This window comes from Phalacrocorax carbo, chromosome 3, assembly GCF_963921805.1.
Source record: "Phalacrocorax carbo chromosome 3, bPhaCar2.1, whole genome shotgun sequence".
NCBI lineage: Eukaryota > Metazoa > Chordata > Aves > Suliformes > Phalacrocoracidae > Phalacrocorax > Phalacrocorax carbo.
Genome location: NC_087515.1, coordinates 90,542,254 through 90,610,202, shown reverse-complemented (window position 1 = coordinate 90,610,202; position 67,949 = coordinate 90,542,254). Strand labels below are relative to the sequence as shown.

Here is a 67,949-nt window from a genome sequence, read left to right as displayed (position 1 = left end):
CAGGGCAGGCCTTAAACCTGCCTTTCCTTTTGAGGCCACTGAATCCCTTATAGATTGCCGGCTTGATGCCAGTCAACACAAGGGGTTTTTTTCTGATAAAAGCAGAAAATGCACCAGGAAATGAAGCCTCGACCTATTCTGTAGTTTCTACATAGCCCTGGTTTTCATCTGTTACTAATATAGGTCCAAATTAAAAGAAAAAGGCTTTGTTTCAACAACATGCTTAAGGACATATATGTATAAAAGTTGCTTTAACAGATCATTCACTTAATATTTGTACAAATTACCCCTAGGACTCCCTCTTCATGTCCTCTGAATTCTAAGTAAATCAGTACATAAATAAAACTGCCATCAGATATACATGTTTATATGTATTTAAATTATTTATTTCAGACAAAAAACTACTTGGTGCACGTGTTAAACAATATTGTATTTTGGAGTATTTCTGAATGCTAATGTCACAGACAATAAGAGTGATCTCTTGCAGTGCTGAGATAATGAATACCCAACGTGATCATTTCCATGATGAGCTCTGCATTTCAGCTGGAAAACACTCTGATCATTCTTTGACTTTTTAATTACTTCTTCTTAATAGCAACACCATTTTTGAAAATATATATTTGTCCAAACTTATGTGCTTAGGAAGAGATATCTAATAAGGTTTAGATTTGTTGTGTGTCAGTTTCCAACTAGATCGTATATATTCAGGTAAAAGTGAATTTAATATCTATTTCATATATATATAAACATACCATGTATATATTCATGGCATCTATATAGATATAATATATATATATTCTGGGATGGTAAGAATATATATATTCCTCTATATAATGTATATTTTATATATAATATATTTTCACAGCATAAGTAAATATAAATATAAATATAAATATAAATATAAATATAAATATAAATATAAATATAAATATAAATATAAATATAAATATAAATATAAATATAAATATAAATATAAATATAAATTATGTGAATGTGGGAAAAAACAAATGGCAAAAATTTACAATGTCTAGTATAGCCATAAAATATTTCAATAACAAAAAAAATTATATCACACAAATTGTTATTTTGGAGAAAGAACTAGTTTAAGAAGACAGGAGGTAAATGTAATGGAAAAAATTCATACTTTTTTTTTTTATAACTATGCCACAGTAATGCCTGGAGGCCGGAGAGATACTTGGCTGACTAACAAAATGCTAATTATTCAGAGTCTTCTGTTCCACAGAGGAAAGCCACATTGGTAACTTGGAAAGTGGGATCTGTGGAATTCTTAAATTGTACTAATGAAAAAAACTGTCAGGAGAAAATTTAAAAGGTGAGAGAAGAAAATTTACAATAACGTGATGATATCACACTGGTTTGCTATTCTGTATTTCATATTGTGAATGCTAGCACGTACAAGAATGCAATGTGTGATAACGAGACTGTAGTTGCAGGTCAAAGAGAAAAGAAATCAATAAAAGGTTGAGCAGAGGAAGATGATAGAAATATTGAGGATGCAGCTTTAAAAACATTGTGATAGTGATCTTCAAGTTCTTTAAAAATGATTATTTATTCCTATCAGATAAAATTTGCTATCATCTACTTCGCAATTTTTCCCTATAGTAGCCTGAGTATATATATTCATATCGAACCTAAACATTATGCCTCATAGTTTATCACCCAATAATTCTTAGACTTAATTCTAGACATCTTAGACTCAGATGACTGAAAGTCAATCAAAATATATTGACTCTTTTGATATATTTTGTAGTGAAATCTCTAATATCTTGAATACTAAGTTGGGGCATATAAAGACATGCACAGAACCTTTTGAGGAAAATTAAAAAACGGAGGATCTAAGGCAAAATCTCCAGAGAGAATAAACCCGAGACACCTCTGTCTCACACTCCTAGACAACTGTGCATCGAAACAACATTATTAGGACCGTGATAGCGAGCACCAGAAAGTTAGAAAAATGCCAGAATCATGGTGGTCTACACAACTTAAATTCAGTTTGTGTGTGTACACGCATTATGGCAGCCAACGGCTTCACCATCTCCTGTTTTTCACAAGTCCCTTCCCTCCCATGGTGCCCAGAACAGGTGATGACAATGAATTGCTATTCAATATATCTATCATTCGTTCTCTGTATGGCCTGCACACTCTGATGGCTTTCTTGCACAGCAAAAAGTTGCAGACAGGATTTCAAAATGCTGCTCTGATAAGTTTTCTGTAGTCCAGTAACAGCCGTGGCTGCAGGAAGTAATGAACAGACTTCACAGAGCCTTTAGGGATTGTGGGTGCCTTACTACTGCTGCCCTTTTATACATAGGTAACTAAGGACACACGCTAATGTTAAAAAGGCTCTTTAAAACTGGCTGGCCAGTTTGACACAATGATGACCTCCTTTTTCCAAAGCCTTGAATTATATAGTACTGCATTCTCATTAATTTCAGCTGCAGTCATGAGCCTCAGATCCGTAGTGTCCGAGCTATTTAGGACACACAAATGCAAGAGGGAATTTGCACTTACAAACCCTGAGAGGGCTGGACTTAAACATTTCTATGAATCATACCGCAGACTCTCCTATCAGACACACAAACACAGAAACATGTTACTGGGATTCACATTACCTAGCTTGAGACATCTAAAAGCTATTTTCAAGCTAAACTAGATGTTTCTAAGCTAAACTAGTGATCTTTTAGAGTCAGTAGAAAGACATAGGCTGTGCCAGAGGGCTTGTCATCTCGCCTGCCCTGTACATTTTGGACATCCTAGACATCTCATCTTAGGATGAAATAAGTTATCCTTTGAAGGTTCCTATCTAACAGCAGCCTGAATTCACCATCTTAGACTTAGATGACTAACCATGAAACATTTAATGAGATATAATTCATATGCGAACCTCACAGAATGTTGGAATATTTTTTTTCAGAATTTTCAGGATTTTTCAGTGATTGACTTTGCAGTATTAAAAGTGTTCCCCATCACAGTCTAGAGGTGAATTGCTATGTACAAATGCAAATAGAACAACCTGGGGAAGGGGGGCAGAAACAGACAATGCAGTAGTAGCACCTGCATAGGTCCATCCCAGGCTTTGGAAAGGTGTACAATGGGCTCACAACTCCTATACCTATATTTTTCCAACTTGATTCCTCTCTCCCTTCCCCTCAAAGGTAGTAATATTTTAGTCACGTGTCTTGCCAATTTTGGCTCTTCATCTCACTTATTAACCAGTCCCATATTCTGCCCTCCAAATGTCTCTCCAGACCACCTCTGGGAGCAAGACCTCCAGGCCCAATGTTCTTCACTAGGAAGAACCTGTCTCGTACCTTTTCACTGTTTTCCCGGTCTTTTCCTCATTTGTAGGCGCTTGGAGCTCTCCCTGTCCTCAGTCCTTCATCTCAGACTTCTTATTCCATTAGTGCTATTTCTCTCTCCCAGTTTCTCCTCCCATCCATCACCCTTCACACAGAACCTATTCCTGTCTGACATCACCACATTACTCTTTCCCAGTCCAAATCACCCTTCCTGTGCTCAATGCTCTCTTTTGCCAGCTCCTGTTCCAGCCATTCTTGCTTTGCTTTTGCATCCTCACTCCCCTTCTGACCTGTCCTGCCCCTTCCCTCTTCCTGTCCTCCAATGACCATTTGGGCTTGGACACAGTGTCTTTGCTCAAACACAGCCTGTTCTTCCCACATCCTCAAGCTATCCTTCCCCACATATACCAGAGCTGATTCCTCCAGCATGCCTCCACAGGACTTAAGCTCTTTGATCAGCCAGCTGCAATGCCCCTCATAAGCTGAAGCCCTAGTCCCAGTTGTCCCCTGGACTCAGCTCATACGGATCTCCTGCTCTCCTCACCTCTCTCCACACCCAGCCTGGTTCCAGTGTCAGGGCTCTGGGCGCACCACAGGTTCTGCCGTGCACAAATGTGAGCATTATCTTTGTGGGCAGTCTCTGCCAGAGGCAGAAGGGTGACCCACTTGCCATGGAGTAAGTTGCTGTGACTCTGATGGTTTTGCTCCAGGATTTGATTGTCTCTGTCTGTCTGTCTGTCTGTGGGATGGGGGGTGTCATGGCAGGGAGAGGTGAGTTGGCCTTAAAGGAGACCCAGGAGCTCCTTCCAAGATCTGTGAATGGGCTCCTCTGTTTGGGAATGATAGAATGTGAGCAGCCATGGCATGGAAAAACATGGTGGGAAGAGTCAGGCAGTCAGCAGGGCCACAAGCAACTCCCTGAAGGTGAAAAAGTGAGCTGTCTTGGTGAACAGGTCCACCATTACCAGAATGCTGCATTTCCTTGTGAGGGGGCAGGTCTACTGTGAAACCCACGGGCACGAGATGCCACAGCTGGGCAGGAGTAGAGAGGGTCTCTGAGAGCCCTGGGGCCTTTGCAGAGGCCATTGGTGTGGGCCCGGGTCTCGCAGGCCAGGATGTAACCAACTACATCGTCCTATACTCTGGGCCACCCGTCTGCCCAAGCGATCAGGCGGTGTGTACCCAGCAGCCCCCGTGCCTGGCTCCAGGTGCATTGGTTGGGGACTGGTGTCTGCCATGGTCCCCAAGCAGTGTACGGCTGCTTGATCCAAGTATGAAAAGATGTCTTTTTCTTGTAAGCAGAAGAATGGAGAAAAGAGAGGCTGTAGACCCTGTTACTACAGTCGGGGTCCTGTCACCCAGTCCCAATTCCCCTTTATCTTTTCCAGGCTTAGTCTTCCACTGAGCTAATTAACCTCCCCACTACCTCCACTGAACATACTTTCTAGCCCTGGTTCTCGATATCCCACAAGCCTTAACCCCACTTACCAGTGTGCATCTGCCACCAAAGCACTTGTCCACTTCTTCCCTTTGCTCCTCGTCCTCTTCCTGCCACCCTCCTCTTGCAGCAGCCCAGGTGGCTGCCTATGCAAAGGGAGTGGAGGAGAGCAGAAGAAAAGCAAGTGCCTCCCAGTTTGGATAACTCACTTCATGACATACCCCAGCCTCCAGCAACACAAAGCTTAGGTTGCAAAGAGAGCCCTGGTCAGTTCTGGATGAAACGAGCTCCATGCAGATTTAATTCTTCAAGGAATTTAGTTAGTAAAGTCTTTGAAGTCTTTTTCGTGAGCAACTCAAACTACGATTTTTATAGACCTGGAGACTGGCTGAATTTGAGTGGATTTTCAGAGGAAAACCAAAACACCTGATGCGATGACACACTTCACAGCCCAAAACCATGCAGTGCTCCTATACTTGCTAAACTCCTCCCCAGGAAAGGCACCAGAACTTTTTTATGTTGTAAGATGATGTTCCTACCATTTCTCCCTCATTCTTAGAAATGGCTCAGTGTTTTGAGCTGTCTTATTTTTCTCACGGTTTTCCACCAAACTAAGCCTGAATAAACCTACCGTGGAAAAATTTAGTCCAAATAAAATCTGGGAATTTATAAACCATGGAAAATGTGGTATTTATGGGAACTGACAGGCAGCCTTAAAAATAAGTGATACCAATATTTACTTTTGATAACTCTGCCATTTATCTGTCTCTTCATTAACACAGGCAGATTACTACCAGCCCGTAAAATGACTTCGCTATTCCCTGTGTTCCATGCTACCATTAAGGATCACTGGGATGTGAGCATGCAGTGAAGAAGTATTGAAATCCTGCCACACTGGAATTTGCAGCCTTATAACATCAGTCACCAGAACCCAGGGAGGAACCACAGGGCTAGGGGGGGTCTCTGTCAGCGCTGATCTCCGGGTGCCTGTGTAAGAGCTGACATCCCCGCAGCGCAGTACAAGATACTGTGTGTGCTCCTCAGGGCTGGCACTGCTATCTTTAGGATTCACATTGCTTTTCCCAGGTGCTTGTTTGTCAGATGCACGGTTCACACATCACTGTTTCTTGCAATTCGTTCCCTCCTGCCAGAGGTCAAATGCTGCATTATATACATCACCAGCTTAGCAGCATGCATCCTTTTCGAAAGTTGATGCCGTGCTCATGCCTTAGAGATACAGGGGAAATTGAAAACCAAGCGCTCTGCTTCCATGACTATCTTTGTAGGTAGGAAAGCAATAAATCTGAAGAAACAGTTAATGGAATGGAACATTGTGAGAGGAGAGATGACACTTCTAGAGACTGTATTACCAGTCAGAGGAGTCAGATCAGGACGTTCCGATGATTATCTAACTTCTTCATCTCTTCTGTCAATAGCTGTTGGGCTAAAGCGACTTCATTTCATTTGGCTGCCTCTCACTTCTTTTCAGAGGCGAGAGGGCAAATCCTGCCAGTGCCACACTGCAGCACCGCACGCTCCAACTGCAGCACACACTGTGACATTATGCTGCATTATGCTGAGCAAGCCAGGCACTTCTGCTGAGCCCCGGCATTAATGATGTATCAGAGTTTCACTGACTCCCATTCTATTAAAAGAAGTTACAAGATTGGTGTTCAGCGCTGATGTCTCTCTTATCTGCATGGAATTTTAAGTGCACATAACTGAACAGTAAATGATATTCCTACTTTTTAAAAGATCCCTGTAACTGGTGGCTGATCCCATTACACATTCTCAGTCCCTTAATGTGTCGCTTTCCCATGTGGATACATTATCCTTTACCATTTGCCAGCCTAGGCATGGGAGCGGAGTGCAATGGGGGAGGGAAATGAGGAAGCCCAACCTGCTGTGTGGAGTCACACCTTGCCACATGGACACGCCGGGGCCTCAAGTAGGTGTGCGTGTGCCGCTCACACACAAACACAAATGTATTGCTTATCCTACAGCAGATCCCAATGATTGCCCAAACGTGCTCATGCGACCACAAAGTTTATAATGGCATCAGGGCTGGGATAAATCTGGGAAAGCTGGAGGTTTTCAGTCTCATTGACAGAGAGGGCTGCAGAGCGGTACCCCTTTGAGTGAGGCCATTCACAGAATCACAGAATGGCAGGGGTTGGAAGGGACCTCTGGAGATCATCTTGTCCAACACCCCTGCTTGAGCAGGCACACCTAGAGCAGGGGGCACAGGAACGCATCCAGGTGGGTTTTGAATGTCTCCAGGGAAGGAGACTCCACAACCTCTCTGGGCAGCCTGTTCCACTGCTCTGTCAGTTCGCTGCTGAATCCGCTCACCCTATGTGATGGTGCTCCCCAGGTCACCAGGAACTAGGTTCTCAGTAGCACAAAGAGAGTGAAGAGACATGTGATTTCCTGGAAATGCATCCCTCTTTTTCAAAAAGTTTTCCTTCCAGCCTTCCTGCAATCCTTCATGTCCAGGTAAATAGAGGAAGGGGAAGAATAATTTTCCCTATAAAATGAAAGAATGACATTTAATACTATTACAGCCTAGTCAAAATCCAGAGAGATGGGAGAAGTGGGATGGATGTCTCCACGAAAGAGCATTCCACCTTTAGGCCTCCAAACATACCTCTCTGTAGGAAACACCAGGCACTTGGGTTTAACTGGAATTACACTGTCTGAATATGTGCTGCACTTTTGTATATAAATAGGATAGAAAAAATACACAGCAGCAATAGGACAAGCACGGTCTTTACTAGCCGAGCAATAGTTTTACATCTCTTGGTAATGTGAATAGACCGATCTGCTGATTAAGTTCTGTTCCTTTTTTTCTTTTAATAAGAAAACTTAACTTGTATTTATTTTATTTCTTAGGGCCTAGTTTGGATCTCATATTATTTATTGACAAAAAATCTCATTTTGTGGAAATGTTGAACGAAGCCCACTTTCAGGTACATTAGTGATATCGGAAATACTGTATCAAAACCAAATAATGGTGAGGATAGAGATTGGTAAAACCATCTCTGCTGCTTTCTTTTCTTTACAAACTGATGTTTTACTTTCAAATTATAGCAGGAAAAAATGTCCTACATATCATATAATAACTAAAAAATGCTTTATGCCTCATAAGACACTACTGCAAAGTTTCCAGTAATTATAATTGCACACAGATGAACATCTACCAAAGTTGTGCACATAAATTTCATATGTAAATTTTGCATTTAATGGCAAAATAATGACCCATTTATGAGCTAATAGACCAAACATGTAAATAAATGACATATGCATGTACGGTCAATATCTGCATGCAAATACCAAGCATACAGATAATTTACAAAACCCGGTCCTAAAGCATTGCCAAAATTGGAAGCATCAAGATGAAGCCAGGCTATAAAATACTCAAGATCAAATTCTGCCTGTTAATCAGTTTCCTCAGTCCAATCTCAGTAAGCAGAGGAGGCAGAGGAGCAGTTCCCCGTGTTTGACCTTGCCTTTCTCACTAAAACAAAGTCCTAACAAGATCAAGCCAATTCTCTCCCTATATCAGCTCATGCAATAATTTTCATACAATGTCCCTGTTTTAGCAATAAGTGAGAGCTATCACTGCCTTCGGAGAGGCTAATACGAAGCCAGCTGAGTGTCCTCTGTCCAGATATTCCCATGTCCAAGTGTGATTAGCACTGTCTTGTCAAATTTAGCTCTAAGCCATTTGTGAACACCTTTTTTGTTTATAGTAACACACTCAAATCTGCACAGATCTCTGTGTTTGCTCTTCTGTGTATCCTATTAACAGTGCATTACATTTCAAGATGTCGTACTGCAAAAGCCACAAAGGCACTTTCAATCAGTTTAAACCAAACCAAGTGAATTACTTTTATTCTGGATAAATATTGCTTGGTATACGTTCTAAGAAAACAAAATTGGGTTTTAGTTCTACTACTGTAAATCCACAGTGGTTGTACAGAATTGTTTGTACTGCATTTGAAATTTTTCAATTGCAATTATACCCTATAAAATGGCAATAATTGCAATAATACCCCTATAAAAATCAAGCTGTGGCTGAACAGAATTGAATGTTGTAAACTGCCAGCTATGACCTGGCTGGAAAGTGGTGCAAGGAAATAAAAAAAAAATATATAATCTTGAGAGAAATTTTCAAGAAGCTGAGAACTGATGGAACACCTGGATATTTTTATTACTGCATAAGGGAGTAAATAAAACCATATAACATCATATTTCAGTTTTTGTTCCACTATAATATTTAAAGCACAGGGTATTAGATCCTGATTCCCAGCCTTGCTTTACTAAAGGCAGTCTAGTTATATACATGCAACGAAGAACAACCTTCAGCTCAGGAGTTATACTTTTTTAAAAGTTGAAATTAAAAAAAAAAAAGCAGGAACTAAGCACAAAAAGGATAATATTGTTGTAATTAGATGGGTCAAGAATGCGTGAGGGGACTGCCTCTATCAGACATCATGCTGAATTCAGAACTATGCTTTCCACTACTATATGCAAAACCCCATTTTTTAAGCATGTTCCATCACTCCCATTTGGCCAAGTATTTGCTCAGCAGCTGTACGTAGCTCCTGCCCACGGAGGTTTTAGCACGATAAAACCTTGGCTCAGATGCTAACTTACCAATGCACTGTTGCTCTTGTTCTGTGCACATAGTGAAGAAGAAGAGACAGCCATGGCAAAGGATCTTCTAGCCTTGATTTAACAATTTCTAGCCTATATTTCAAGGTCAGTGGGAAGATGGCAAAATGTTACAGTTTTTTTTTTTTTAAATGGTGTCAATGATAACAAGTTATTATTGCAAAGACAGACGTTTGTATTTCTCTCAATAAACAGGACTGCATTACTAAACTATAAAGCCAAGAGGAGTCATACAGTGTGAAAATATGCAGGGGAACAACAGCTGTTAGTCATTATTTTCTCCTTATCCTTTCAACACCTCTGTTTCAGTTTGCTCTCTAATGGGTAAATCACATTTTCTCCCTAGGACATTTTCTCATTTCGGGCAGGTACTAAAAAGAATCCCGAGGCAACTAAGTGTCATTGGCCAGAGGCACCCCTTCTTTTTTTTGCTTTGACTGTAGATTCATTTTTATGCTTTATCAAGCAGATACAGCTGATGTTGTGGTCTCTTAGCCCTACGTTGTCACTACTAATGCGATAGAGGATGTTTCTGCTTTTCTTCTTTAGACAATGAACCTAGCCTCTATTCTTTTTTTTTTTTCCTTACACAACCTGTGTTATAGCTGTCAAAAGAGAAATACCAACTACAAAAGTTATTGCTCTCACTTCATTTAGGCAAAAGAAGAATCTACCATCAGACAGCTTTTAAACATCTGTTTTATGCTTTACCTCATCTGACAAGGTTTCACAGTAGCCATTTAGAAACAGAGGAAAAAATAGATACAATTGTGCTTATGATCAAACTCAATTTATTGCATAAGCTGCTTTGCTCTAGTCTCCATTTCTTAGCTGCAAGATGAATATTTACCAGGAGTTTGAGCCTTTTGTTCACTCTGATTTTAATTAATCTGACTCTAGGCCACAGTGAAAATGAGGCGGGAAAAAATGCAAAGCGCTACAAACATCAGAGTGCAGCAAAATTACTCTGGAAATCTTATTCTTTTAAACATTTGGCTTAAGCCTAATGGCCTACTAAGTTGGGCTTTTCACTGTGAGATACGTTTTCCTTTAATAACTCCTAAAGTCATAATAATTATAATTTTTTCCAAGCGGTCAAATGAAAGAAACCTCCAAGATGACAGAATACATCCACTGATGAATTTGGAATGTATCACATGCTCAAGATTAAATGCGAGCACTCTTCCATCCATTTATCCTTCAAAGTAAGAGGTTGCTTTTCCTCAGAAAGGCAAGTCAGTCTACATCTGGTTTGGACTTAAAGATCTGACAAAAATGCTATTAATCTAATGCTATTAATTGGATTACAGTTCCCACACACTTTAATGTGTAACATTTTTTATAACTGGCACTGCTGACGCCATTTAGTGAAACGGATTGTGCTGAAGATACTCTGGGGAAGGCACAAGTAACCTCCTATCTGCAGCTATTCTTGGGCCGTGCTAAGGTAGGCACACTCCTTACGGCTCCGCTCAAAAAGGCAAGATATTATTCCAAAGAGTACAGTGCCTCAGTCTTTGTGGTGCCTCAGTAATGTGTGTCTTTAATGGGCCAATAAATTACCTGGGTTTGAAGCCCTCCTTTAGAATCTAGGGCAGCTCCATCCCACCAACCCTCCTAGCATCCCCAGGGCTGGTATTATTACTGTTTACTAGCTCTTACGTAGGACCCCTCTGTTGTTTCTGCCCGCCTCACGTGCATCAGTGATTGCAATCTCAGAAAGAAAAGGACAGGAAAAGAAAAAAAAGGAAATGGAAATAAAAATAAGTTCCTCCAGTACCAGGGAACATGCAAATGGTACGAGTTTGGTGTAAAACCTTCCCCATGTAGCAACAGCACCTGACGCCGGCAGGGGAATGAAGTGTTGCGGCCACATGAAAAAGAATAAAAGAAGGCAAAAAGGTAAGAAGGTAAAAAAGAATGTAAAAATGCCAGGTTTTTTTTGTTGGTTTTTTTTTTTTTTTTTAAAAAAGCCACTATGCCAACTAGGAAAGCAACGTTATGTTAGGGCGAACATGTCACAGAGCGTTATGAAGTAAGGACCCCCTCCAAGGAGCGTCATTTCCTCCACCACCCCGGGGTGAAATTCCTTTGTCCGTGCCCGCACACCCTGCGTGGGCGCTTCGGGGGGCGCTCCCCTCCCCCGCCGCTCCACCGGGCTGCCGGCACGGGGGGGGCTGCCGGCACGGGGGGGGGGGGGGCTGCCGGCACGGGGGGGGGGGCTGCCGGCACGGGGGGGGGGGGGTCGCAGCGGCCAGCGGAGCTGGGGGGCGCGGGCCCGCCCTTCCCGGACGCCTCCCCTTGCCCCCGGGCGGGGGGTGTGTGTGTGTATAAACAAACACGTTTTCTAACAACAAAAAGCCGGTTTGACCCCTGCCACCGGGGCAGGAGAGCGGCCCGGGGACGTCCCCCGTGCTGCCTCGCCCCCGACCTGTTCCCACAGGGGCTCCCCCCGCCCCCCCCCCCGGCAGCAGCCATGTGTCTGCTCAAGTGCGATTAACACCCACTTGCCAAATCCACCCCCCTCCCGCCCCAGGCCATTTGGGGCACGCACGCGTCCGCGCCCCGTGTTTACACAGCGGCGCCTTCGCCCGGAGCTTTTTTGTTGATGGCGCTGGCAAATGAGCCGGGGGAGGTGGGCTCCGCGGCGCCCAGCGCCCGCCGACGGCTATAAAAGCCTCCGGGGCCGGGGCCGTGACCGGCGGGGTGAGGCGAGCGGCCCGGAGGAGGATGGAGGGCGGCGGGATGGGGCGCGGCTGCCCCTGCCCGCCCTCGGCGGCGCTGCCCCCGCAGGGATACTCGCCCCTCTCTTCATCCTCCCCCTCCTCGCCCCGGCGCGGGGCGCGGCCCAGCCCGGCCCTTGCAGTCCTGCCCTCGCCCCCCGGCTCCGCGCCCTTCTGGAGGCCCTGGGTGCCCGCTGCGGGCGAGACGGGATGGCGGAGCGGCCCCGGCCCCGGCGCGGTGAGTGGAGCGCGGCGTGGAGTGGCATCGGCGTGGTAACGCGTGGGGGGCCCCGTCGGGGCGGGGGGGGGGGCTGCCTGGGGTGGGGCCCCTCGAGGGCGGGTACGGCGGCAGCGGGCTTATCTCTGCTCTCTCCTCCCCTCAGCCTCACGACCCCCGCGGGCTGGCGGGAGCCCCCCGAAAGCTGGCGCAGTACACCCACCCCGTCAGGTAAGCGGCTGTCCCGCCGCCCGTTCCCTGTTCTCTCGCCAGAGACAGGCTCCCCCGCCCCTTCTGATCCCACCTGTGTATTTATGTAGATATTGAAGTGCCTGCGGAGCGATTTAGCCACCTAAGTGCTTTCGAACTAACAGGTCCTTGGGCAAATGATTGCCAGCACTTGTGGATTTACCACGTCTTTGAGATGTTGACATGCTTCTGTGGTGTGGGACTTAGCCATGCTACACGGTTACTTGGGTTTTTCCTTTTCTTTGGGTGGCAAAGTTGGCTGAAGCACCTTGCTACTCATTCCTGTGCCCAGGATTAAAAAAACAAAAACGAAGGGAAGGGGGTTAGTTCTAGGCTGTCCTGCTGCGCAAACCTCTGGTGTCCTCCTGGTGCAAGGAAGCAGGTGCAGGCATGGGAAAGTGTGGCAGGAGGAGAGGGTATGGACTAAGCCAGCTTTCTCAGCTTTCCTGAGAAAAATACTCATGTAACTGCTGCTTTAATGAAGGTAATGATAGTAGCGGCACTGTCAGCTCTGAAAAGGAAATATGAAAATAACTACAGTTGAATCTATAGGAGAGTCTGTATTCAGAAGTACCAATAGGCATTGCAAGGTCCTTAAAGTAATTGCACAGGTAGCTCTTCCAGACAAGATGCAGCTTTCTTCCAAATCTAGCCTCTGATCCTTCAAATACTGATGCACAGACCCGGACTTCACTGTGGCTGTGCTACGAGCGAGTGCTGCAGGGAACATTGGGAATGGAGAGATGCTACAAAGCAAGTGTCAGTTACTTTGCGCTGCAAAGGAAGCAGCCTTCTGTTAAACAGTAGCCTAGAAAGCACTTCTGGTAATTGCTAGAAAACCATCTAGTTCTGTTTCTTAATGTATTTCTACTACAGTCGATCTGTAGTCAGCACTTAATTATGCTGTAATGAGCTCATATCTGAGCTCCGGGGACTTCTGTTGTTTCTTTCAGCTACTTCCAAACTGCAAGCAAAAGAGGATGCTAGCTGAAAAGGAACAGGAACTGTGGAGTATATTAATTGCAATGTATTGCCTCACTAGCTGATAGCGCATGCTAACCACGATATTATCAGCAATATTTGTTAGTTTCTGGATAGAACACAACTACTTTACAATGTAGACCTATGGGGCATCTTCTGTAAGGAGCCTGTTAGATGATTCTTCTTGGAAAGACAGGTGAAATATCAAGGTCTGATCCCCCTAGACCTTTGTCATTCCTTTCCCCGTGAGACTTGTCTCACGCCAATGTAAACAACTACCTAGGTTGGGGGGACCTTCAGTAACAGAACTACTAATTTAATCCAAACATATTGGGGATCCTGTTTGACACCCATTGTATTCCCTAGGAATAGTTCCAGTGAGGGCAGTATTATTTGGATCAGATCTCCAGGTAATCCTGTTAATGAGGTACTGGAGTGGTAAGTTTCAGATGCAGTAGATCTTGGGCTTTAGAGGAGTTTTGCTGCAAAACTACCACTTGAAGTGCATCTTTATCTCTTCAGATGAAAATACAGAATCCAGATAATATTTTTTTATTTAAATGTAGAAAGCAGTTCAGCAATTGAGCATGCAAGGAAAAACTCTGTAGGATGCTTGTCTTAACAGAATTTCACAGCTGTTTCTTGTCTGTCAGCTGCCAAGTAGAATATGTAATAACAATAAGCAAACCTATTGTATACTTGTTTCAGACTATTTTGGCCCAAATCAAGGTGTTATGATTACTTATATCAGGAAGCTGAAGCACTTCTGAAAAACTTTCCAGTTCAAGCCACAATCTCCTTTTATGAAGACTCAGACAGTGAAGATGATGAAGGTGAACTGGAACAAGATTCAAGAATGGAATCGGATTGTTGATTGCAGGAAAGACCAACGCAACTTAAGACTTAATTTAAACTTAATATAAAAATGTATTATAGTATTTTTAAAGATAATTTATTTGTATGTAAGTTATTCTTAATAAAACTGAAATGTTTTGTAATTTTATCTAAGCCTTTTTCCTTTTTTCTATTCCTGTCCTCTTTTAGGCAGGGAAGGCATTGATTAGTTTTTTTTTAATCTAAGGTTGTATATTTTGTAGACCATAACTTGGGCGTCAGTTTTAGGAGCAGAAGATGGGTGCCCTGCTTTAAAGGGCGCTGTGGTTATGTGACTTCCTCAGAGTTTGTGGACACAACGAAGGCTTTTTCACTGTGGCTTAGTAGGCTCCCTGGGAAAGCATATCAAGGAAATACTGGGATTAAGTATTCTGATGCTGTGCCTTCTGTTACAGGGGAGTTTCAAACATGGAAGAGAAACAGTATAGCTCTTCTCCAGAAGAAAAGGGTCCCAATTCTACTCTAGTTTTTGTTTTCAAATAAGGGGTTTGCTTTACACCACTCATGCACATGACCTGTATTGTTATACATATGAAACTTGCATTTTTTTGTAAAGTGGACGTGAAGAAATGAGGAAAAGGCCCATATGAGGTGTTTAGAGTGTGAGTTTGTTTCTGATAAGCAAAGCCAAGCTCAGTACCAATCATCACGCAGGCCAAAGCCCCTCAAGGGACAAGAAGATTCAAAATTTTAATTCCAGTGCCTCTGACAGGCACAGCTCGTGCACGCGCCGGACCCTCTCCTCGCCCGAGCGCTCGTGTGTGTGGCTGCGGGCTGGCCTGGCTCGGCGTCCCACCGGCTCCCCTGGGGCCCTCGCCCCGTCACGCCTTCTCCAGGTGGGCCTGACACGGCCCGGCGGGAAGGAGCCGGTCTCCGCACACAGCCGCACCGCTTCTTCAAACCCTGGGCAGCGGCAGCGGCAACACCGCCCCTTACAATAACCTTCCGGGCCGAGCACCGTACCTGCTGCTGCGGGACCGGGACGTAAAAACAACTTTGGGCTGAGACGCAACGGGGCGCTCCCTCCTCAACACCCACCGGCGCCGCCCCGCAGCGGGACGCCGCGGTCCCCAGAGGGGTGTCTAGTTCTGGGCGGTTTCCACCGAGACGCCCCCGAAGAGCGGCGGCCGGGCCGCTGCAGCCATGGCCCCTCAACCCCGCCCGGTCCCGGTCCCGGTCCCCGCCCGCCGCCGCGCCTGCGCCCTGTGCCGGAGCGCTCCGCCCGCCCGCCCGGCGGGGCGCAGGCCGCGGCCCGCGCCGGCAGGATGCTGAACGTCCCGCCGCAGGCCTTCCCCGCGCCCGCCTCACAGCAGCGAGTGGCCGCGGACAGCCGCGCCAAGGTAGGGACAGCTCGGTTGCCGCCGCCGCGGGGGTGGGCGGTCGATCGCGGCCGGCGCTGGGGCCTTCCCCGGCACCGCGGCCTGGGCGCCCTGTGGGCCGCTTGTGCTCCGGCCGCGGGGCCGCCGCTTAGGGTGGGGGTGCGGGTGCGAGTCGGGGCTCCGGTCCGGGGGGAGGTCAGCGGCTCTCCCGCTTCGTTTCGGCCGGCTGCGCGGCCTGGCCCCGCTCGGCGGAGCTGCTGTGGTTCGCCGGGCGCCCCCGGTTGGGGCCGGGGCAGGGTGGCCTCTGGCCCGGTCCCTCCGGAGGTCTCGTACTCCAGCAGCCGCCGAGGGGAGGCGGCGGCTGTGACAGGGCCCCCGGGCGAGGGCCTGGCCCGGCTGCCTCGCTGAAAACTCGTACTTCTGCTTTTAGAAGGCAGTGGTGGTAAGGGCTGCTTGCTCTGCCTTCCCAGGCTCGCGGGGTTCCTCCTGCGCAGAGGGGGTGTAGGCTTTCAGCCTGAAATTACCGCGCATAGCTTACCCTTCATGGGTCTCCATCTTTAGAGTGGCTTTGGGGCACTTGGTGACTGCAGACCTCCCTTGGAAAGCAAACTCGTACTTAGACTAAAGTAGCATCGAGTGGTGTGGGCCTATGTGCCCTTTTGTCTTCTCACTTCTGGCTTTGCTGTGGTTTTGTAAGACCCGTGATTCTTTAACCCTGCTCCCTACTGTTAGTTTGATCAAAGGGGTTCCTAGTCTGTGGTGCTGTTGAAAAGATGCTAGAAACCCTGAAGATTTTGCCCTGCTTTTCAGGCAGGCCATGGTAGGCTAGAAGACTTTGGCCCCAGTTTTTTCTGGGTGAGATTTCCAGTTGCTGTAGAGTAACAGAAAGTCTTTATGAATGCTGCTAAGGTGAAATTTCCTATTTTGTCCTACCTGGCCATGATTTTAAAATCTCTCTTTGTTGCTCATAGGTTTGCAGGCCATAACTCAAATGATGCTGACAGAAACTTTCTACCATCATGGGAGGACTTGGTATCTGCATTTTGCTTTGGGAAGAGTCATCTAAATTTTTGTTGATATTCAGTAATTCCCTTGCATGGGTTACTACATAGGGAGCATCCTTAAGCAGCCTTACTGCTGAGCAGGGGTCCCAAATATCAATGAAGAAAACAGGTTGCGTTATTTCTTGTTTTGTCCAAGTCCTCCTTAGGAGCTTAAAAAATCATATTGAATGGCTCTTTCTTCCTCTAGAGTTAATAATGTTTGTGCACTTGTTATTTTTCAGGTACCTTTAAAACCAGGAAGGAGTCTTATGGATTGGATTCGACTAACTAAAAGTGGGAAGGACTTGACTGGTTTAAAAGGGAGGCTAATTGAAGTAACCGAAGATGAACTTGCTAAGCACAACAAAAAGGAGGACTGCTGGATATGCATAAGAGGTTGGTTGCTGTGTTGTTGCTTCTGCTTTTTTTTTTTTTCGTCTAGCCCCTCTCTTTGTACTTAAAGAAGCAAATACAACAAAAGCCCCACCCCAAAACAAACTATGTGCTGTCTGTGATTATGCCAGGCGTAATCGTGACGCAATAGGACACAACTTTGTTTAAGTTAGAGGTTTTATGTAACAAAGCTTTTCTTTGCTTTCAAGCCTTTCTTAAGAAGTCTTCCAGGTGGGCATATTTTATGCCTACTTTATGTTTGCATATGAAAATAACAAAAACGTTGTAAATGGTGCCTCAAACAACAAGGGCTTAGCAAAAATAAGGTGTTGAAAATGCTGATGTGTACTTACAGAATCACAGAGTGGTAGGGATTGGAAGGGACCTCTGGAGATCATCTTGTCCAACCTCCCTGCTTGAGCAGGCACACCTAGAGCAGGGGGCACAGGACTGTGTCCAGGCAGGTTTTGAATGTCTCCAGGGAAGGAGACTCCACAGCCTCTCTGGGCAGCCTGTGCCACTGCTCTGGCACCCTCACAGTAAAGAATTTTTATCTCATGTTTAGGTGGAACTTCCTGTGTTCCAACTTGTGCCCATTGCCCCTTGTCCTGTCGCTGGGCACCACTGAAATGAGTCCAGTCTTGGAGACTTGGACTTTCCAAGTCCTCAGTCTTGGAGAGTTTATTATCCTTAGCAGCTGGGTATTTTTAGGGGTTGCTTTAAAGCATCTAGAGACATAAATATTAAAAATGTTACTCAAATCTGTAGAATGGTCTTTCAGAAGTGTGTAAGCCCACATATTACTTCATAAAATTTAGTGATGCAAATGGTAGTTGCCACACAGAGCAGTTGTAATCTGTATCTAGTAAAGAAAGATCTGTGGTAACTGAGCCATTCTATTTATGTTGTTATTTTTATGAAATTTTAACTCAAAATTTGAAAGTATTATAAGTTAACAATGTGTGAAAGGTGGGTTGGAGCAATAGCCTTGGCTAGAAGGGTATTTTCTGTGCTGAAGATGAAGTTCCTAGTTGCTTTACAGAAAGGAGTAAAATGTTTACTTCTAGTTTAATTATTTAGAGGCTAAAATACATGAATATTGCGTTAAATTTGTTACGAGGTAACAGCACTTACTACTAAGATAGATTAAGAAGATCAGAGTCGCTATTGTGACCTTTCTGTAGGAAGAGTGCTTCATGTTAGTGGTAAAAGTTAATTCCTTTATGAGGGTGACTGTTTTCGTTGGGCATTAAAGGGGATGACAGTGAAAGTAAGGGTAAAGTGTCATTCAGTACTAGCTTTTGAACAAAATAATAGGATTGTTAATGTTCTGTGTGCTGCTCTTGCACATACTAGCAAAACTATAGTGGGAAGGGAGCAGAAGGAGCCTTATTTATTGTGGAGGTCTGTTCTTTTTTTCCCTCTCACAAAAAGGGGTACCTACTACTGCAGACAGAATCGCTGCTTAAAAACATTTCTGTTTTGTTTATAATCTCTCTTTCCCTCCCTTGATTGTGTCTCTGAGGTTGGTTTTTACAAGAACTTCACCGTGCTGCTTCTGTATATGTGTTCAAATTTTCCCATCTTATACTCTTCTCTGTTCTAGAACTACTGATGAAAAAATGAGCATAACTGAGAGTCCTGGTAGATTATCTGTAGTCCTGATATGTGGACAGGTAGTAAAATAACACCATTGTGGAAAGGCTAAATTAAATCTTTGTGTTGATAGTTTGACTAGCTCTATTTGAAAGAGCAGAAATTGATGAGAGAAATGTGAAGTAGAAGATTAGGAGCTAACTTTGTTCAGAGACCAGTATGGCGATCGTCAAAGAAAGCTGCCATATAGGCCATAAATATGTAAAGTGGAATGTGAGAGGGGTTAAAAAAAGGTGTGGGGGATATATATATGTGTGAGACTTCTTTTGCTCCTGCAAATTTGATGGTAAGTTGAACGTTTGGCTAATATTCAGGAGGTCCGAACTATGTAGGTATTTACTTATATTTTCTTGTGTGCAGTAATCAGTGCTGCACGCAAGATGGCATAGTGGGTACATCCATCAGAAGATCAGGTCGGTAAAATACGCAAAGGTTCTTCCTTTGTTGTCTGGGATGGTTGTTCTTACTAACTAGGATTGTCCCAAGTGTGTCTCCCCCTGGCCCAGTGCTGAATGCTTACATCTCCTTCTGAAGTAATTAATGTACACTTGTTAATGTGTTAAGAGTCTTACGAAAGCACTGGCACAGTTCCGCTTCTGGTAGCCTCCTGTTTTGATAGCGATACATATCTTTCAATGTTCTGCTAAGTGGGCCTGCAGTAGTTCTCTAAGCAGCAATGTGTTGGTAGTTAAATGTGTTTATAGCTGCATTCTCCAGGCTCTAATTACTCTGGTTGCGTAGCAACAATAATTAGACTTAATCATTTCAGACCTACGAAGAAGCATTGTTTTATCTCCCTGGAAATGCTAAGAATAGTACTCATGTAGAAAGTATGCTGAGCCCTTTTGCTGGGACAAATTTGGTACCAGGGTTGTACGCCTTTAACAAACATAGGCTATGTTTAGTTTTTTTATATTGCTGAATTTGAAGAATGGAAATTTGGTTGCTGACGCTAGCACTTTTTCCTTATGGGACACAGTTCGTTTCTGTAGGCATTTTATTCTGTAGATGATGGGTGGTAGGGAAACAACTATGACAACACGTAGGAGTAACTTAATTGAAAGGGAGACTGAAAACAATCTGTGTGCTAGCTGGCTTAATTTTATATTTCTGTTTAAGCCAGCCTCTGGTTCTTTTACATTGTGTTCAACTTCAGGAGTTTATTTTGTTAAAGTCTTAACCCTGCAGGTTTCTCCAGATGTTCACTGGGACAAGTGGTATGGCTTTCTAGGATTGGCCTCTCTATGTAATATGTCTTGTGCTCTATTGTGTAACTTAGGTTCGGTTTTTGGAAAGTTATACTGTTTGTTCTGATCATGTCTCTTCTTTGATGTTATGCTGTTTAATATGCACTAACCTTTCAGCTCATTTTGGAGACAGGAGTGGCTGTAGTGGTTGTAGAAATGCTGCTCAAGTTTCTTTATTCCATTTTCTGCAGGATTTGTATATAATGTCACACCATACATGGAATATCATCCCGGTGGTGAGGATGAGCTAATGAAAGCAGCAGGAAGTGATGGTACAGATCTCTTTGATCAGGTGAGAACAACTGGCAGTGAATTACGCTTGCTCAACAAAATGTATTTTGAAAAATGTGTGTGGTCTGATTATTTTTAGGACATTCCAGTGGGAATGGTGATTTGACCTTTTTCAGGCCTAAGGAAAGGCAATAGGTTGCTGCTCAGAATGGGACTTATGTGCTGAAAGAGACATGTAGTTTAAACTTTGCACCAAAAACAATAATGAAAATGTGACTTTATGTTGTCAGAATGATGCTTCAATTTGACCATTTTATTAATTCAGTTTTTTAGCAGAAATAGCAATGAAGCTAGCAACAACTTGGGATACCACGTTCTAATAAATTAACTACAATGACTACCTGCTTTTGTTTGAGAGGCATTTTCTTCTCAGAACTTTCACTTTTTGAAAAATGCTTGTAGTATTCTTTTGTCTATTAATTTGGCCGATTCAAAATCCTTCGTTTCTTTCCTTTATCTATATAAGAGGAAACTACAACTTGTGGATGGGATTCTTTATCTCGCCTCCTTACTTGTCCAGTTTAAAGTTTTTATTTTTAAATCTCTACATACCATTGAAATTTGTCATGTAGCACTTTGTTTTCTGTTATCTTGTGATATTATCCTCGATGCCCTATCAGAATTAGCTTTTCTGCCATCCGTTTTCCTCTGCAAGTTCTCCAGTTCTGGTGTGTAATGCAACTGCTTTTTCTTTACTTCATCTGACTTTCTAAAATAGGTAATTTCCAAATAATTCAGTGATAGTAAGACAAAATCAACAGAAATACACCAATTGGTAGAAGTTTGTGTCTAAACTACTATTATTTAGCTTTGTTTCCCTCATCTGTTCTCCCTTCACTTGTATCTAGACAAGACCATTTACCCTTGTGGTAAAGACAAGGTCTTTATTCTGTTAATTACATAGCATACGTCATAAAAATGCTCTTCTGAAATATTTTCTCTAGCTCAAGGTTATGATGTTCAGGTACTGCAAAACATAAAATGAATAAATTAAAATATTGTCACTTTTTAATGGGCCTATTTTTTCATTCAATTACATGCTGTCTGTAATAGAAGTAAAAATAAGTAGTGAAAAATGCAATAGAGTTCTGTGTTTAAAAAAAAATCTAAATGAATTACATTAGCCACTGTACAAAAATGAGCTTGTCTATTTCAGTGCATAGAATATTGTAGTAAGAATTACAAATTTTATGAAAACCAATTTTGTTAATATAGGTTCATCGTTGGGTCAATTATGAATCGATGTTGAAAGAATGTCTTGTTGGGAGAATGGCTGTCAAGCCTATCGCTGCTCCAAAAGGTGAGGGTTTTAAGAATGAAATTTTTGTTATGCTTCATTCCAAAGTTGTCTGGAAATTATGAGGAATCATCATATTTACAAGGAGAGTCTATATTCTTTCTTAGAGGTGAAGGCTGTTGCAGATATTCAGCCTTTTTACAGTAGATACCTGAAGATGAAACTATTTTATGCATGAAGACTTTTATAAGTAATGTACCGCTACATTTCTTTTTTTTTAATCATCAGAAAACAGATGTGTGTGTGTTATGTGTGTATGTATAAAGAAATAAATATTCCCCTCCTGCCCTGAGATCCCTCTTTCTTTTTCTGATCCCAGGGGACAAACTGTCATAGGCAGCCCTCTCAGTATAATAAAATAAAAGTCAGTAAGAAGTAAAAGTATTTGCAGTCTGATGATTTCAGCACCAGACCTAGGTCTGGCAAGCTGCATATATATTGAGACATTTGAATACGCTTTATGGCCAGAACACTTTATTGGGTCCTTTAGTTTGAATTTACTTGGAGAAAATTTTGCTGATACAACAGATTCCCCTAAGCCAGGGCACAAGAAATGTAGTATCTTGTCTTAAAATGCTGGTGATGGTTTTCAGTGACTTTAATCTTTGATATTTGTTTTGGTTTGTAGACCAGAGCACAAATTTCCCATACCTAGGAAGCAACCACTATTACTGAATATTGACCCCTAGCAAAACTGCAGAGAAAATAGGAAAGAATTAATGTTTGCACCTGTTTTTCTCAAATTCTGTGGCATCCTTTAGTTCACAAATCCAGTCATACCTTGTAGCTCTTCAACTTCTGACGAGGTGCACTGCATACCTGCTTAGCGCTTAGATCACATCGCTTAACAGTTAGGTTGAGTTTGTTCTGTAAGTGAAGGGGAATGGTACTTTACACCTCCGTGTTGCTAGGTCAGCTAATTGCAGTGTGGAGCTTTTAGGGTAAATGCTGCAAAGTGTGAAGAAACCCTGACAGTGTAACTGCTTCATGGAGTTAAGGTGTTACAGATAAGTTACTGCCAGCTGAGTTAGAAATGTAAAAGTAAACCTGACTTTTGCTGATTTCGTTAATCCAACTTTCCTGCAACTGGAAGGAATTCTTGTCGCAGCCAGTCAGTAAAAAACAAACCTGTCTTTTACCCTGCCAGCTATGACAGTTCATTTCTGCTGTTTGCTTTTTCTTCTGCTTTCCCCTGTAATAGGACTGCTCTATCCATTTTGCTATAGTAAAATTTGCAGGATAAATGTTGCCAGCTGTGTGAAAAAATGGTTCTGTTGCATGAGTCTCTTTTGGCTGTTTCAGGCTTGAAAAAAATGTAACTTTGTTAATTAAGAATAAAACAGATTAGACTGGATTGCTGAAATTATTAATTGTAAAATTCTGCAAGTTTACTTTGATTCCTGACTTCACTGTCAGCCAGTAATTCTTGTCTTGTGTCCTTCCAGAAGACTGTATTCAGCAAAGTTTGCATTTGAAAACTGAAGAATGAAGTACAGAGCTAAGATGCATGTTTTTGAATATAGGATTAAATAGGCCCATAAGTACAGAGGAAACAGTCCTTCAAATGATTGTATAAATTGCTTTCTTTTTGTGGCAGAGGGTTAGTGTTTGGCACTAGGGCATGCATCAGTACTTGCTGTTTGGTACAGTCTCAATACAGTGCAAGTAAGGCAGGTGTAGGTTTGTTGGGGCACTGCTGGAATATTTCTGGTTGTTTAGCTTAGTTTTGTTTCCTGTACTCTGGTGTGGGTTTTGTGGTTTGTTTTTTGGGTGTTGTTTTGGTTTGGTGTTTTGGTTTGGATTTTTTTTTTTGAAGGTTGTACAATTATTTGCTCACTGTACTGTTTAAGGAAGCTGAAGCTTGTCCAAGCTCCAGGGTTTTTCCTTTTTTTAAGTAAGTAGAGTCTTTTTGCAGATGCCGATGATAATGTTTTAATAACTTGTCTTTTGGAAATGTTGCTTGATGGTATGGTAGTGACTAATAAGAATTCCTGATGTGTCCCTTCTGTGATGTAACAGAGCAGTGGAGCTGTGCACTGACATGTGTAGTGTTTGTACTTGCTGAGAAGGCTAGTGCAGCAACTACAGCAGTACCCAGACATGTAGGAGATTATTTCAGTATCTCCCTCAGCAAACCTGTACAGCATTAAACTGCTTGCCTCCCTTTCAAGGTACTCAGCTGTAAACTTTAGCATGGACATTAGTTTGCTGTCTGGTATCTTTTAATACAGCTAATGTTTGTGATAGACACATTTTAGTATATGTCCCTATGTTACTTCAGTAGTAACATAACTTGGGAGTCAAAATGCATATTGTGTTATTGTTAATTCAGTGAGATCAGGCTGAGCGCTGTGGTGTCATCCAAGGAAAAGAGGTAGGGCTTTGTCTTGGAAATGTCTCAAACTGTCCTAAAAATTGCAATGCCAGTTTTGGTACAGTGTGTTAAAATGCAGTGAAATGAGAGTAGACTTTTGTACGCAAAAAATTACCTTTAATCAGAAACGAATTTTTGTGAATGACTTGCCTATCCTGGCAGAAGGCTTGCAGTGGAGTATAGCAGAATACACAGGCAAATACAGTCTCAATTAAAATTTTGGGTAAACTGTCCCATTCATCTTGTGAAGTGTTATGTTCTTACCTTATAGTGGCACATTGCGAAAGCCTCTGATAAAGGCAATTCTTGGTCAGCTCTGAAGTAATTTTGCAGTACTGTATGCTTGGTGCTTTGTTCCAGGAGCCCTTCCTTCACTTCTCTCACAGTGGCATTCTTCTTCTAACGCTGGCTGCTGTGGTGCAGAGCACTGGGAGGGATTCAGAAGAAAAAGGGAGAAATGTTCATGTTTTGGCTTTCATAAAGGGGAGCAGGAAGAACACATTGTTTCCTCCCACATCCCCAAACCTGGCTCCCATAAAAGAGAATATAAAATGGGCCTTCATATTGGGACATTCTGAGACATGCAATGTAGAGAAGGCAGATTGGGGCTTGTGTACGTCCAGAGGACTAGCTTCCTCACAGATTTGCTATGAGCAGAAGGTTACGTAGCTGAGAGGTGCAGTGCCTTTCCCCTTGAGTTGAGTCTCCTTCCCTGGAGACATTCAAAACCCACCTGGTCGCGCGAGTTCCTGTGCCCCCTGCTCTAGGTGCGCCTGCTCAAGCAGGGGTGTTGGACAAGATGATCTCCAGAGGTCCCTTCCAACCCCTACCATTCTGCGATCCTGTGACATATGCATTAACATTGTGTAATTCAACTGCTTGGTCTTTATCTTTTTTTTTTTTCTGCTGGTATTTTTTTGTTTGTTTGGAGTAGTTGTAGCATACTGTAGATTTAATGAAAAACTCAGAAAATAACTTGTCAAAAAAACCCATTTGGCAGAAGGAGCTTATAGGAGGATTTTCCTGGGGTTCTGCCAAGGATTTGGTTTAGATTACCAAGGGTTGGGTTGGTCAGATTCAGTGTCTGCTCTGTGTTGTCATGAGACAAGTGTCATCAAAAGTCTGACAGATTTAGTGAGCTTCTTAGCTACAAAGCTTATCATTGCACAAGATAAATCTGTGATGTTTGTTTTGAAGTGCTAGTTCTTGCATTTCCTACCCTTTAGTGCTGTGCAACTTCGGTATTCTTAAGAGTGTTTTTTTAATTATACATAATCTTTTGGAATGGCAATCAGCGCTGTATTTATTTGTGACTTCGTGATATCTGAAGTGTCCTGGTCAATCTGTTAATGTTTTGGAAGGTTTATTTGGAGATCCTTACTTTGGCTTAATTCTTTAGCATGGTGTGTGCAAGTACTGTGCCGTAACTTCTTACTGTCCTGCTCGTTGTTTTTTCTTAATACTTGTAGAGATTTCTTCTACTCTATCTGAGGAGAAGAAACAGCTAAATGGTAAGTATTCTTTTGGAGCGAGGTTGGGGAGTAAGTCTTAAACTTATTTGAATATTACTGAATGAGCAGTGTTTATTCATACTTCTGTCTCTCTTTATATTTTAATCTGATGCTGAGGCTCTAGTGATCTGTGGAAATTACAGAAGGCAAAATCCTAATCTTAGGTATGGTGAATTAAAATTCAGTGTTTGAAAGTATTCCAGGACTGCAGTAGAGTACTATAGATTAGAGAGGTATAAGATGGACAAGCTTTCAGCTCAAGTCAGACAATATAGGTCACAAACTATGGTGTGCTATGAAATCTGTGGCTACAAAATTGCCAGGCTTTTTGATTCTTCTCTGTATCAGAAAAGCTAGGTGGCCATGGGCCTGGAGTAGCAGAGGAAAAACACAATCTTGGGGAACACTTAAAATTAAGAGGTCTCTACTAAAACCTGGAAGGTCATCACTGGGAAACGAGTTGAAATGGAGGGGATTGAGCTGATCACAGCATGACAGAACTACTTGAGATATAACTGTGAGAATGACTGTAGCTCTAAGAGAAGCAAGTACAGTCTTATGAATGTACCAGGAGGTTGACAGTAGAGATTGTAGAGACAGAGGTTATCCTTGTAGAAATGAGAAAGCATTCAAGCCTCCACTGAGCCCTTCCTTGAGTGTAGCTTTGGTTGCTAGTGATCAAGAACTAGGCATTTGATTTTGATGCTTTTAGGTAAACATTACAGACTGATTAGTATAAGAGGCTTCCTAAAAGAACATGGCTTACGAAGTCCCATCAAATGAGGTGTGAATTGGGTGTGTTGGTGAAGCAAATAAGATGAACATTTGTGAAGGGAAGTAATACAATTTGAACTCAAGGCTGACCTGTTGGCATGAAAGGGGATGGGTGCAAATCGGTCATGGAAAAAGTCTAGGCTGAAACTTTGGAAAAGAAGTCTAGAGTGTACAAATTTTGGAGTGGCAGAAACTTCGGGGTGTCTTAAGATGAAGTCGGAGAAGTGATCAGGGTGGTGTCCTAGCAAGTCCAGGCACAGTGAGGAGAAGATAACTTGTCCATACTTTCTGTGGTGAATTTGAGTTCCCATTTGTTTCCTTCTTTCTCAGGCTGTCCTCCTTGCCCTCCCTTAATGTTATGTAAATGTAGTGTTTGACTTCTAAAGGGCAGTTTACCTTTTAGTATGCACAAACATTGAACTACACAAAAAGTTATACATCCTATAAAAGCAAGCAAGACTGATTTTATTTGTTCCTGTTTTGCTCTATAGCCTTATGTTATGCTAAACTTTGACAGGATCTGCTGCCTGACTTGTTCTTTTTTTTATTTTTCTTCAGCTGGAACCTGTTAATCTTACTTGGAAGGACAGGGAGAATTAGAAAACAAACTCTGCTTTACTCTGTCAGAATGATATTGCTAGCAGCTAGTAACCATTAAATACATCATAAATATCTTTTATTCAAGTAGAGGACTATTTTTAGCCATCTATTTCAACGTTCTTTTCCTCTTGGTTATTTTGGTTCATTAATCCCTTACTTTTTGTGCTTGTCTAGTTGTCCAGAGCTTTCCTGTGCATCTTTCATGTTCACAGTGGATCGGGTAAGGAGGAATAGGTGATACTACCTTTCTCTTCCTTCTTGCTTCCCCTCCTGCTCCTAGCAGTAACTTTTCTTGTCCAGATTATGTGACTTGTCAGGAGATATTGGAAATTATTCTGATGGTAGTTTCCAATGAAATTGCCAAAATACTGATGCTTGCTTGTTGTATTCAGTTTACCTGTTCGGCAAGACTTTTTCCAAAATAGGAGAGGTCAGTTCCTGAGGCTACCTCGCATGAGGCTTTTCATATTCAGTTGTTGCATCCTGGTGCTTAGCTCTTGTAAATTTAAGTCAAAATGAGTCTACAAATAGGCATTGCTGTCTGAAAGCAGGCAAGATAAGCCTATGGCATGGGCTCTGATTTGTTGGAAGTTGTTGGCACTATCAATCTAAAATGTTTAAATAATGGTTGTATTCGGAGTGTGCTCAGATCAATCAACTTAAACGTATCCTTGATTTTTGTGAACATCAATTGTGGGTAATGTTAGGAGCAATTAAAGTTGACGATTTCAGAACATATTGCTAATGATAACAATCAGCGGGAGTGTAGCCTAATGTGCTCTTCAACATCTGTTCATACTTGAGTTTCAAACAAAAGACATCAAAATTTCAAAATGCTGCCATTACCAAAGCATGCCCGAAAGCATCATATCTGTTCGAGAACAAATAAGACATATTTTAAAAATTATCTTTTCAGCCTTGTGTTTTTGAGCTAACCTGTTTTTCTCTTTCACCCAAACTATTATGATGATGATTTTTGTAATATTAATAGACAAACAAATGACTTGGGCAGTTCCACCATCTGAAAACAAGGTGGTGTTTGAGTATATGCACATGAGACCTTGAAGAGACTTATGGTGTGGAAAACGGTGATGGGAGGAGAGTTTGAGCTAGAATTTCAAGTACAGAAAACTAAATCTTGAGTTTCAACCAGCTGGAATTCTTCAGTGTAAGTAATGTAAGTGTTCCTATTTTTCTTAGTAGTGTTTGGAGTTTACAAATACATGTCAAGCTTATTCTAGGCCTTCTAAGAACAAAGAAAACATAGGTAAAGAAAGCTTTCAGAGCATCCTAAAATAGTTTAGGTTGGAAGGAACATCTGGAGCTTGTTTGGTCCAGTCTCCTGCTCAAAGCAGGGTGAACTTTGATACTAAATCAGGTAGCTCTTGAGCAGCCCCACCCTCATGGGAAGGGAAGAGGTGCGGTATTTTGGTTTTTCTTTTGTTGTTCTGTGGTTGGTTTTTTTTCCCTCTCCCCCATATACATAACCAGAATTTTCAGTGCTGCTTCTCTACTGCCTCTTGTCCTTCTGCCATGCCCCTCTGAGAAGAGTCTATCTTCCCTATACTTCCTTCTCTTCCACCCCCTTCTCTTTAGGTGGTTGCAAGACTTCAGTTGGATTTCCCCCTTAGCCTTTTCTTCTGCAGGCTGAACAAACAGTTCCCTCAGCCTCCTTTTCCTATATCCTGTGCTCCAGCTGTTGACCGTCTTGGTGGCCTGTCCCTGGACTTGATCTGATATATCAATGCCTGTCCTGCATTGGGGAGCCAAAACTGGACACTACTCCGGATTGGTCTCACAAATGGTGAACAGAGAGGAAGAATCACTTCCCTTGAACTGATTGCTATGCTCTTGCCTGGGATAAAGTTGGCCTTCATCACCACAAGGATGCAGTATCTGCCCAAGTTAGGCTTCTCTCCGAACTCCCTGGAAGGTTTTCTGCAAAGCTCCTTTCTACCTAGCCAGGCCCAAACTTGTTTTGTTGCGTCAGATTTCCCGTCCGTCCCTCCGTCATCCCCCACCTAGAGTGCAAAATTTTGTATTTACTTCTAGGTGTCATGGAGCTTTTGTCAGCCCATTTCTTCAGTCCATCTGGGACCCTTTGAATGGTAGCCATAACCTTTTGTGTTTCAGCTGCTTCCTATGATTTGTTATTGCTCACATACTTCCTGGCAGTGGGACAGTGTGTGCCCTTCAGGTTGCTAACAATGGTAATGAACAGTATCGATATTCCCTGTTCCCTAGGGAACACCAGCTGTAACTAGCCACCAGTTGTACTTTGTACTGTTGATCACACCTTTTGTGACTAATTTTCTATCCAGATTGTAATTCACCCATTAAACTCAGCTCTCTCCAATGTGGCTGTGAGGATAATGCGAGAAACTCTTTATCACTAACCTTGCCACCCCATGGGATTCTGCAGAGCAGTTCCTGGAACAAGCTGAAGTTTGTTTTCATGAGACAGAGCTGTAATTCTGCTGTTCATTCTGGTCACCTTAAACTCCTTCATTTCATGCTTGCCATCAGCTTTTGGCTTCACTGCCAGCTTTTCTTTATTTATGACCACCATGACCAATAGAGCACTTTCCTTAATTGGTTCACTGATCACCTGAATCATTGTCTTTTGACTGCAGTGTGACTTCTAGTTTTCACATAGCATCTTACAGTATCCCAGAATAATTAATAAGTAACTTGGTTTGCCAGAATGTTCTGTTTTATTGTGGCTGTTCATATGTTTTTTTTTGTATGGCTATGAATTCCTCTTATCCATGGAGGCCAACCTAATATGATACATGCCCCCAAGAAAGGCTTAGCCTTTGAGAAGGCTTTTATCATGAGGTGATTGGTTTTCTTTTGCAGTGTTCTGCCTGCTCTGCCATTTAGCTTCCTTGGCAGCTGCAGATGGTGTGTACTTAGGGGTAGTTAAGGATCAAAGAATAAATAATTCCATCGAGCTTTAATTGCTTTGGGTTAATTCCCCCATCTGGATGATCAAATAGTTTTGACAGATCGGATTAGACCAGAGTGGCCCTTTTTGTTTTTATCTACTTCCCACATGGTGGAGCCACTCAATTACTGTGTTTGAGCTTGTAGTCAAACTAGAAAATTTACTGGCATTTAGATGATAACCATATAGGTAACTGAGAATTCATACATTATTTTACACATAACCATTTCAGGTTTGCTTTTGAATAAGCTTGAAACCAACACTTACCAACTGTTATCTTAGACCTCTGCCTAACCGTTGTCCAGGAAAATTCCTGCTGTTCATGTGGTGTTACAAATCATACTATATTTTTGTCTGTGCAGCTGTTTCCATCATGATTCTATATACCTTCTTTGTGTTAAAACTAATGAAGGATTGTAGTTGCTTTTATCTGTGATCTCTACTCAAGTTTTTGCCAAATATGCTCAGTTTCTATTAGTCAATAGATTAGTACAGTTAATGTTTTCAAAGACTGACCGAGTGTTGCCTCCCAGCAAAGGCTTTTTCAGACTGTTTCATGTTGTTTAATAATGAAAATGAGTAGCTGAATTCTGTGAAAATTCCTAGCAAATTGCAAAGTAGAGAGATTAAGGCTGATATCTTGCTTAACTGACTGATGTGAAATTTTACTTGTGAATTAGGTTAAACTAGACGTCCCAAATTGAATTTGTTCATCTGATTTGTATAAACAAATAGTTCTGTTAAAGGAAATTCATTCAGATAACCTTTTTTCCATGCTTCACTATCACAAAATATGAAAGCACAAGCTAATAACTGATGAAACTGAGACCAAGCTACATGTACCAGAAGGGCTGCACGCACAGGTTCTGTGCTATATGGAACTCAAAATTTCTGAAGTAGAACTTCATGTTCTAGGAGCCTGCTGTCCAAAACGAAGTGCTGAATAAAAACAAAATTTAGAAAGTACGCAGATACTTCTGGCTGCCTGTGGAAATAAAGCCACTAAATATTGTGGAGGGGCATTTAGAACATTCAATTTAAAAAACGCAAACCATCTCTGCTTATGATTTCTATTAAGCGAGCATCACAGCAGATATTTTAATGACTCTCTGCTCTTTGTTTTGTAGGTATGCTTCCTGAGAAGAAAGTACTGGGTGCTTCTGCTAAAGGTTTAACTCCAAGGTAAACCTGTGTCTTTTATTGTCTGTTGAACATTGTTTAATAGTTTTGTGTAGTTCCTCATAATGCAGGCACCTTCTTCTGTGGTTAGTTCTTGATGTTTCAGCTAAACAAGTATATATGTCATTACCATCCTCTTATATGTAGAAAAGTTGAGGTTCAGGTTTAAACAACTTGCCAAAGGTCATATAGACCGTATAGGCAGATGATGATGCAAGTTTCTTTGCTTACTCTGTTGGTTTCTAACACTTGCACTGCCTTGCAGCCACACAAATGTATGGCTTACATTTACAGGCTCCTCAGCCTTGCTTCTTGAGAAAACTGCTGGAAAGTGATTCCAACTGGGCTGATTAATTTTGACTTTAGTTAATTTGTCTATGAATGTATGAGTTGTCATGCCTTAAAAAAGCACTTAATTTCAAGCTGGAATATATTAAGATTTGATAGCAGTATTCAAGTTTCTACAATATGCAAAGCAGGCTCTAAAACCCCACTGTGACATGCCTGCTGTTGTCACTGAGGTATCATTTTACTCTCTGAAACTTAGAGTCACCAAGGTTCAGTTTCTCACTTTGCATGAAAATCTCCTGTGTATGTGTAATTGCTGGATTAGTTACGTGCAGTCATATAAAATACTGTGGCTTGTGAATGACTGGAACATGGCTTATCTTCTGGAGTGCTCCCCAAACCTTGCTGCCTTTCTTCCTCTGTGTGTGTGGCATGTTCTGCTGTGTGACTGGAAGGTGTGCAGCCTAGAACATGTTGGCTGTCAGGAGTGTCTGCTGGAGAGGGCATCCTCCCTCTCTGCCTTCTTTTCTGGTCCAGGAGTCCAAACAGTAGATGGAAGTGGTTAGGACACTGCAGAAGGCAGAAGACCATAGTACTGTAGATGCAAGGGGTTGACGTTGTGGGGACAGAGTTGACTTTAATTGGGCAGGATTGCAACCCAGCTGGAAGTCAAGGGAGGACTATAGATATCTGTGGTGGAGAGCCAGGCGTGAGATTGTCAGATGTACGGTCCCCATAAAAACAGGTAGAGAAAGAAATAGCTTTTCTGGGGTTGGTGGGTAAGTTCCTTCTTGGCAAGTGTGAGGCCATACAAACAGCACTTGAAGGGTTTCTGTTTCTTACCTTACTCTGGAATTATTACAAGGTTTGCACAGCTCAGGAACACAGGGATGTAAGATCTTGATTTGGGGAGACCAAGGGAACTGTCAAGGATTTTAATCATCTTGTTAGGAAGGTTCATATGCTGCAAAGAGGATGCATGCACTTTTGAAGTAAAACATATGCCATATAATTTTAGCTACAGCGTGCTGACTATCATGATGCATAATTAGACTGGTCTTATTTTAATAGTCTTTTCAAAATTATTGGCTCTGGACTTATCTCTTCAAAAAATAGTAAATAATGTATTTGGCATGTAAATTAATGAAAGAAGCTCTGCTTGAACACTGCTAATTAAATACATTTTGGTATGCCCAAAGAAAGTGTATATATTTTTTTTCCACTGTGTTTTTTGTTTTACAGTTATGACTGGTTCCAAACAGATAGTTTGATCACCGTTGTCATATATACTAAGCAGAAGGTAACTACATTTTATGAAAGGGAGAATTACAAGATCCAGTTGTGATCCGGCTTAAATTCTGGGAGAACTTTATTAAAATGTGTTGGTTTTTTTTTCCTTGCCTATGAAAGGATGTGAATGCGGAGCTGGTGATAGTTGACTGTCAAGACAAACAATTAAGGGGGGAGATCATCATGGATGACCACTCGTATCTTGTAGAAGTTGGTAGGTGCTGTAATTTTGTAGTTGAAAATACTGAATTTTCAGTCTACTTCATTAAAACCCTCTTATCATATGCATCAAATGCATCTCATATGCATTTATCTCATATACCAATTAATGTTTTATTCCTGCTGCATTAGAGATGAGTACTTTAAAGTACCTTGATGTAAAAGTATTACATTATCAACTTATATCTTCATTTGTTTAGTATGTACTTAATCTTTTACACATGCAGTAAAGTGTAGTAAGAAATCAATGTAAAAGTCACGTAAAGTTTTTCTTTGAGTATGTTTTTGGTGATTATTAAAATGCCCTTACTCAAAAAGGGCAAGTGGAATGATTTAGCTAAATGCAGATTGGTAGCTTTACGTAAGTCATTGTTAAAAGCAATGGGGAAAATTATGCCTTTCTTAAGGTTACGTATTAAGCTACAGAAGTCACTGGGACGGATATGCTGCATGAGTGAAATTTCAGGGGCAGATAAAGATGCATTGGGTTCTAGGCTTATTAGTTCACTCAGTATTTCTAGCCCTAAACTGTACATATATATGACAACTACAATGTAGTTTTGTTTTTGCTTAAAATAGAGTTTGTTTCTCTTTATTTCAGACTTGGATCATGCAGTTCAAGAAGACTTGGCTGGTAAGTTCCTTCTCTTGCAGAACTTCTGTATCTCTTCTAATATCAGAACGTGGAACTTCCAATTTATTTTTCTGACTCATCAGATACTTTTAATTTTGCTTACCACAAGGTTGTGATACAATCAATCAAATCATTACACTGACAATTGTTTTTTTTTTAAATTGTGGCATTTGGGCCTGTGAAAGTGACACGTTGATGGTGCTCTGATCCTTTTGAGTATGACTGAATGTTAAAAGAATTAGAATTTAGCTCTGTTGTGTGTTTGTAAACTGTTCGTTGCTTAGACTGGGATTTCCCTGGATTTAATTATTCATTCAAATGCTCCGGAAACAAAAGGAAGAAGTAAATAGCGGTAGTTACCAACTTCCAGTAAATGAGGACTCTGAGTTCATGAGGATTCTTTTTGACCAGATGGGCTGTGAAGCTTTTCACAATGTATTTAGTAAATAAGATACATTAATTATGCACATTAAGTTACTGCTTGTTGTTTTAAATGCATTGTAAAACATTATAAAGAGATAGCTGGAAGTACATTTACTTTGATATTGTAATTTAACAGATTAATTCTGTGTGTCTTGAGAAATGACTAATCCTTCTAAAATTTCATTATAATGGAAGAGTAAAATTATTATATTTTTTTTTTTACAAAATGTAACTGACCATAACAGCATGAAACCTTTTCTCTTCCAGTGAATATTGCTGAAAAAGTTGGGAAAGTAGAGATTATCTTAAAGAAAAAGGATAACATTCATTGGAAAATGCTGGGAAGGCCCTTGGAGAGTCATAATACATTAATCAAGCGCACGGGCAGAGGTAAATGGTTTCATGACCATATTACTGGTTGTTCTAAGACTTTTTGTAACATGTTAGATATATTTGGTTTCTCCCAGGATTTTCTTTTCCTGTGGTCACACTTAATTTCTTTCGAAATGTTCTCTGGTCTTGTTGAAAGCTGTTCAAGAATTCTACTTGAAAGGGTTCAGCTTAGAAGTGCTTTTTTGCTTTGCTTTGTTCATTTGTTTTGACCTGCAGTAGAATTGGAGGCCTTCCAGTAGTAGGGGAAGGTGAAGACTGCTTGAGTGTTGTTGCGTCTCATGGCTACCTGTGTGCTTCATATCCCTTGTGTCCATATGAAAACCTCAGTAGACCCCAAAGAGTGCATGGCCTTGTGTCAGTCATTATAGGGGTAACTGTAGTGAAGGAACAAAACTCTCCACTTCCAACTGTTACTATACTGTAGTAACATCTTTCCATGCTGTAATGTTGTTCCAGCACACTGTATCTTTGTGACTTGAGGCATGATTCAATAAGGCACTTAAAGCTATGTGTAGGTATCAAAGCCAGCTCCCAATAAACTGATTTGTCTGCAAGAAGCAGTAGATGTTTATATATATAATTCATTCTGTGGTAACAGAATAGTATGAGCTTGATGCAGCACTGAAGTGTATTAACCTGATCAGTGTGCTGCTTTTTTTTTTCCAGCTATATTAAAAATTTCTGCACAATTACATGACATAATTTAAGCATACGCCTAATGGTATTGCAGCCGTCCAGTTTCTCAAGAGCCCTCTTGGCCTACTGTCTAATAATGGTCAAAAGTTGACTGTTTGATGTTATTCTGCCTTATTATGTGTGAAAGCAAAGCTGTACATTTTTAAGAGCTAATTAAATGTTGATCACCATGTTGTACACCTCTTACTGGCTCTCAGTTATCCTACTTAAGCCTTTAAATTGGAGAGATTACTGTGGTACAAAAAGGAAGACCGACTGCATAAAAGCACATCTCTTTAGCTACCTTTAGCATTATGTAGAATGTAATTTTCCTTATGAGAGTTTCAGAAACTGTTGAGTCATCCACCTTAATATTAGATTTTTCAATATAATCCTCTATTTAAGGGGTTACAGCCTGGACTAATATGTTGTCCACTGTCCATTGCTCATTTTCTCCTCTTATTTATAACTTTTCATGATTATGGAAACCAAAAAGAGAAAATATTCTGAAAGAACAAGAGGTGTAGAATATAGTGGCTTTGCAAATGAGGAAACTGAGGATGATCGGATGCTCAGTTTGAATTTTTGACAGTTGTATTAGTAACCAGTGCTTACTAGGTGATTATTCTGCAGTTTTTTCTAAGAAGTCAGTCTCCAACAGAGCATTTGTTATACATGTTGTCAGAGAAGTGTTATAGGTATTGGATAACTTTATTATGTATCATTGACCGATTGAGTTTAGATCAGTTTAAATTCAGTCTCCAGAAAACTTAAGAGGCTTGCTGAGCCTGAGTTTATTCAGTTCCCTGATTACAAAAGTGACAAATCTAGCAAATATGCTGATTTCTATGGCTTTTTTAATCCCTATTCCAGAAACTTTTATTCTGCAGTTTTTTAACTTTAAAACCCCCAAATTTAAAATTGAACATGCCAGAAGGTTTATAGAGGAAGAATGTTCAGGCCTAGATGTCTTTCCTTTATTCAACCCTGTACTTTCAGCTCAGCCATAAAGTCTATGTGTTGGAGGCTTCTGTTCAGTCAGTTTAGTCTTAAGTAGCCACTTTCCATTTCTGCTTAGAATTGTGCTTTGTTACTCTAAATTGCAGAGTTTTCAATTTTGTTCCCACAGAAGTGGGAGCAAAATAATGTTATGGGTGAAGAAACTCATACCTTGTGCAGGCTGAGCACAGAAATAGTAATTAACAACTCTAGATAATTTCCGTGTGGTTTGGGTGTGCAGCTGATTTTGTATGCAAAACTACTTTTTCTGAAGCAAAATAACTATTCTAGAAATAAAATAATCAAGACTTCCAGCTTGATAAGTAATTCTGACCTTATAAATGAATCAGTGCATCTTATAGATGAAGTTAAATAAATCTTTGAAGGGAAGATTAGATTGTTCTCTCAAACTGAAGAAATGCCTAGTATGAAGTATGTTGCATATAGAGAGGATCTCCTTAATACTACTTACTCTTTAGTTCATTTTGTGTGCTGGGATAGTAGTATTATCAAGGTTGAATGCTTGTGGTTTGCCTATTTACATGTGCCCACACTAGGATGCTTTTAACACAGGCTTTTAACATGTCGCGTCAAGTACTAGTAAAGTACAAGTAAATCCTGCATTAAGATAGCATAAATGTGTATGCTGCTGACCAGAGTCTGATTTGTTATCCATACTTAGCCGCTTACAGTATGCCAGTGTGTAGCTGTGATGAGAGAAGGATCACTGAGGATTATAGACGGGGTGCAGGAAGGACATACTAGCTTTTTAAATAGCTGTACTTACATGATATATCAGTTACTATTAAACCCAACCAGTGATGTGTGTGCTGTAAATGAAGTAACTTACCCCTATTTCATTGAGAAGTAGAGTTCCTCAAATCTTACCATGGCTGAAAAGAGCAGGTGGAATGGCTGGCATAAGGTACTGGGATTTGAGTGTGAGCAGCAGAAGCAGTACCAGCGTTGAAGTAGTTCCTTAGAGTTCCTTTGCTTCCAAGACCTAAACTGGCTGTCAAAGTTATTTTATAGCTTTAAATATGGTGTTTCTATATGGCACTGTATATCAGGTAGCACAGGTGGGTTGCCTCAAATATTCTAATTTTTTGTCACTTGGACTTATGTATCTTCTGCTGCTTACTCTCAGCATTACCTTTTATTTCCAATGAATATGAGAGTCTTGGTTGAAGGCAGTGTAACTGATAATTTCCACTTCTTGAAAGTACCTGAAAATCTGGGAGCAGATTGGAAAGTAGTTATGTTATCTTGTTATACCTGGTTTTTATTTATTTCATTCAGGTTTTGTGTATTTATTGTTCTTTTGGTAAGTTACTGATGTCATCAGAGTAAAACGGTAACTTTTATTAGAATGTTTCCACACTACCAGTTTGGTGGCAAGGTTATTCTGAGGCCATGAATGGTGAGCGATTATGGGAGTACTGATGCTTAATTCCTCAGGTTTTTCTTGTCTTTGAGTTTTTCTGCAGTATTTCCTTGTGTACTGATCATTTCAAACATTTCCATTGTATTCAAAGCACAGGAAGAAAGGCTGGAAAACAGGCAGGATTGACACTTGGAAACTTTACTTGATTTTATGTTATTACTTGTTCAGATGACACCATTCATGAATGAGTTTGTAAAGAGGGCATGCGTGGAAATGTTATTTAATCTTAATTTTTACAACAGCTAGTTCTAAATTCTATTTAAAAAGTGATGAAGCTCTTTTTCAGAGACAATGACACAATGCAGGGATGATACCGAAAGCCTGTGATTACTTTATGCTATGAAGAAACAACTACTAAAGCCCCTACCTTTTTCCGCTTAAGCTGGGAAAGTCATACTCCCAGATAAATTGCCTGTGGACTCTCAAATTCCTGCTGAGCTTAGACTAACATATTGGCCAGTGTATCTGTTAGTTAATAGGGAGGAAAGAACAAAATGGTGGAATTCCTTTAAAATGTAATAAAAATCCCCCACAGCGTTAATGTAATTTCAGGGAACGACACTGTATCTCAGGGTGTATCAGTAAATTCTAAAGAATATTCAATTCTGCTTCTGCTCCTTAAGAAAGATTAAGTGCTTAGTTTTCTGGAGGAATAATTATTAATTCCCTACCGTATTGCATAGAAAGCACAATTCAATATAATTAGGTTGTCAGTGTGGGGAAGTTGGTGACATTACTCTTAGCTAGCTATTATGAAACTGGTCATTAGGAAGCATACACAAAAACTAACTGTTGTAGTGTCAGTGTCCTGTGAAATTTAAATTAAATATTTTTTTAAAAGTAAGGTAGAACTGTCTCATTTAAAAAAAAAAAACAAAAAACACCCAGAAACAAACAAAAAAAACCCCACACAATAAACCAACCCCCAAAAAAACCCACTACACAGTACAGTGACAGAATGTAGTTTTTTCTTGTAGGTATTAAGACATTATTTTCTTGTAGGTGCCTTTTCTGGGAAATAAGATATGGAAGCCTGTTCATGAGAGGATAGGCTGTGATCACCACTGCATATCATGCTTCTATATGAAGGTGGAATTGCAGCCAAATCTTGGAGGTGACAGGCAAGCACTGTAATACTGTTCCATAGACCTGCAGTTCATCAAAGATTGTTTAAAAAGACACCACCAACTGGAAAAATGTTTTAAAATATTTTTTTGTCTGTGGAATTATTTTTTAAAAAACAAAAGGAACCTGAATTTCAGGTATCTTTGTTCATCTTAGTTGGTAAACCCAAATCTTTTGACTTTCATTTTTCCATATTAGTGTGCTAGTTGTTTTTGTGCAAAAACTGAATTCTGCCAAATTAAAAAAAAAAATCAAGACCTTCACTGGTGACCACTTAAATAAAACTTAATTGCTGAGTACAAATCTGCTCATGATGTCCCTTCAAAAGACTTCTTGCTCTGAATGAGATAAGAAAACATTGCATGTACATAAAGAAGTATTTCTGGGTATCCAAGGCTTTTATTTTTGACTTGTGGATAGCTGTACAACTGTAGTTGTCATCAACAGAAAGTGAAACTTTTAATTATTTGAATTAATCACAATTTTTTACGTGTTTTCTGGTTTCTTAGCAGCTTTAGCCAATAGAGTAAGCAACTGATATTGGGGCCGTATGTGATGGTAGCAAATATCTTTGTCCTGAAATCAGTTTCTGTGCAGTAAAGGTGAGATTTAAGGGAGAAACTAAGTACTTAGCATGACATTTCAGAAAATATTTTAGAATGACTGTGTATATAAAAACAGTAGCCGTATGCAAGTAAAAAATGACATTAGTAGGGATGACTGGGGGGGGGGGCTTATTTTTTCCCACGGAGAATAAACTACTGCTTCCTTCTGAAACTGATTCTGAACTTCTACTCAGACCCCTGTTTTGGAAAGTAACCTATTGACAACTTATCTCCTAAAGAGCGTGCAACCGTTGGCAGATGCTTAGAGGGTTCAGTAAAGAATCAAGGGGATATCACCTCTGAGGACTGAAATGGGACATAATTTAAATTTTGTAGTTTCGTGCAGTGGTTTTAGTCCACATTAAGTGGAAGATCATAGACTTTTTTTTGTTGGAAGTAATAGAAGGGAACAGAATGCTGATGCAGGACTCTATATAAGCCAGACTTATGCCGTGAACCTATTTGCTGCGTAACCAGGGAAAGCTTAGAAGGCATTGATTCAGTGGAAACTATTTTGCGAAGGGAGGGAGACTATCTGGGAAGAGCATGGCTGACCTCTTTGGATAAGAGCCAGCTTGTGAAATCTAGTCATTAACTGAAGCATTTGAGGGTACTGGTATGTTGATGGTCAGCAGTAAGGGTTTGTGGTTGTCTTAACTCCAGGACTGGGCTGCTGCCTGGAGTGATAGGCAGCCACCTTCCTTCAGCTGTGTGGTCTGATCTCCATTATGTTGGCACTAACAGCACTTTGAGGCTCCATAATCAAGCCACCCAAACAAAATAAGGATTAACTTTCAGCTGGCTGATGGACGCTGTTGGGTGGTACATGCTTGCTATGGGTCAAACTTCCCTGCAAGAGATGGAGGGGGCAGCAGGGGAGGGTTGCAGCTTTGGAACTCTGTATCCCAAGCAAACAGGCTAACGTTGCTGCCATAGCATTACTAGGATTATGGCTAACAAGAAGAAATAAGAACTGTCACTGAAGACTTACCATTGAAAAAAAAGCAAGAAACATTATTCAAGGAAGAATTTTTAAATTAAAATCCCTTTCATAACAAGGAAGAATTTTAAAATTAAAATCCCTTTCATAACAAGGAAGAACACACTAGGCAAAAGGAGGACTCTCTCCAGAAGGATCGTCATCTGAGCAGCAGTTTTGTTAGTAAAACTCATTTTGTATGGATATGAATCAAGGTGCTGTAGTTCTTGGTTCCAGCAAGAAAAAGGGGGAGGTAGAGGTTAGTTCATTACATGTGGTAAAGGTTGGTTTTTGTTGTTTTTTGTTGGGTTGGAAAGGTCAGAAAATTGTCAGGCAACAGTGAATCAGTTGATGAATCAGTTTAACTTCTTTTTCCACTCCCAAATATCTGCAAGGGTATTAGCTGATCAGTATTGTGGGATATATTACCAGCCTCCCATATTTGTTCAAGTAATTCTTAAGTCTGCAGAATGACAGCAGTCTTAGCATATTTATTGTATACTGTATTTTGCAATCTTAGTATATATTGTTTTTCAAAGGAATGGTAGAAAAACAAGTTACAACAAACTTTTTATAAGATTTATTTTATATAGCTGGAGAGCTGCTGCTGTTTTGCTTTACTTCAAGATTGGTATGAAGTTGAATTATTGCCTTTCATTTTTCAGTGCTGAAGGCATTTTTTAGTAGATCTGAAATGTTTGCTCATTCGAAATAAGCAGTTTTTAGGATGTTAGATGAAAGACATGAGAAAATATTAATGAAAAAATATTTATTCCATGTGGGGGCTTTATATCATGTCTCTGCAGGCATTTGTAATGGATCACTCACTAGTAGGTGCTGAGCTGCAGCATCTTGTTTAAACCCTTAAAAGTTAAGCATTTTGTGGATATGTGTTGTTTGTTTGAAAGCTTTTCTCTGTTTAAAATTCTGCTGTTTCTGTAGTGCTTGAATTGGCTGGCTGTGATCTGTACTTATGGAAGCAGGGAATGTTAATAGTGATGGCTGTTCTGTCAGGCACCAGTTGACTGCACTGTCACAGAGCGCTCTGTAACAAGTCTCCAGCTGTCTTGAACTCTTTGGCTGGGTTTTTAATCCAGAATATCTGGGACTGACAGAATGTTTGGGGTAATAATGCTGCAGTGAGAAAACTGCAGTACAAATAAGTTACTTGGAAAATGATAATTCATTAGGTGAAACTACTGAAATACTCAAAGCGGTCCTTAAATGACTGTTAGAGGGCACGGGTGAAGGAGAATGGATGGGCTCAGGCTAGCTTACTGACCCCCTGTTTAGCCTGTTTGTGTTTTCTGTTGGGTGGGTTTTGGGGTTTTGTTTTGGTGGTTTTGGTTTGGTTGTTGGTTTTTTTTGGTTCATTTAAGTCCAGCAATTGGTGTCTTTGTTTTTGAACTGTATCCCTAGTTAAGAATAAAGTTCAGCCAGCTTTACTGGCTGGGGCTTCCCTTTAGTGTTGGTGTTGGAGATAAGAGCAAGGAAGCAATGGCAGTGGTTACTTGAGCTGCAGAAATGCCTAGAATTTCCTTTGTTTTGTCTTGCCTGTAATGAAGGCTTCACTGGGAACTTGCATAAGCCCTCTGTCAGGCAAGCCTTGCTTAAGAAGGCTTGTTGAGTTGAGAAAAAACGTTGGTTGACTTCAGGATTTAGGCCATGTACAAGTGATGTACACTTATTACGGATTTTCTGATAGTCCATCTCTGTTCAAAAGAGAATCAGCATGTGGTTAAAGTCAGGAAGTAAAGCAGCATCTGTTGGTGCAGTGGCAAAATACAAAACATCAAAGTACTTCTACTTCTAACTAGTAAGACCTAAAGAAATACTAGAATCATAGACTAACTTAGTTGAAAGGGACCTCTGGAAGTCATCTGGTCTAACCTCCTGCTTGAAGCTGTCCAGTCAAGGTTTGACTATCTCCAAGGACTCTGGCTGGGCAGCCTGCCCCGGTGTTCGACCAGACCATCCTCATGGTGATGCCTAGCTGGAATTTCCCGAGTTGCAGCTTGTCCTTTGCATCTCATCCTGTTTCATGAGTAGCTCAGCTATTTCTGCTAGTGACTTGAGTGTTCTTCAATAACATGAGAAAAAGATGGGGGAAGAAGCGTCGCTTCACTGAAATTGCTTCAGTGCAGAAAGTGTCATCAGAAGGGTGGCAAGCTCAAGTATTCTCATATATGAACCTGTCAAATGTTGAGAGGCTTTATGTGAAAATATTCACTGGGACTGGTTACAAATTTTACACTGAAAATGGTAAATGACATTGTGGGAATATTGTAAGGAAGAGGTGTCTTCTCTGCCTTTTTTCTGGGTTGTTTTGGAAGTAGAAAGTTTAGGTAGTGGTGCTCATGGGATTTTGTTGTTGCTTGGGGGTTTTATTTTATTTTGGTGTGGGGTTATTTGGTTTTTTATTCTTTGCTAGGCTGAACTTCCAATATCTTATAGCCCATGAAACTTTCCTTGAGTTACAGACCTATTTAGGCAGTGTGGTACTATCATCACACTGGTATTTCAGGTTACAGCTAAAATACTGCAGTGCTGAAACAAAGGCTTAGCTGAGAAATGCTCTTCTAAAGGTAGAAGAGAAAAATTATTTCTGGTCATCTTCAATTTATACATCCAGTTTTGTATGTAGATTTCTGTAATATGCTGTCACTTGCCTTATGCAGCAATTGTTATTCCTAGCAGTATTTAGGAAAGCTGGGACACTTGTTCCCGTGTAGTCAAATACTAGCCTGTAGCGGCAATGGCAACAGGCTTGTGTCAGTTAATGGACTATTATAGTTGAGAGTTGAGAAATACCTTCCTATATTTGACATTTGTGGCTAAATTAACCTTTGAAAGCATGTTTCTTTCCAGAGTGAAAGCTATTAAGTGGTTGTTTTTGCATCCCTGCCCTTTGATCTTTGAAGTATATCCTTGCTGCTTCACTGCTACTTACCTTCTGCAGTCCCTCGTAATCAGCAGGGCTCTTAGACCATGAAGTGATGTAATGATGCAGATTACATAGATCGGGGTGGATGCTTTGTTAAAACGGGCGCAGGTCTGGCCAGCCTTACACTGAGTGCTTTGCCACAGAGATCATTTCCAGTGTAAGTGATCCATTTTCGCCCTTGCTGTAGCAGAGGCAGAGTAAATGTCTCGTCTTGCTCTGAGCCTATTGTGGGTATAGGGAAAGCACATTGCTTTATGCTTCCATAAGATATCTATGAAACTATTAGAGTTTATTTCCCTTTTGTCCCTGAACGAAGCTAAATATTCTGGGGTGTTCCTTCCCTTCCACTGTCTTTTATCCCTGTTACTAATAGGAATGTACACAGGGTTTATTACAGGTATTCTGATTAAGCCATGTCCTTTCCCTGATTTCTTCCTCAGTGTCTTGAAAAATTTTGGTGGAAGTGCAGACCTTGCATAATGATTTTTTTATGCTTTCTTTTTTTTTTTTTTAGTTACCTATTGCACAACATTTAGTTGATGCACAAGTAGAAAAGCACTATATTTGAAACCTATGTTCTCACCTCCAAAATAGCTGTATCAACAAAAATTTGTGCTGTACATATGACCATGTAGTTGATTTAAGTAAGCATGTGAGCATATACATGCAGTTCGTAATTTCTAGTTAGCCAAAAGGCACTAGTTCATGTCTAAAATATTTATGGATAATGCTAAAGTGTGTATTGTCTATGTAGGCACAGACATTAGTTTCATTTTGTCACGTGTAAGTGTTTAAGTCTTGGTATTGTGTAAAGCTACATCAGAAATTCTCGTTGTGCTAATAGCAGTGAAACTGCAACAATGCAGGATGGTCAGCCCAGTAAATATCTGGGATGCTGGGTGGGTTTAATAGTCTGTTACTGAAGACTGGTGCTGTGCCTAGCTGATGTTTGATTTGCATTAACCAGGCTGGTTTCAGTCTGCATGTATGTATTCATGCTGTAGTCATATGGTGAATTTAGTGCAGGCGCAATGTAGAGAGGCGGTTCTGCTTTCTGCTAGTATTTGGTGTTTTTCTGCTTCTTCCCAGATAACTTAAAGGTTCAGTCTGTTACAAGCCTAATGTAAGGCTATAAATGAGTCCTTAGTCCAAAATTAGAAAAATAATTGTAAGTAATGATACAAGAAGCATCTGTTTATAGTCTTTGTATATAGTGAAATACATACTTAATCTCTTATACATCTTTTAATAAGAGTAGAAAGACAAACTGAGACTCAAAAACATGGTTTTACTTGTTGCTTAGGTCTGTTCTACAGAAAATGTAAGTTGGTTTCTAAGACGGAAGTTACCCATGACACCAAGCTCTTCTGCTTAATGTTGCCTAAGAGCACACACCTCAGTGTTCCCACTGGACAACATGTTTACCTCAAACAAATCATTGCAGGTAAGAAAAATTGAGAATGTGGCCATGGATATGTTAACATAAATTCCTTTTCATAGCCTTGGGAGAATGCCAAGTCCATGGTCACTAATCCCCTGGCTGTAGTTAGAAGGTCTGCTTCCAAGATCACAATCACTGCTTAATGATAACTGACAGGACTAATACTGCGAGAAAGCTAACTATCGAGGTGGCTGGCATTTGCTGTTGGCTTTCTTGGCTCTTCTTTCAACTCTCCCTTTAAAACATTCTTTCTACTGAAGTAGTGCTATTCATCTTTGAAGGGGGTGAAGCTTACTGTATATGTGTTATGTAGTTATGTATGTATGATTAGTCAGTTCTTTTTAGTTGGCAGCTTTTTGGGCATGTGGAGGGTAATGTTGCAATTTTGCTGTTTTTTTTTCTTCTTCTGCGGGGTTTATAGGAGTCATGCTAACACTACTTTATACTCCAGTTGTGCGATATTGATGTTAATATGAGGTTGTGAGAGGAATGCATCTTGAAAAGCATTGCTTAAGTGCTATTCAAAATTTTCTAAATGGCAAACTTAAAAAAAATAAAATGGGAGGTCAAAGAAATATCCACTTTATTTTAAGGGTACTTTTAAAAATTTGCATATTAATGGTTTTGCTGGTCACTGTACTTGCATTGCACTATGCATGGTAGAGAGATTTCTCAGAAGAATTTTTAAATATCCTTTAATTGTGAACTGTTTTGTCCTCCATCTCCTCCCTACTTAATTCTTTGCTGGTGTCCAGCTCCTGCAATCTTTCTTTCTATCATTATACAATAGCTTTTTGAAATGATAGCGGAAGAAAATATAATCATGCAGTACTAAAATCTGCTATTTCAATTTAGAAAGAAATCAAGCTGTGGTACTTGAAATTAAATGCAAATGTTTAGATTTTCATATTTGGGGATGACTCTAGATCTTTTCTCCCAGTGTTTTGAATTGCTAAGTAGTGTAGAAATAACATACTGCACTGTGGCCTGAAGATTTTAACTGGAAGTGGAAGGCTACTGTAATAAGAACTAGTGCAGTGGAAATTAACATAGTTGTGTAAAAGAATGTGATGGTGTTATTTTTATAGGATATGCAGATTTTCTTACTGCTTTGCTTATTTTGGTATTTGCAGTAAATTTGCTGGACGTAGAGTACTTTTCATATTATTTCAGCTATCTTTTTGTCTTCTGTCTAGGGACAGAGGTAGTAAAACCATACACACCTGTATTGCCTTTTTTGCCACTGGATTTCAAAGAACCATCTTGCCATGGTGGTGCACATGTATATTTAATGATTAAAATTTACTCCTGTGGACTGTTCACACAGGCACTTGACCACTTACAAATTGGTAAGTATATGTTGGGTGGGTTTTTTTGTGTTTGGTTTTGCAGTGATTGCTTTATCTTTTCAGATTCACTGTCTGGGTATTGGGATGTTCTTATTGTTTACCTGCTTATACATCAGGGCATATTTACAACTTTTTTGAAAAAAACCTTCTTCTCCATGCCCATTGAGGCTTATCCTCAGTGTAACTAGGAGTTGTCTGTTATGTAAAGCTCTCCTGATTGATCTTCCAAATGTGTTCATGTTTAACTGTTCAGATGTGTCAACTGTATCACACGTTATAGCTGATTACTTTGATTGTATATACTCTTAGAACAACTTTTTGTACTTTCAGATACAGAAAACTAGGCCTGTTTTATTAAAGATGCACTTCCTTTTCTGTTTCAGATACGGAGGTAGATTTTTAACGCTGACTTTGCAAACGTTTGTGTACTCATATAGTGTAAAAACCATCAAGACAAGACATTTTAGTTGAACTTCCGTTCTTTTAACAAGAATGGTCCTTGTGTGAAATGTATAGTACCTTTCTGAAAGGAACCCTAATACTACAAAGATGAAGGCAAAATGAAAGCTCCTTTAAAAAAATCAGAATACTAATTAGCTTGTTTTCATCTCGTTAATGTCTACCATTCTATTTTATTTTTAATAAAGGAGACTATATTTCTGTCAGCAGTCCTGAAGGTAACTTCAAGAAGTCACAGGTTCAAACTTCAGAAGATCTCTTTTTGTTGGCAGCAGGCACAGGCTTCACACCAATGGTTAAACTGCTGAATTTCGCTCTGACTGAAGTTAGTTGCCTCCGGTATGTATGCTTATGATTTAACCCCAAGCTAGAGTAATCCGTAGGAAGGATGAAACGTAATGGGCAAGCCTCGGTGTTAATAAAACAATTAATAAATTAAAATAGTATGAAAGCATGTTTCTTCAACATATGCCAAAAGCTGGCATGCTTTAGGGAAGAGTCTGTCAAGAGTCCCAGACAACTTAAACATATTTGGTTATTGGGTACCATCAACAAAACAGATTGATTTGCATTTTGGATTTTAGTTGAGATACATATGAGCTCACCAGGTAGAAAATTGGGGGGCAGGGGGTGTGTGTTTGGTTTGTTGGTTTTTGTTTGGGTTTTTTTTTGTGGTGGTTGGTTTTTTTGAAGTAGCTTTGCATTTGAGAGTCTTTTTTTAAGTATTGAAATATTTCAATGTAGATATTGGGGTTTTTTTGGACTGAGGAGGTTTACAACTGTTTAGCCTGGATCTCAGATGGCATCTGTGAGCCAATGTCCTGCTTCCTGCCCCAAAACAGGCCTGCTTTTTTGAAGTGATGGGTTATATATCTGCCTCACAGTGTAACACATCAGTCACTCCAGCAGAGAGGATGCACCCATCAGCAAGACTAATCTCTGACCTTTCAGAAAGCCTCACACATACCATCCTCCCACTAGTCAGGAAAGACTCAGTCACTGGAATAATTCTCCCAACATCAGCAGCATTAATTACCTGCATGGCTGGGTCTACGCTGGCAGACTCGCAGGCATGGCAGGGAAGGGGAGCAAGTGGTGCCAACACACTGGAAACCAGTATTGCGCCAGACCGGCAGGCAACAGGGGAGTGCGCTCTCTTGTAAAACCTACAGAAGGAAGCATTACTTGTTCTTTTTCAAGTCAACAGGTGGTTTCGGCCCCTTCTGTCCTTCAGAACCCCAGAACTAGTACTTCTGCTTGATGTGAGTGTCCATTTACAACTGTAAGAGAGTATACAATAGCTCAACTTTAAAAGGAAATGCAAAGAGTTACTGTAGGGGCATGGTTTGATAGAGGTGAGGCGTGCTTGCATTGTTTTTAGCAAAAATCTTCCTCTAGAATCACATCTTGCAGAATTTCTTAGCAGATTACATTTTTGTCAATGTGAACTATTGTAATTTGTGAGAGTATAAAAATGAAAAATATACCTGAACTGTATTTTCTTTAAAGCTGTTGCAGAGGGCAGTTCAACAGACTTGCTATTGTTTCCCTGTTGCTTTGAATTTGGACTCCTGTAATGGAGATTAATTTCTAATACTGAATTTTATTCAATATAGGTACGGGATGTTCTGGTTCATAATGTCTTTGTGAAGCACATTTTGAAACAACATAGAGAGATTAATTGGACACTAGTCTTCATAGTAAAGCTAAAATGGATGGCATGTACTGCAGAAATCTGTTTCTAGAAAAAAAAAGTAAACCCAGACATTATTCTTGTATTGTTTGTTGTTCAGCAATTACATATAATCTTATTTTGTGAGCAGAGGGACTGTGTACTGTTTGGCTCTTCTGAAGTGTCCTGTATTGTCAGTAGTGAATAACAAGTGGCTGGCTGGCTGGCTTTGTGAGTCCAAACGATAAATCCATCATCTGACAAAATGCTTGGGAAGCACTACTAAGTGAATTTGGAATAAATATGTATTCCTTTTCTTCTTGAGGGAAAAACTAGTATATCAGGTAAAGGTAGTTGTGATAATATGAAAGCAAAACTAAGGAGAGCATAGTAAAGACACAAATCTTGACATTTTGTCCCTAACCAGAATAAACAGAGTAGATAACGTGTGAAAGACTACTACTGCACAGATAGTGTTTTTATCTACTCTGTACTTGAAAGATAACCAGAGTGGCTTATTTTAACTCTCTTCAGCACAGTTTCTTATGGGAATTCAGTGCTCACAGTTAGCTTAGGAGGCAGCAACATCTGTCTTCTTGCTAGTCAAAGAAAATGAATTTTTCCGTCTTGCTGTGGAAGCTTGTTAGGCATTGGAATGACCTGATCTGGTACAGGTTCTGTTTACATGCAGACACTTAAAGCTTCGTTTTTCTGACTGCTCTAGGCAACTTAGTTTCTTGGCCTTGTATTGCTCTTTAACCCTCGCTTTCTCTTTTGGGAAAATATTACAAGAGTGTCTTTACTATATGTGTATGTGTATATGTGCATTTATATTTACTATCTATATACATGAGATTGTATATATAAACAATATAATTTCTATACAACTATCTTACCATGAAAAGTTACGATTGCCATAAACTTTGATTGCACACACTAGAGCGTGAATTGCAGAAAGTTGAGGAAGGATCTGAAAAATGACTGACTTGTCACCCGTGGGTGCAGAAGCAGGCTCTGTCTGTAGCGCTGGGCAAGGGCTGCTGAACCTTTGGGGCCACACTGCAAAAGTTGGAGGATCTGCAGCTTCCCTAGGCGGTGTTTGCTGTGATGTAATGTGCTGGGATCATTGGATTTTCATTCTTACTGTCTAGCCAAAGTCTCCCTGTTAAGTCTCTTAAGTCTCTTATTTCTTGCCTACGGTAAATGTGGAAAACGATTTGTTCTCTTCCTGTCTGCAGTATCCTTTTCTGCACGGTCATAATGCTCTTCCTTCAGTCTTGTTTTTTCTCACACAGGCCAAATTGTATTTGGCCACAGTATTGATTTCAAAAGAATATCAGTTCTCTGTGCTGTTTTTTCCTTTTAAGATGAGATTTTTGCTCCTTTTTACTGATGGTGTATAAATGCAATCGGATACGTTTCTTAAAGAAGACTGAAGTGCAAAGGCAGTAAATACTAGGTAGAGGGCTAACGCTCTTCTCAAGTAAGTACAGGATGCTTGCAGTCTATTCTTAATTCTCCTTGATAGTTGTATATTTTTGGTCTCCAGCTTTTCAATCCTAAACTACCACTCTGTTCTTATATTCACTTTAAATATCACATTCCACTTTCGTTATCACTTTTCTGGTTTTAAAGGTGGTTTTGTAACTTTTTCTACCTCCTCGTCTTCCTCTGTGTTAAAATCACCTAAGGACCTCTCTAACCCCTCTCCCTATACAGCTTTCCATAAGACCTTGCATACCAGTTTTTGAGTTTATTAAAACCGGCATCCCTTGTAGTAGCTACCAGTATGTCAGATTCTCCCTATTTCCTTCCAAAGATCTGACTAAGTTTCTCATTTATTATTTAGACTTCTGTCATCATTCTCTCAGCCAGCATTTCTGTACTATCAGGAATCATACCTAAATCTCCACCGCTTTCTTTTAGCTGTTTTCTCCCTCATTTTTAGCAAAACTGTTACCAGTTCATTCCAAGTTTTGGGTTTTTCTGTTCTCTTTATGATGCTGAGTACTGAGCAGTATTGCAGCAGATATGTTTGTCTACACTGGGGAGTATCAGTAGGGGTGTCTCAAAGCTTTATTCTCCAAACAAGCAATTTCTGCCTTTGTGCCCAATGAACAAAATGCATGGCTTTCCTGTGCACTTTTTATTGGCTTTTTTTCCCCACCTGAATAACACTTAATGCTGTGGTGCACCATGTCAGCTTTGACAGCACTACATTCTTGAAGTCAGCTTTATTTACCATGTTTTCAGGGAAGTGGGCCCTGGGAAGCATGTAAGGAACCTAGATTTTTTGGCACATAGTAGCTTCTGAATAAGTTGATTTTAGCATTTAAATATGCAGCATTGCTTATTTGAGGCTGTTTTGTTCTACAGGCAAGTTTTCCAAAGCTTGTATGTTGCAATTTATTTTGAGTTGTAATGCACCTGGAACTTTTCTCTCAATAACACTACTGATGGTGTGTGGTATATATAATGGTCATACCTCAGTTTTATATTTTGGCAGCAGAAAATGAACCTGCTTCTCATAAGTAGATGACTTCTTACCTTTGGCATCTGATGTAGCTTGTAAGAGGTTTCCTGGTCTCTTGAAAGGGAAAAAGGTTAGAAGTCTTCAGACTGGGAGAATATAGGCTTTTAATTTGCAGTTAAAGAAGAGCTGGAGATCACGAACCCTTCACAGAAGCCCTAGCATATGTGATGTGCATGTGTGAAAGATGGCTCCCTGCCAGGTACAGAGGATGAGGTGATGGGAACTAATATTTTCAGCCCAGCATCATATAAACTTACTGTGTCTAGCACTAGTCTCTTAGAAGCAAAGTTGGCCACATCTGAAAGGGACACTGGGTAGTGGAGTGCCTTGTTATGGAACTGGAATTGCAGGGCTGTGTGGTGTTCAGGACAAGCAAGCTTAGCTCAGCCTCATTGGTGGCCCTGACAGGTACCCATGTGGCCCTGCATGTTTTTCTGTGCCAGATACCCTAGTGCTCCTGCTTCCTGCAAGTCCGGCACTGAACTTACTGCGTTTGGCACCACAGCAACATGCTCTCTCTGCTCAGAGCTGTCCCTGAGTGGAAAAACAGCAGTAACTTCAAGCCCTGTGGGGTGCAGTTCAGAAACTGCTTGCCCTTAACAACAGATTATCTGTCTCATATCAGTTGTCCCCAGGGTATTAGTCTGTCATTAGCAATAAAGGAGGAGTTAGGTTTATGTGGCTTCACCAAATTCTGTTTTGTAAAGTCAGTCTTTGTGTTTTACCTCCATGTAGCATAAAAATCTCAAGGGGTAATAGCACTAACCTTAATGACAGAGCATATTTTTTTTTTAATGTGAACTGTCTGGCAAATACAATGCTTGTAAATGGTAGCTTTCCAGGTAAGCAGATTTTATAAATCAACAAAGTAGGAATATGATAACCTGGTACAAAGCTGTAGTTTGCTCTTCCAGTTATGACTTAATTTTCTTTTACTCCTCTGTTTAGATTCCATCTTTATGAAATTAATATTGACATAACCTTCTTGAAATTCCAGTTTCACCTCTACAACGTGTATGTAATATTAAAAAGGTGTACAGTTCATACTAATTTAAGTAGTAGTGCTCAAATAATATTGAGAAACCACTAGATAAAACTTGACAAGCTAGACTGTATTCTCAGTCCGGTCTTAGCAACTTCAAGAGACTGTTTTTCTTAGGACAGCAATTCCTGAACTAGAGGTTGCAAGTGCAGACAGGGGTATGACATTTAGAAGTCACAAGTTCAACAGACTTTCAGGTACAGCAGGAAAGATACTATATTGGGTTAATGGCAATAAGATTTGAGGATTGCAGAGTTGCAAAACAAACACAATGTAAGTAAAAGGCTTCTGTATAATGCAGTAAGTTCCAATTCTTTACAGGTGTTTCAAAACCAGAAACAACCAGCAGTTAATTTTTTTTATTTTCCTTAAGGACAGTGAAGCTGATCTTCTTCAACAAAACAGAGGATGACATACTTTGGAGAAGCCAACTAGAGCAATTAGCTCTTAAAGATGAAAGGTATTTAAAAGTCTTGTGGAGATCAACTTGTACAATCTCAGCATACAGAAGAAGAAGGCTTAGGTTAACTGTATGACTTTAGCACAAAGACAGATCCCAATTCTGGAAACTCTTGGATAAGAATTTAATGAGACCTATGGAGCTCTCATGGTTTAACCCCAGCTGGCAACTAAGCTCCACCCAGCCACTCATTCACTCCCCCTCTGGGGGGCTGGGGGAGAGAATCAGAAGGGTAAAAGTGAGAAAACTCATGGGTTGAGATAAAGACAGTTTAACAGGTAAAACAAAAAACCATGCACACAAGCAAAACAAAACAAGGAATTCATTCACTCCTTCCCATGGGCAGGCAGGTGTTCAGCCATCCCCAGGAAAGCAGGGCTCCATCACATGTAACAGTTACTTGAAGACAAATGCCATCACTCAATGTCTGTCTTCCCCCCCCCCCCTTTTCTTCTTCTTCCTCCGGTGTTCTGTGCTGAGCATGACGTCACATGGTGTGGGACATCCCTTTGGTCAGTTGGGGTCAGCTGTCCCAGCCATGTCCCCTCCCAGCTTCTTGTGCACCCCCAGCCTCCTCGCTGGTGGGGTGAGAGGCAGAAAAGGCCTTGACTCTGTGTAAGTGCTGCTCAGCAGTAATAACACAGGGATGTTTTCATCAACACTGTTTCCAGCACAAATCTACAACGCAGCCCCGTACCAGCTACTGTGAAGAAAATTAACTCTATCCCAGCCAAAACCAGCACAGGAGTGGAAGGAGGAGACTTCTCTATAGTGTCACTTAGGTGTGAAAATTATTATCTAGAAATTCAATGTTTATCTAGAAACTTAAAGTTTAGGCCTGTTTCTTTCATTTTTACTTACTGTCTAATTGTTGCATTTTTTCCTCAGTTACAATGTGATTATAGATTAAAAGGCACTAGCGCATATGTAATGTTACCTTAGTTTAGCAGGTAGTTCTGTTCGGAGACATAAGAACATCAGATTGCCTTTTAATTTCAGTACCCTTGTTTTTATCACTAGGTAAATTGTCACTGCTAGATTTTACATGGTGGAAGTATGTTTTGTTTATGCTTACTTAATTCTTAGCTGAAATTGTACAAACAAATTAATTTCACTTGTTCCTTCACAGCATTGAATTGAAAAATCAATATTATTTCATAACCTGGTTGTGTCTGGCACATTGAAAGCTTCATAGTCTAGACATTGTGCAAATTTACAGTCAAACCCCTTTCTCCCTTTCACTAAGGAGTCTCAGATACAGAAGTGCTTGTGTTTTACTCAATAACTATGCTGTTAGTGGTTAAACCAGTGATAGTGTTTTCTCATTAATGAAATTGTACTGACATTTTCACAAGTTTGGCTAAGTGTTATTTCACTACTTGTGAAATAATAATGCATTTGTGTAAGTGAATAATGGAACGATAAAATCTGTGCTTCAGTATCTTAATTGGTACCAGCTGTTTTTCTTTGTAAGGTGAAATAACAGCTAAAATTTTTAAGATTGAAAGACTGGGTTAAATAATTAAATGCACAATACTGGAGGCAATTTGATTGATGTGATTGGTAGGAACAACTTAGTGTCTGTGATGACTGATACTGTGCCAGCAGGAGCCGAGTAGAACAAGAAAGTAATCATCATGGGAAACAAAATCTGCATTTTGTGTGGCAAGTCAGAGGCAATATTTCTGAAATATTCTTCTGCTTACCAGGTTTGAGGTTCAATTTGTTCTTTCACAACCAACAAAGGACTGGGTGGGTAAACACGGGAAGATTTCTTCATCTCTTCTCTGTGAGTTTGTGAAAAGAAGTAGAAAAGACTCCAAGGTGCTTATCTGCATCTGTGGTCCAACACCTTTTACAGAACAAGGAGTACAGTGAGTACTTTAAATGATGAACGGGAGAATGAGAAATTTTTAAAAATTTGATCACCTAACTAGCTCTAATGTTTCTGACTTGGTAGTCTTTCAGAAATGGCCTTCTGTTTTCTGCTTTGTAAGAAAAGTTTCTAAATCTTTTTAAAAATGAATTTATAAAAGCACCTGGCATTGTACTTAGGAGTGTATTTAGTGCGTAGGTAAGTAAATACCACTAATATGTAAATTTCATGAGCTCTAGTAAGTTGTCCAAAACTTTCTAAGAGCATCTCTTCAACAATGACCCTTTTTCCTCAAGGTTTTAAATGCTGCTTTTAATTTGATGCTCATAGAACAGTTGTTACAACAAGAAGTAAGCTTTCTGTGTTGCTGTTAGCTTGAGAAATGAAATTACGAGAAGTAACATTCAAAGCAGCTATCCCGTCACAGACACTTGTCTCAGTTTTTATTAATGCATTAATTTATGTCTGTACCTAATACTTCCCTTATTTTATATGTCATGTATTTAAAGATAAAAATCCCCTAACCTTCTCTTACCCAGCTTCAAAATATTGAACCAATATGGACATCGCCTGCATTTCTGCAGCCCTACTGAAGTTGGGTGTATGGAGGGTGGAATTGGCCAATAATCATACTGCCTCTTGGGAAATCTGAGATACTTCAAATAGATATCTGCATTTATTTTTAGAAATCTTTCAGTATCCTAGAAGATAATGTAGTACATATGGGCTCCTGGGCATGAAATGTTTTCTAAATGTATTTGCAAAGGTAAACTTCATTGTGCATGTCTGAATAAAAGCAAGACAGTGGTGCTGAAGTTGTGCTTCCGCTGTGTCTGTGGTGGGGTTTGGGTTCCAAATATTAATATTAGAAATTTGACTTTTTACTTTCAGATATCTGAAGGATCTTGGATACTCCCAGGAAGAGATACACGCTTTTAGTGCATAAACCCATATGAGGATATCAATGTTTGTTTGTATAATTCAATCTTATTTATTTATCTTCATGACTTCAAGTGAGAAGCAATTTTGTAAGACTTGAAATTTCACTCTTGGTACCAAACTGTTTCTTGGAAGAAATATCTCTTTGAAAAAAATTTTGTACTGTGTTTTATCTTGGTTTTGTAAATATTTTTCCTAATTCAGGGTATTAATTTATTGTAGAGGCAAGCAAAAATGCATAGTATACATTATGTGAAGTATTTCATGTTGTTGGTTCATGAGAATGCTTAAAATTATGGTAAGCACTGATTTAAATTTTGACTCAAAGCTTCTTATTTCTTATTGTAGAGAGTCTTAAGAGCGATACTGTCCGAAGTTAATATTGCACTGTAACTCAGGTAACCAGTCCTTGAAAAATGTTCTTTTTCATCTGAAATCTTTATTTGACTTGCAAGTGATGCAGATACATTTTTGGCTTTGTAAACAAAGAATTGAAGTACCTTTGGTAAAATATAAAAGTTTACATCAAATAATAAAAAAATACCAATTTTACATTACTTTATGCATTTTTGTAACTTTTTTTTTGTATTTTCTATTTATAATGTCACGCAGAAAGGTTTGCACAAACTTAGAGAACTCAGAACAGAGGCTCAGAGTCTTGGTCTCAATAACAATATAAAACAAACTTTCAATTAACAATAATGAACAAAACTTACTGTGTGACCTCACTGGTACCGGACATCCCTTGTCATGAACCATTCTGAGGTTAAAACCATGACAGCGTATGGCCTGCAGATACCAGGGTAAGGACCATAGAAGTAACTAAAAATATTTGGCAGGTTGCAGTAATATTAAATGAGGCTATTTGAGTCAGTGGGGTTTTTTTACTCCAGTACTAAAAGCATGTTCTCATGAGGCAGTAATCTGCTGTCTAAGAATAGCTTGGAGAAAAAAGCAGCAAAGCGGCTACCCCCCTTCTAGATGTTGTCAGTAACATCTGTAGGCGTTGTTGCGTATGACATCTAGTACTATTTGCATCCTTCTGTTGTGGTAAACGGGTATTTCTTCCTCCTAAGAAGCCAGACTTGTGGTTGTATCGTTACTGCTTCAGCATTCATGAAAAATGTTTTAATAATACCCTTTAAAAAGGTTAAATTGCTATCTGACAGTGACTGGCTATGCTAAACAGAGCTGTCGTCCCATCAGTGCCCTCTCATTTATTAGACTTGAAGTTAGAAAATGATCTGGTTGTCAGTCATTGCCCCTAGGTTACAAGTTATTTCAGAAGAGACAGTGGTAGTGTCATCATCTTGTCATCTAGAAGGATCTAAATGTTTTCAGTTATAATTTTGCAATGCATTATTTTTGGAGATTTGTACTAAAAAGCTCTGAACAGGTTTCTCTTCTGCTGGAAGAGAAAAACAAAGCAGTCACTGAGTTTTATTGGTTTTTTTTCCTGTCCCAAATGCAAGATTACTGTGGTGACTTAAAAAAATTACATTTTAGTGTTAATGACTAAACCTTACATCTCCCATAGGATACTGAGGAATTCCTCGTGTTCCTGTCACCCAGGATCTGATGGGATGGTTTCCAGTGTAAAAGAATTTAATAATTGCCTCGCTGTGAGGCTTTTTGCCTTTAACAGGTTACTTTGCCAATATCCTGCCCTTGGTGCTTTGATTGTTCTTATTTGCCTTTATCCAAAAGGATGAAATAAAGTGCTTTGGGTAAGTAGCTGTTGTGACATGGTACATCAATGACTTTATCCTTTGCCATAGGGCACAGGCCATATTTGTCAATGGATGATGACTTCTCGAAGGCTTCATGCAGTCCAGGTGGTGACCACGGACATGGAGCTTCTTCAGAGTAGGTCTAGAAGCTCGTGCAGTTAATGCGCATCCCCTTTGGTTTCTGAAAGTTTATTTTCAGTCTGGTTACTACTGGTAATTGCTGTTTATAGTTGCAGCTTGAAGAAAGTTGTGCTGTTGGAGACTTTAGGGCTGTCATCCTGAAGCAAGGCAGACCCTGGAGCAATTGGTTATGTTCAGTGTCGTAAGGTGTGTGGATCTTAAATACATAAAAGGTGAAGCAAGGAAAGCAACCAAATTGGTAGCTGCCCTTGCAAGTCCAACAAGAGACTGAGTGCAGAGGTGTTCTGCTGTGGTGGTTCTTCTAGGTCAGATCTTCATGGGGTTGGAGTAAACTTCTTGGGTCTTGGGCTGTGTCTGTCCACAGGGGAAAGAGGAGTTTGTTTCCAGGGTTTGTTGAAACGGTATTGTTCCTGGAAATCTGGCTTAGTAAAGGGGAGAGGTTGGAGATTCCTGCACGAGATTATCCATGAATCAATGTGAAGTTATCATTTGGACCAGTGCACTGCAGGGATCCCATTGCACTGGGGGCGAGAGGGCAGCTGATGATCCTGGGGTGCAACAAGTTGAGCATGAAATAGTGAGCGAGTGTTTCTGCTTTCTTTGGTATGATCGAATAGACTTGTCAAATTGTCTGTTTTAAGTAATAAAGAACTAGTATTCCTATGCAGAGCTTCATCCTTTGGTTTTTTGACTGTGACAAATTATAATCAATTAGTGTGGAATTTATTATCTTTTTTGTTGTTGTTGAAATGGAGGTTTTCCAATGTATCTGCACTCCGGTTGTGTTGTGGTGGCATCTAGTTCTCAACAAGTACCAAGGTTTTCTTGCAGCTTCTGGCAGTTACATTCCATGGTTTTTTCTTACACAGGAAGAGATCAATACTTTCTGGAAGTTAAAAAAAACCCTCCATACATATATCCAACATTTGTAACTGATGTTTCCCTAGCTAGATTTTCAGACCGTGGTATAAGTTTTTCAGAATTCGCACATCTCTGGGGATGTGACATACTAATTTCCTGAAAAATGGGGGGGTGGGGTTTGTCCTGTCCTGGTACAACTTTCCGTTCTTTAGCATTAGTTCAGTGACTTGCCTTGTTGAAATTGAATGGATCTTCCCATAAGCTTTCTGTTGGTTAAAATGACTTTACAGTAAGTTTGTGCTCAGCAAAATGTTGAAGCTGGACTGCAGATTCAGAGTTATTGGATGGGAAGAGGAGAGAGAGAACAGGCTCTCATGTGCTGTGCAGAGATTGACCAGAAAAGAGCTATGTTTCCCTGGGAAGTAAGACTAAAAGTGGAAGATGACATCAGAAGAATATTCTCCTATTACCTGCCAACGTCAGATAAATACTGTCTTGAATTGACGCTCTGTGCCATCTCTGGATGGTATTTCACCAAGAAACAAACCCGTTTTGGTTTTCCAAGAGGATATTTGAAACACTCATCAAAAGGCACTGGCTTAATTACTGTGTTGTCAGGGTCAAACAGGGAACTTGTATGGAAAACCCTTTATGGGGAAAAAGGGACATCTGCAGTCTCCTAGCAATTTGCTTGGAACATATACTTGGATAAACTCTTCATGTAATTTGTTACGTTTACAGCTATAGACACATATTTTTTTGTAATTAAAACAGTAGCTTGAAGAAGTAAACACTTGAGTACAGTATATTAAGTCTGCCAAGAGACTATTCATAAAATATTTAGGTTTGTCCACATGTGAGAAACTTGAAAAATACAGTAGTTAATACAGTGTTTATATTGCATTTTGTTGTTGAAGACACAGATTTAAATCCCAATTACACATTGCAATGCATTGCTAAGACTTTTATAGCTAGCTGCTGCATGCTGCTGATAATGAAAAGGGATGATAAATTGTAACAATTATTTGCCAGCTGTATTTTTTAAAACTCAGCTTCTTGGGTTTTTTTGCCCGTAGTAAATGTGAGAAAGACAATTGCTTATAGGAAAATCCAATTTGCAGATATATCAGTCCTAGTCCTGGAATACTTACATATTCAAACACTGATTAAAACAAGGTCAGAGAGCCAATGTGAAGTGGCGTAGTTGATCAGCTCTCTGCTGCTGCTAAAGGAGATGTTTATATGTTCATTAAGAGACAATTGCTTATAGAAAAGTGTTCTTAATAAAACCACCCAGTAAATACAAGGAATTTGAAGAATGCAGTCATTCATTAGCAAAAAAAAAAAAAAAAAAAACAAAAACCAAAAAACAACTCCCAAAACATTCTAATGTTTTGTTTACACAGTGTTTATTATTTCACTGCATCAGTTGTTCTGACTCTTCTGGAGGAGATTCTTTACACAGGTGGAAAAGTTTGCTTTCTTCTTCCCACGCATTTCTTGTTTTTCTGAGCGAAATTGATTTTGGGAAGAAGCCACAGAAACCTCCACGTAGGTGTATCTTTTACCATACTAGCCCTTAGCTGCTCTTCTAGAAAAATTCCCGCATTACAGAACTGTGCAACACCCACCTTATTTTAAAAGATGGTCATAAATTTTGTGTGTCAGTGACCTCAACATCAGCGGTTCATCACGCTACATGCAGTTGAAATAAACAGTTTCTTCTCCTTCACAAGAAGGTGTATTATCAGTGTCTTGGAAATATATCTATCTTCTGCCTTTTACGTAACACTGCTGCATCTTGATTGTGCAGTTTTAAAAACCAACCAAGCAAAACCAAACTAAAGCATAAACCCACCACACAGATCTGTGGAACTTGTGCAAAATCTGCACATTAAATCGCAATTTGAATGGGAATTTTCAGAAAGAAACATTTTTATATGAACTCACTACCTCATAAAATGCTGCCATAGAAGATGACTGATGCATTTCCCCTCTCTCATTCTTCTCTTGCGGATAAGTCTGTAACGTGGCTCTTTGAGCTGCGTGGTTTGGTAAAAGAATAGTCCCCAAATGTTTCAATTCCAGCTACAGTCTTCATTGCTCTGGCCTTGTCAAGGGTGATATCCCTGTGGTGATCCCGTTTAGACCACTTCGGGAGGACCTTTCTGAGCATGGCATTCTACATTTCCAATTGGGAAGATACCTATTTAAGCATCTTTTTGCAACGCTTGAAATCCAGATCATATCCAAGTGTGTAGTTGCAAGCAGTCAGAATTTGACATCTGTAGTGGAGGGACACTCGTTCCCAAGTTCCAGAGTGGGCTTTCTGGTGACATGAGCAGCGTTGCTTGTTTCCCCCAAGATAGGCTCTCAGAACTTCAGGCACTTTGAGGATTTTTAGGATGTAATTTGGGGTGAATAGTCTACTTCTGAAAGCCTCTGATTTCCTTTGAAGTTTTGAATAGATCTGTTATTACTCATAACTTGCTTTGCACGAGTATCTTAGCAACAAATGGCCGTTTGACATTATTTCAACTTTCTAATCTAGATATGATACTGGTTGTTAAAAGTGGCTGAAGTGTGACTTTAAGTTTTACTTACATTGTTCTAATACTTGAAAGACTTGTTGCAGATTATAAATTCTATAATAAATTCCTGAAGTGATGAATATTAGGCTGAACATCTAAAATCAAGGCTAATTAATATTGAACAAGTTAAAATGTTTTTTTGAAGGCAGTGATGCTCATGGTCTGCCTGTTTGCATTAGGTAGCGTCACAGCCTTATGTGGCTGTTAAAATAGAGCTGCTGACCGTCTGCGTTTCTCCTGTCCTTAACCTTTATTGTGGGTGATGTGATCAAACTGGCACATTCCTGCAACTGTTCTGTGTCCCTGTGTGAGCTGGTGTTTATAAGGCATATTGCAAAGCGGCTTCCATGACTTCTAAAACATGCCAGAGAAAAAAAAAAAAAGTACTTTAAATCCTCAGATGAGTGCTTCCAGCACAGTTCTTGAATAGGATTCTGTGGAAACGTTGGCTGGAAGAGCCCCCTGGAGATGTGGTGCAGTCTCTGTCCCCCCTGGGGCTTTCAAGACCTGACTGGATGCAGCCCTGAGCGCCCTGGTCTGCACTGGAGACTTCTTGAGGCTGCTTCACACCCAGTTTATCCTTTCATTCTATGAATGCGTGCACAAACTTACCTTTCTGCGGTAACAATTCCTGTTACTTCATAGTTCAGTTTCATGCAGATTCTGTTGTTAGAGAGTATAACCCACCCATCACATTCTGAAGACCGTATACCTCCTCTGTTTTTCATAATTTTTCACATCTGTATTCACTTAACCTGTTGTTTTGCAGTGAGGATGAAGGCAGCAGTAGCATATTTTTTCCTTGAAGCATACAGCCATCGGAGTGTCATAGCCATATAAATAACAAGCAACTTTGCCTGTGGTATTGGATTACTGGACAAAATTTGTAAATTTGGATACTTGAGTGTCCAGCACAGTGTATTTTCTCCATAACATCCCTTTACTTATGGTATGGTAACTAGTCCACTTAGGAAAAATTTCATTCATAAAAAGGAGGAATTCTTATGATTTAGAGTTGTCTGGATATTCAGTGGCTGTATCTGGCTTTTTTAATGTGTCCCTCTTTTAATACCTGCAAATTGGATTAAGACTTTGTATCACATTTAATGGTTTTAGAGATAGAAATTGATAACAGAGGGTAGAAAAGTATTCTTTAGATACTTTTTTAAAAAATTCTCTCATAATTCCAGTCATATTCTCTTTGCTGAAAGTAATAGAAAATAGGTCATGTTTATGTATATTGATGCCGGGTTTTTACAAAAGTAAATCCTGATAGACAAGAACTGGGTGATTAGAGATCACAGGTGAAAGCTTGCAGAGACAGTAATAACCAAATAATGTAGCTGGAAAGCAGTGTGTGTGTTTGTATGAAACTATACTCATGTATTACAAATGAGAGGGGCAAAAGCCTTGTCAGTGAAGTCACTGGGCTCAGCCGAACGGTTTTCCTTTGATAAAACAGAGAAGGGATAAATCGTGTGCGCCTCTAACACGAGTAGGTCAAAGCAAAGATGCCCATTAGTAGGAACACGTGGCAATTAGCTGCAGCAGATGAGCTGCTGCCTGTGTTCCCTCACGTGGCTGGGCTGAGCCGATAGCTGGGTGCTGGCGAAAGGGGTGGTGCTAGCCTCCATGGCCTCTCCTGCAAGCTGTGGACAGCTCGGCTCAGTAAAGAGCCTGGAGGAGGTCCTTCAGCCCCTTAAACTAGTGCTTTTTCATCGGTTCCTTCTTCTGGGTAAGTTCTTTGCCGCCTTGAGTTGATTCAACTTGCCAAGAGGAGTGAGATGAATATCAAGGCTGACACAAGGGAAAGGGTGAAGTATGCAGCTGGGTTTGCTCAGATACTTGTAGACAGCATTTGTTAAAAAAGAAAATGTAATTTAGTGGGAAGTTGGCCCATGGAGGGGAATTGTATCTCCTGGCCAGGACACTCAGTTGCTGACTGTTTGGCGACAGGAGGCCCTGTTGCAGTGGCCTTTGCAGCAGCGTCATCAGCTGGACTAGGTGAGACTCTCGAAACCAGTTCTGCAGAATGCATTGTTATTGACTTTCTTCAGTACAGACAAAGCATCTCTTCAATACTTCAAATATCTGAAGGATGGGCGTCAAGAGGATGGGGCCAGACTCTTTTCAGTGGTGCCCAATGACAGGCCAAGGGGCAACGGGCACAAGTTTGGAACACAGGAAGTTCCACCTAAACATGAGAAAAAACTCCTTTCCTGTGAGGGTGACAGGCAGTGGCACAGGCTGCCCAGGGAGGTTGTGGAGTCTCCTTCGCTGGAGACATTCAAAACTCACCTGGACACATTCCTGTGCCCCCTGCTCTGGGTGTGCCTGCTCAAGCAGGGGGGTTGGACAAGATGGTGTCCAGAGGTCCCGTCCAACCCCCAGCATTCTGTGATTCAATATCTTAACTATGCAGAAAAGACTCTCATTGGTCTTGTGTTACTGTTTCTGCAGGAACAATTTCTATTAACTATTTACAAACATCTACTTACGAAGTTGATCAGTTCCATAGCAGGGACTGCCCCGGATGTTAATCAACATGTTTTAAGCACACAAACTGAATGAGATACAGTGGGAGCCACCTGGGGGGACTTTCAAGAACTGTCCCAAATTCCCGTCTGCTGAGCTCCTGTAATGACAAGTCAATTAATTGTGACAGTTCAGTTACAGGCATTCAGGTGTGCTGGGTGTGCACAGAAGTACATGGGTACTCATACCCTGCTATACAACTGTAAAAACTGAACGTGATTCTCATGCTCAGAACTGATGTGCCATAGCTCTTGTCACTCCCTGGTCAGGTAGAACCTGTGCTCTTGGTACCAGCCCATTTTTAGGCAAGATGATCCCATCACCAAACCTGTCAGGCTTTCCCAGCCCTAGGATCCATGGTCAAAGTCTGATCAGTTCATCACGAGCCTAGGAAGGCTCGTGATTCCAACGAGCTAAAGGCAGGCAAACCAGCAGCAGGCTGGCAAATGTAACACACGTTCTGCTTTTCAGTTGTGCTCTGACAGATGGCCCTTTTTTTGGCGGGGGACACACAACATGTTCTGCAATTAGACGAATAACAGCACAAAACAATTATCTTGGCTTATATAAGCACTAGCTTACAGCAATTTTTTTTCTCTGTAGGATGATATTGAAAGTACTATAACTCTTTGTTAAGTTGATATATTTTCCCATTCTTTCATTCCTACACACTATTACATGTTAAAAAGTTGGGTGGGGGGTGACAGAAAAAAATAATTAAAAAAATTAAACACCTTACAGTTCAGAGTTTTGTCTGTGTATTTTAGGAGTCTCCCCAGAGCAGGATTTCACTTAAAACTGAGGTGACTAAAATGAGGTGCCTGCAGCTGAGCTAAGTTTCTGAGCTCCCTCTGTGATCACTAGAGCTCCACACAGCCTGTGCGGGTCTGAGAGCGGATTCAGCTCAGCTGGGTGTGGGGTTGAGGGTGCCCAGTGCCATCTGAGATGTTCAGTAGCAAGCCAGGCCTATATACAGGGTCTTCTTTCCTTCCCTTCAGTTCATGCCTGTCGGGCAATGTTTTCTACATGTCTGAAGCACAGTTAGCTGCCTCAGAAGTCTTTATTTTCCTCTGAATATATGTAAAAGCCTTTCTGCATGGGGAGTGGGAACAGTTTTCAGAGACGGATCGGTGTGTGGTCAGTGACTTCACATTCTAGTCAGAGTCCAAATTTACTTAGTCCTTGGCCAGAGCAAATATTCCCTGGCTGTCCTTCCATATGGTCATAGGCATATACAGTAAAGATTCGCCTCTTTGTTAATTACCTGCCTTTCATTCTTTGATTTTTCTTTTATTGGCCAAATTTCATGTTTTCCCAAGCTGAAGTTTCAGCGCAGGCCTGGATGCTTTGTTCCTATGGAAACAGATGACTGTCTTCATACAAACTGGGCATGCTGAGTTGCTGTGGCAACGCAGGTAAGAAATTCTGGCAGATGCATAAAAGTGTCAAGTCTGTGCTGGCTGCTGAGTCCTAACATCTGGCATCTGCCAGGGGCCAGTGCTGGATGCCCCAGAAGGGACAGAAAGGTTCCCTAGGATGCAGATGATGTTATTAAACCTTAAAATGGCAGAATACTCCTCCCAGCTTGCACATCCTTCTGCATTCAACCATGAGGAGTGTGCTTGCCTGGCATGTTTTGTAGCTTCCCATTGGTTTTATTGAGGCTGTTATCGATGATTGGGCTTGTAGACATCAAAGAGGAATGCCTGGGTTTTGTCGCCAACTTGCAAATGTTTCTAATTGAAACGTATGCGCTTGGCAAACCTGTCTGTGTTTGTATCTGCAGGTAGAAAACAAGGTCCTGTTGGAAATATTTTCTCCTATTTGAAATAAAGAACATTTTCAAAATGCACTGAGATGAGGCGAGGAAGGTCTAGCCATTGTGAATTTAAAAGCGAATAAAACAAGAAGTTTGAGTCACTTGCAGGTAGATACATAGATACATATGTACCCACCTAGCAGGAAGTGCGGGGTGGGGAACAGACTCTAGGTTATGTGGTAGAGGAATAACTTCATGCTGCTCAAATTGCCTAGACTGTTAATCATGAAAAAGAAGCTTTTGGCAATGTATATTTAAAACCAGGTATGTTAGCTAAAGCACAGTATGATACCAACTTTCTCCTCACTAAGTCAGAAGAAATGCCTGGCTCATTCCCAATAAAGATGCAAAATAGTCACTAAACCGCTTCACCAGCTCAGGATGGGGCGAAGGGGGTCATTTTGCTTCCCCTTCTGGCCTTGTTGAGCTCTGCTTTGAACTGTCCCCGTCTCAATCAAATTTTGAGCATTAGCTCCAAAAAAAGTGAAGGAGAGACAAACCATTTTAGAGAGGAGTCATCTCCTTCAGTTAAAGCTGTGAAAACTACACCCCGAATGGTGATCGTTGCAAGGAAAAGCATCCAGGAGAAGCCAGGGCGGTGTGGTTCTGATGCATGCTCCAAGATGGCAATAAGGGAGATAACGTGTGACAGCTCTAAGTGTCAGCTGTTTGGGAGATGAGAGGAAAGAAACGATGACCAGGAAGGTTGTTACTTAGGGGCTTCTGTGCACTATAAAATGAAAAAAAGCCTTTGCTCTGTTGAATGTTCCATACAGTTGTTAATGCTCTAAATGACGAAAGGCCTCCACAGATGCTTTTAGACCACTGGGAGGAAAGAGAAAAGAGGGTATATAAAACATAACTGCTTTAAATTTTGGGGGCAAGACTTCTAAAAATTAAGAGCCAGAAGGTAGGTAGCCAAGGGCAGGGGCAGAAAAGCTAACTCTGAAAGGAGGTTGTAGCGAGGCAGGGGTCAGTCTCTTCTCCCTAGTAAACAAGCGATAGGACGAGAGGAAATGGCCTCAAGCTGCGCCAGGGTAAGTTTAGGTTGGATATTAGGAAAAACATCTTCACCGAAAGGGTTGTCAGGCATCGGAACAGGCTGCCCAGGGAGGTGGTTGAGTCTCCATCCCTGGAGGTTTTTAAAAGAAGGGTAGACGTGGTGCTTGAGGATATGGTTTAGTGGTGGAGTTGGCAGTGATAGGTTAGTGGTTGGACTCGATGATCTTAAGGGTCTTTTCCAACCTTAATGATTCTATGATTCTAAGGGGCACAAAGAGCAGCTGAGCACCCCAGTGCCCACCGGCTTGAGCAATTGCCATGTGTCTTAAGGAAGAGCTACCTCCTACCTCCACGGCAGGCTGAGCCACTGCTAATGCCTCTGATAGCTCAGACTGTTTGGATCGGTGGGGTTTGCTCCTAAATGCCACAGTCACTGCGAGTTTTAAGTAAGGTGGTCTTCACCTACCCTCTGCCCTTAGCCATTCAACAAGACGACTTAATAAAAGCAGAGTAGATTCTATATGGTAGCATGTTTAAGTTCAAAAACATGTTTAAATGACCATCTTAATTCCACCTACTGTCTCTTCAAGATCGTACACAATTCCTCCTAGGAGAAATAAGTCTATTAATAGGACTTTTCCAGTACACTTGCTAAATGAACAATGTCCTTTTTTTGATGAAGAAATTCCTGTGAAATTATTTTCCTGTAAAAAATATTGAATACTGAAATATTAAATAATAGGTTTCCTGGGTAGTAGGACTTGTATGCAGAGATCCCTCTGCGTATTTTGAAACTAGTGAAACAAGTTTAATAATTTAGTATCTTCCCTGTTGTTCTTTTCACAAACCATAAAAAACTTGCCAGCAAAGCTTCAGAGTTTACATGCTGAATCACTGCTATGTCCTCTTCTTGAAAAACATCCAGGGACTTGACCAGCCCTCCCAAGCTTGCAACCTAGAAACCACACAGCTCTGGGGAGGCTGCTTTGACTCTGTCAGGCTCTTAATGTGAGGGGTACTGGGACTATAGAACTGGTCCTCCACTACCTTTGGATTTTGTGAATACAGTAAAGATGGACCCTGCCAAAATGCTTTGCAAACCTTGCACCTCCTCTTGCATCTACTGAAGAGCGGTCAGTTGAGTAAGAAGTGCAGGGCTCGTCTCTCAGCCCTCAGGGGCTGGGACTGATGCATACTGGAGGATGCGTGGAGTGTGCCAGCTCATGCAGGAAGCCAGTTTGCAGAGCAGGTGTTTGGCTCACCATATGCAGTGGTTTAAGCAAACCCCTCATTCCTCTACAAGAGCAGACCTGGTGGATATTCAGTTGTATAACTCTAGTCTTCCCCCAACTGGAAGCTAGCATTTCTCTTGGTTGATGATGCAAGCAGCTTTATCAGGTGTTTTATTCACATTAGAAACATTGGTTGTTTTAAATGTGAACCTATGAAGTTTTGGTTGATTTTTGAACTCATCTTCTAGACAATTTGAGAGATATTTTACAAATTATACTGTTTTGCCACTTAAGTGACAAAATCTGGGGAATTTCAGTAGTGGTCAGAGTCTTGTCTCCTTGCATTTACAGGACTGAATCCTCTTAACCGGCTCAACCCGATTTGGGTGGGCTAGAGTTGCTGAAAGGCCTTCATGTGCTGTGTGGGAGAGGAGGCAGACTGGAACAGAAGGGCAGTCCACCATGGTTTTAGAGTTGTATCAATCCCCATTCAGGGGGAAATTGTTTACCTTTCTTCTTTTTTGGTAGGACAGTAGCACTACGTTGAAAGCATTTAGGATTTTCTCTGAGCTTTAGCTTGGATTGAAAGAGTTTACTTTTGAGACATTGCCTCTCAAAAAACTCCTCTCAATGGGACCTTTGATCAAACCTTTGCAACAGTGTCCTGCAGAGCGATGAATGGTCAGTGAAGAAGGACAAGGGAGGAAGGGAATTCTGTACTGAAATACAGAATTTTCTGTATTTTCTGCTTATACAGGGTGTTTGTGTGAATGTTCTTGTTTATACATCACTTTGTCCAGTGAGACTAATCTCTAGCGTAGTTCACCTCATCAGTGCTGTTGTTTCAAGATGTCTCTCTGCACCTACTCCCTCGAATTTAAAGGCTCCAACCACCTCATATATGTAGCTGTACGCTTCTACGGGAGAACTTATCTTGGGCCGCATATCTCCGGGACACAGGGCTCTACCCACCCTGGGGACAGTGATGCACAGACACCAATATGATGGATACAAAATGTCCGTTTATTTAACTGCGTCACACGCTTATATAGCTCTTGCGCTTCCTGTTCCTGCCACTCCTATGGGGAGGAGTCTATCTTTCCGTCACATCCCGTGATC

The 67,949-nt window shown here is 40.7% G+C and overlaps 2 protein-coding genes across 7 annotated transcripts; both read left to right on the top strand.

The window, feature by feature from the left end:
- Nucleotides 1-12,056: 12,056 nt before the first annotated feature.
- Nucleotides 12,057-14,595, top strand: RIPPLY2 (ripply transcriptional repressor 2). Its single transcript, XM_064447699.1, is given in 4 exon segments — nucleotides 12,057-12,073; nucleotides 12,075-12,396; nucleotides 12,542-12,606; nucleotides 14,314-14,595. Coding segments are annotated over 4 exon segments (570 nt in total). The 3' UTR covers nucleotides 14,480-14,595.
- An 893-nt stretch (nucleotides 14,596-15,488) lies between these two features.
- On the top strand, nucleotides 15,489-59,024 carry LOC104050342 (cytochrome b5 reductase 4). Of its 6 annotated transcripts, XR_010372273.1 has the most exons (17): nucleotides 15,527-15,839; nucleotides 17,104-17,257; nucleotides 20,349-20,449; nucleotides 21,664-21,748; nucleotides 25,589-25,630; nucleotides 31,079-31,133; nucleotides 32,661-32,718; nucleotides 32,829-32,922; nucleotides 33,529-33,561; nucleotides 34,252-34,374; nucleotides 44,452-44,592; nucleotides 45,786-45,938; nucleotides 46,586-46,736; nucleotides 52,018-52,104; nucleotides 53,814-53,978; nucleotides 54,667-54,746; nucleotides 54,872-54,931. XR_010372273.1 is itself a non-coding variant. In XM_064447696.1 (16 exons), exons 1-16 carry the CDS (start codon nucleotides 15,765-15,767, stop codon nucleotides 54,924-54,926), a joined length of 1,488 nt encoding a protein of 495 aa, XP_064303766.1. In that variant the 5' UTR covers nucleotides 15,507-15,764; the 3' UTR covers nucleotides 54,927-59,024. The 6 variants fall into 6 exon arrangements, 5 of the variants coding, with proteins under 5 accessions (XP_064303768.1, XP_064303766.1, XP_064303767.1 ...); XM_064447696.1 differs by lacking the exon at nucleotides 54,667-54,746 and having other exon boundaries at nucleotides 15,507-15,839; nucleotides 46,670-46,736; nucleotides 54,872-59,024; XM_064447694.1 differs by lacking the exon at nucleotides 54,667-54,746 and having other exon boundaries at nucleotides 15,542-15,839; nucleotides 54,872-59,024.
- Nucleotides 59,025-67,949: the final 8,925 nt, after the last annotated feature.

What these genes read in the sequence shown, in the direction of transcription:
- LOC104050342 (XM_064447694.1), top strand. Translation starts at nt 15,765, where the DNA reads ATGCTGAACGTCCCGCCGCAGGCCTTCCCCGCGCCCGCCTCACAGCAG. An exon ending in GTACAGATCTCTTTGATCAG is followed by an intron (nt 20,450 to 21,663) that starts GTGAGAACAACT and finishes TTGTTAATATAG; the next exon opens with GTTCATCGTTGGGTCAATTA. An exon ending in GGAGAAGAAACAGCTAAATG is followed by an intron (nt 25,631 to 31,078) that starts GTAAGTATTCTT and finishes TTTGTTTTGTAG; the next exon opens with GTATGCTTCCTGAGAAGAAA.